At 43.1% G+C, this 71,509-nt stretch overlaps 4 protein-coding genes across 5 annotated transcripts; 1 reads left to right on the forward strand and 3 right to left on the reverse strand.

The window, feature by feature from the left end:
• Positions 1-5,640: 5,640 nt before the first annotated feature.
• LOC129854493 (proline-serine-threonine phosphatase-interacting protein 1-like) lies at positions 5,641-25,626 on the forward strand. The gene is made up of 14 exons (XM_055921590.1): positions 5,641-5,972; positions 6,935-7,035; positions 7,192-7,266; positions 11,347-11,381; positions 11,460-11,566; positions 11,674-11,736; positions 14,461-14,559; positions 18,062-18,107; positions 18,316-18,395; positions 22,062-22,160; positions 22,386-22,482; positions 22,714-22,810; positions 23,057-23,288; positions 23,654-25,626. Exons 1-14 carry the CDS (start codon positions 5,940-5,942, stop codon positions 23,783-23,785), a joined length of 1,296 nt encoding a protein of 431 aa, XP_055777565.1. The 5' UTR covers positions 5,641-5,939; the 3' UTR covers positions 23,786-25,626.
• Positions 25,627-25,696: 70 nt separating this feature from the next.
• LOC129854494 (tetraspanin-3-like) lies at positions 25,697-31,651 on the reverse strand. 2 transcript variants are annotated; one of them, XM_055921591.1, is made up of 7 exons: positions 31,445-31,650; positions 29,395-29,586; positions 29,205-29,279; positions 28,965-29,066; positions 28,680-28,832; positions 27,744-27,827; positions 25,697-26,841 (listed from the first exon to the last, which is right to left on the reverse strand). In XM_055921591.1, the coding sequence occupies exons 1-7, from the start codon at positions 31,505-31,507 to the stop codon at positions 26,749-26,751; spliced, it is 762 nt and encodes a 253-aa protein (XP_055777566.1). In that variant the 5' UTR covers positions 31,508-31,650; the 3' UTR covers positions 25,697-26,748. The 2 variants fall into 2 exon arrangements, with proteins under 2 accessions (XP_055777566.1, XP_055777567.1); XM_055921592.1 differs by lacking the exon at positions 27,744-27,827 and having other exon boundaries at positions 31,445-31,651.
• A 15,391-nt stretch (positions 31,652-47,042) lies between these two features.
• LOC129852811 (bombesin-like) lies at positions 47,043-48,305 on the reverse strand. The gene is made up of 3 exons (XM_055918459.1): positions 47,998-48,305; positions 47,573-47,763; positions 47,043-47,378 (listed from the first exon to the last, which is right to left on the reverse strand). Exons 1-3 carry the CDS (start codon positions 48,158-48,160, stop codon positions 47,322-47,324), a joined length of 411 nt encoding a protein of 136 aa, XP_055774434.1. The 5' UTR covers positions 48,161-48,305; the 3' UTR covers positions 47,043-47,321.
• Positions 48,306-54,864: 6,559 nt separating this feature from the next.
• LOC129854495 (signal peptidase complex catalytic subunit SEC11A-like) lies at positions 54,865-63,038 on the reverse strand. Its single transcript, XM_055921593.1, has 6 exons — positions 62,854-63,038; positions 61,972-62,081; positions 61,629-61,778; positions 61,211-61,330; positions 55,517-55,574; positions 54,865-55,284 (listed from the first exon to the last, which is right to left on the reverse strand). The coding sequence occupies exons 1-6, from the start codon at positions 62,902-62,904 to the stop codon at positions 55,234-55,236; spliced, it is 540 nt and encodes a 179-aa protein (XP_055777568.1). The 5' UTR covers positions 62,905-63,038; the 3' UTR covers positions 54,865-55,233.
• Between the last annotated feature and the right edge of the window lie 8,471 nt (positions 63,039-71,509).

Below are 71,509 nucleotides of genomic sequence, written 5' to 3' on the forward strand. Positions count from 1 at the left end.
TGTAACATGTTAGTGTGTCTGGTCAGCTCTCTGTGTGGGCTGTGAGGTGTGTAACATGTTAGTATGTCTGGTCAGCTCTCTGTGTGGGCTGTGAGGTGTGTAACATGTTAGTGTGTCTGGTCAGCTCTCTGTGTGGGCTGTGAGGTGTGTAACATGTTAGTGTGTCTGGTCAGCTCTCTGTGTGTACCATGTTAGTGTGTCTGGTCAGCTCTCTGTGTGTAACATGTTAGTGTGTCTGGTCAGCTTTCTGTGTGTACCATGTTAGTGTGTCTGGTCAGCTCTCTGTGTGTACCATGTTAGTGTGTCTGGTCAGCTCTCTGTGTGTAACATGTTAGTGTGTCTGGTCAGCTCTCTGTGTGTACCATGTTAGTGTGTCTGGTCAGCTCTCTGTGTGTAACATGTTTGTGTGTCTGGTCAGCTCTCTGTGTGTACCATGTTAGTGTGTCTGGTCAGCTCTCTGTGTGTAACATGTTAGTGTGTCTGGTCAGCTTTCTGTGTGTAACATGTTAGTGTGTCTGGTCAGCTCTCTGTGTGTAACATGTTAGTGTGTCTGGTCAGCTCTCTGTGTGTAACATGTTAGTGTGTCTGGTCAGCTATCTGTGTGTAACATGTTAGTGTGTCTGGTCAGCTCTCTGTGTGGGCTGTGAAGTGTGTAACATGTTAGTGTGTCTGGTCAGCTCTCTGTGTGGGCTGTGAGGTGTGTAACATGTTAGTGTGTCTGGTCAGCTCTCTGTGTGGGCTGTGAGGTGTGTAACATGTTAGTATGTCTGGTCAGCTCTCTGTGTGGGCTGTGAGGTGTGTAACATGTTAGTGTGTCTGGTCAGCTCTCTGTGTGGGCTGTGAGGTGTGTAACATGTTAGTGTGTCTGGTCAGCTCTCTGTGTGGGCTGTGAGGTGTGTAACATGTTAGTGTGTCTGGTCAGCTCTCTGTGTGGGCTGTGAAGTGTGTAACATGTTAGTGTGTCTGGTCAGCTCTCTGTGTGGGCTGTGAGGTGTGTAACATGTTAGTGTGTCTGGTCAGCTCTCTGTGTGGGCTGTGAGGTGTGTAACCAAGCAGAATCCCTGTCCTCTGTGAAATGGTTGAACCCACTTAGCAAATTAGCAGCCTTGCCCCTATCTCTCCGGACACGCAACCACACACACACACGCACAGGCACACGCACACACAGCGGCCGGGATGGCAAAAGACCAGGCCTTTGAGAGCCTCACCAGGAGGGATAGAAACATGAAGAGGCCTAAGTGGAGAGGGAGGAGAAGAAAGAAAGTGGGATGTGTAGGAGGGCAAGGAAGTATGGAGAGCCCTGGGTGCAGATGTAGAGGACAGGGGTCCCATGGAGGGACCAGCCGTGGGGCAAATTAGACCAACACCAGCATCCAGTCGGTCAGTGGTACCCAGGCAGGGGCCAGGTTCTGCCCCTGCATGTACCCTCTCATTGGGGTCACCTAGCAGCCTGCTACACCCCCTCTGGTTTTCTGAAAATCTATTTATCCCCTTTCAGGCGAACTCAACTATCCTTTATAGGACCAGACCACAGCATGTTGAAAACAACAACTAAAGGATCCAAAATGTTGTAGCCATGGGCTACCAGACTGTGACATCAGGGCTGATCAAATATTTAACAGAAAGTCCACATCAACATACAACTGTGTGTGTGTGTGTGTGTGTGTGTGTGTGTGTGTGTGTGTGTGTGTGTGTGTGTGTGTGTGTGTGTGTGTGTGTGTGTGTGTGTGTGTGTGTGTGTGTGTGTGTGTGTGTGTGTGTGTGTGCGCGTGTGCGCGTGTGCGTGTGTGAAAGAGAGAGAGAGGAAGAGAGGAAGAGAGCTTCCCCGGCCCTCCTGCCCAGACCCCAGTAGCCATAGGGAACAAAACAGGGAGTAATGGACGAGGAGGATCAGATAGATTAAGCCCCTCGATCTTAGGAGTGATACGGCAGATTAACCTGCTAAGAAATGTTTAATTTTAAGCCAGATTTAGATCAAATGTGAGAAAGTCAAAGGCCTTCAGCTTGCTTTGTTCATTGGCTTCAATGTCTTGGGTCCTGGGTTATAAGCAGCGTCCAAAATGGCACCCTATTCCCTACAAAGTGCACTACCTTTGACCAGAGCCCAGGGCCTTGGTTAAAAGTAGTGCACTATGTAGGGAATAGGGTGCCATTTGGGACGGTCCCCAGCTGTTGGTTTTATGAACGGTATTATTATGACAGCGGATCATCTCACTAACAACTACAGGCCCCTGCACTGCTGCCTACACATCATTAGCCATCCATCTGTCAGGATACTAACAGGTTTGCACTAACATGGCCAATCAATGCTCACTTCACTGCATTCCTATTCACCAGAGTCGGAGAAGGGGATACACAGCTCACGCATGCACACACACAACACTCTGCAGACATGTACCCAGGGCATCGGAGGGGAGGTAGAGATAAAGGGCTGGTGCCAATAGTCAATTGGGGATTACAGAGGACGGAGGGACGGAGGGATGGAGGCATGGAGAACGTGTGAAAGCAGTGAAGTCACTCACACTACCACAGAGGCACAGAGCCTCACACACGCAAGGCAAGCACTCAGGCAGGCAAACACACTCAGGTCAAGTCACAGGAATATATGCATGCCCAGTTGCACAGCGCACACACCTACATACTGCATACCAAAACACACATACTGAATGGACATAACAATATGGACCTGGAAATGAAAAGAGTGGAAAATAACTTCACAAGTTGAAACGGGTGAAAACTCCATACAGTCCTTGGGAAAAACTCTATGGCAGTGGGGACAATGGACTGCGGTGAATGATCTGACTCCCTGTGTAACCCTATCTGAGGAGGCTGAGGAGGGGGAATACACCAGTGGTTAATGGGAAGGTCATTTAGAGAGAACCCCCCAGGTAGGAGGCTGGTCCTGGCACTGACACGGCTCGTTAGTCACAGTTCAATAACTGACACTCCAGGGAGCCCCTGTGTGGAGGCTGTGTGTGTCTGTGGACCCATTGGCCTGGGTAGGACATGACTACACAGCTGATTTCTAGTGCTGCCTGACCCTCCATTAGAGCCCTCACACGGGGTCCAACACGCAGATAAACCTGCTCACACGGACCCTGGGCTGCAGGAATCAGTAGCCATAACTAACAGGCTGGATAAATGTAAATTCCCCTATTCATGCAGACTGGAAGGATTAAAAACTGTTGAGGATGATGTACACTGTTAGAAAATAAAGCGTTCCAAAAGGGTCCTTCGGCTGTCCCCATGGGAGAACCCTTTTTGGTTCCAGGTAGAACCCTTTTGGGTTCCATGTAGAACCATCTGTAGAAAGGGTTCTACCTGTAAGCAAAAGGGTTCTACCTGCAACCAAAAAAGGGTCCTTCAAAGGGTTCTCCTATGGCAGGGGTGGGCAAACTTTTTGGCTCTGGGGCCACATCGGGATATTGAAATTCAACGGAGGGCCGCATTATATTGGGAACAATTGTTTGTTAAAATCAATTTGCGGGGGCCTCCCGAGTGGTGCAGCAGTCAGAGGCACTGCATCGCTGTGCTTGAGGCGTCACTATAGACCCGGGATCCATCCCAGGCTGTGTCACAGCTGGCAGTGACTGGGAGACCCATGAGACAGTGCACAATTGGCCCAGCATCGTCCTGGTTAGGAGAGGGTTCGGCAGGCCGAGATGTCCTTGTCCCACCGCACACTAGCGACTCCTGTGGCGGGCCAGGCGCACGCACGCTGACACGGTCGCCAGGTGTATGGTGTTTCTTCTGACACTTTGGTGCGGCTGGCTTCTGGGTTAAGCGAGCAGTGTGTCAAGAAGCAGTGGGGCTTGGTTGGGTTGTGTTTCGGAGGACGCACAGCTCTCGACCTTCGCCTCTCCCGAGTCCGTACAGGAGTTGCAACGATGGGACAAGACTGTAACTACCAATTGGATACCATGAAATTGGGGAGAAAAAATGTTGACAAAAAATATATACATATTTGTTTTTGTAAATGTCTCGCGGGCTGGATTGCAGTGCCCATCGGGCTGGAAACTGCCCGCAGGCCCTACTTTGCCCCCTCCCCCCCTTGTCCTATGGGGACAACCGAATAACCCTTTAAGGTTCTAGAGAGCACCTTTTTTTCTAAGAGTGTAGAGAAGGGGCAAAGCTCCATCACTAAAACCCTTGGGATTATTTAGGGTCCGATGGCATTATTGGTAATAAATGAGTTGATGACAAACAATACAGAGTAGTTGAAAATGTTAACTTGCAAGCCCAATACCTCAGGCCTATCGTTTTGTCAGACAGAGTGCTATAATTCTAGTGCTGAACTGTCTGTATTGATGGGAATGCCCTCTGTAACCTGTTTCTCTCTCTCTGGGTAGATAATAGTAACTAGGTGATTCCCCTACTAAGAGAGAGAGAGAATCTTCGGATTTTCACACATCTTATTGATCAGGAGGACAGTGAGAGACTGAGACACCACACAGCCATCCTTTCTCACTCTGAAAATCAATAGGCTTTCATGTGTTTGTTCATCCATGTGTTACCATGTTCTCAGTCACACATGCCCAGGGCACAATTACGACATAAAACTGAGATTTAGGTTTTGGGTCGATTTTCGGTCTTGTGGGATTTGGTGGACCTATACAGTATTTTATTGTCGGTTAATGCTTAGTGCCATGAGGAGAGCAGAAAGGGTCTGTGTCTCCCTCTGGTGGTCATATTGTGAAACATACATTTATTGTAGCCCTAATCTGAATAAAGTATGTTTATTTGCAGTTCCATATTCCAGTGTATAAATGCAACAAAAAAAACAGTTATGAGGACCAGTACCTCAATGTGATACTTAGGCCTATACTCATGGGCAAGTGGCGGCACTGAAAACAGTGCCAAGGAAAAATGTACCAAACGTATACATGTCTTACTATGTCCAATCCATGGGATGTCCATTCTGAAGGATGACGCAGTCATCCTGTCATAGGTACGAGCGTAGGCTAAACCTATTTAGCAAGTTGAAAAAAATACACATCAGATGTGTACCAGAAAATAAATATCGACGCTCTCAATTCTTGGATCGAAACACGACATCATTCTGCCTCTTGGTTTACCTCCCGTCCCTTTGATGGCATTTTACCTGCATGGTCCTTTTCAAGAACTTGAATATTTAACCACAACATGTAGGCCTAATGTTTAAAGTTGTGCTGCTATGTTGTTTCAACTTTCAAGGTGATGGTTTTATGTATCTCCCTGAGTAAACCACTAGAGGTCAGTATTTGTTAGCTGTTAAAGTTCAGTTAGTTGTCTGATGTTCACAAGTGGATATGATGGATTTTACAAGCAGCAGTTAATTGGAAAGCACGTACTGTGTAGGCATGTCAAACATATTATTAAACATAAATAAAAAACTATATTTATACAGATATGATTTCTTTTAACCTTTATTTAACTAGGCAAATCATTTAATTTAGAACAAATTATTATTTACAATGGCGGCCTACCCCGGTCAAACCCGGACGACGCTGGGCCAATTGTGCGCCACCCTATGGGAATCCGATCACGGCCAGATGTGATACACCCTGGATATAATCAAACCAATGGCTTTTCTTCATGAACAAGGGCACAATCTGTGCCCAATATAGTCTGTGAATCCGTTTTAGGTCTGAAATTCTATATGATCTATTATTCAAATAATAATCAAAACTGTAGTTATCTACATATCTCAGCAAGAGGCTGTGTCTGTGGATAGTGACATCACAGGGTACTTCTTCCTCATTCAAGTTCAACAGTGATATTGCAGTTATAACAGCTGAGGCATTCTGGAGTTGTCCTTCATATATGTACTGTATATATATATATACTTTTTTTTTATCTCAATTAGGAATCTGTTAAACTTAAGTGGTTTATGTTTTTTGTAAAAGTTGATAAAGAGGATATTAACATTAAACTTTGAGGAAGTACATGTATAACACAGAATGACTCCCTTGCTGTTTAAAGATGCCTTTTGGGTAAGTTCACTCAGTCTGCTACCATTGTCTTTTGATGTCCTGCGTTGGTGTGTGTAACTAGATATAACTAGACCGTCTACTGATAACTCATTTAAAATCTCTCTATCCAGAAATATTCGTATTTTGTTCATTCTCAACCATTTACAGACTTGAAAGTGTAGTGAGCCTTTTAAAGCAAACAGTGTTAGGTTTCTAAAATGTGACAATTGTCTGTCAGAATATGATGTCCACAGTAATAACATGCCAATGAAATTTGGAACTGAACTGGGTGCTGTGGGAAAGCTGGAAAGGTCTGGGTTCAACTCTTACTGCTAACCCCTTAGATATGCACTGTAGGATATGCACTGTAGGATATGCACTGTGCTTTCACCACAATTTCCACGTTTTAATCTGTTATATTCTGTTCAACTTGTGAGGTATCGTAGTATTTTTGCACAGGTGTTCCCTGAGGCGTTGGTTGCTATGGCTCCCTTCCTGCTCACGGTGGTTATGAATTTAGCCCTCTCATTGTCCAGATAGATTTGCATCCAAGGCAACAGTTGATAATCTACCTGTCATCTTCAGACATGAAAGAGAACATATTAAATTGGTTTCTATTATCCTGTCTGTAACTGAAGGTTGTTCAAAGTGAATATTCTATGGTCCTCTGGACAGTCCTCTGACTATATTGTCTGTTGTTTGTACTGTTTGTACTTTATGACGCAATGCACATTTCAGTGAAACGTAATATTAATTTTAAATGCTTTGGGGATTTCACCAGGTTCATATACCATGTTGTAAAGACACTAGACCCCCTTCTATGGGAACCAATCCCTAAACAAGTTCCAACTTCTGTGGAATCTAACTCTTCAGTATGTGCCACTAAATACAGAGAAAAACCACTGGGCAGTTTGAGTCAAACGTTTATTTTGTAACTATTGTTGTGTAACTGGATTACAACACATCTCTTTGTCTCTCTGTAGGGAGTTGATTTCACTAATCATCTGGGCTATGAGGTTCTGATTCAGAGACTATGTGATGGCAGGCGGATGTGCAAAGATGTGGAGGAACTGCTGAAGATGAGGTAGGGTTTCTCTGACGTCATTAAAACTTCATACAAAATGCATGCAGGGATGGTCAGCAGTGATTGCTCACTGAATCGGAATGTTCATACAACTCAGATTGGTCTACACTCTACAAAACACAGCACTTTTAAGTCTGCCTGTTTGTCTGTCTACAGGGCCATGGCAGAAGAGAGGTATGGGAAGGATCTGGTGACAATAGCACGTAAAACTGGGGGACAGACAGAGATCAGGTAAATGGCTGGTTACGTACATATATAGAGATGATATGTTTGGACAATTTCCATAATACCTACTATGCATAAGTTAGCCAAAGTGCTGTCATAACAGATACAAATAACATTGTGGGGGGGGGGGGGGGGGGGCGTTGGCCAAAATCAAATGTAATGTTCTTTTTTTCCTTTAAATAATTTGCCATAACCTGGCGTAGCGCGCCTGCTAATATGCCACAACCACTTCACAGGCAATATAATAGGTAGTCAATAGAATAATAGTGGTATTTTTAGAATATAAATGATAGAGTCAGGGTTCAGTAGTGGCACACAATGCCATTAAGTCACACATACTAGCCCTCGTGGAATCATTGCCACCAGAGAGAGAGAGAGAAAATGTGTGTGTGTGTGTGCATCCTCAATCCAGTTTCCTGTTCGCACAGTTAATCTTTACACCATTGCTAATAAGTCAGTCATGTGACATGGTAAAGTTGGACACAGAGAAGAGACCAGACAAGGAATCAGTGGTTAAGGATAAACATAATAATTTACTGAGAAACGGTAGCCGCAGGATCACAGTACACTTGAAAACTCACTCAGGAAACAAACGCACACAGTAAACAATTCAAGCTTCTGCAAAGGACAACAGAAAACACACCTCTTAACAGGGAAATCATTATCGCCTTGGGTCAGGTTCTTGTGTCTGGGCTTGTCGGACCGTGGTCTCAATACCCCATATCACAGAGTCCACAATGCGGGAGCTGGGGATGATGGGCCCGGAGTCCCTCTCCTAGTTAGAGGTATCGTGTTGGCGGGACAGGGCGCCTGCTTTCCGATTCTTGGATCCCGGGCGATAGGCTAGTGTGAAATCAAACCTATTAAAAAACAGAGCCCACCTAGCCTGGCGAGCGTTCAACCTCTTGAATGGAGACCAAGTTCTTAAGGGCCCACTTAACTGCCAAGAGCTCACAGTTGCCTACATCGTAGTTGCGTTCCGCTGGCGAGAACCACTTGGAGAGAAAGGCGCATGGGTGCAGTTTCTTGTCCTCTTCGTTCTGCTGTGAAAGGACCACCCCTGCTCCGGTGTCCGAGGCGTCCACTTCTACCACAAAGGGCCAGTAGGATCAGGAGGAACGAGGATGGGTCCAGAGGTGAAACATCCCTTGAGCTCTATGAATGCCCTGTCAACCTCGGGAGTCTAGCAAAACTGGTCTGGGACTTTAAAAAAATGATGTAACCTTTATTTAACTAGGCAAGTCAGTTAAGAACAAATTCTTATTTATAATGACGGCCTACCCCGGCCAAACCCGGACGACACTGGGCAAATTGACATGCGGGTTAGGACCGTGAGAGGCGCTGCCACTGCACCAAAGTTGCATATAAAACGCCTGTAAAAATTGTTTAACCCGAGGAACCGCTGGACCTGGTTGAGTGAGGTGGGACGGGGCCAGTCGGCGACCGCCTCAACCTTTTTGGGGTCCATTTGGATGCCTGTGGTAGAGATAATGTGATCCAGGAAGGACACTTGGGATACGTGGAACTCACACTTCTCTATCTTAACATATAGTTGGCTCTGCAGGAGGCATATCAGGACTTGGGGACGTGCAGTATGTGTTCTGGAAAGGTTTTGGAGAAGATCAGAATGTTGTTGAGGTAAACAAAGAGAAACCAATTCGAGTGTCATTGATCAATGCTTGAAAGACTGCCGGTGAGTTCGATAATTCGAAGGGCATGATTAAATACTCACAGTGTCCACTAGGGGTGTTAAAGGCAGTTTTCCACTCATCTCCCTGATTCTCACCAGATTTTAAGAGTTGTGGAGGTCCAGTTTGGTGAAGAATTGGGCCAACTCCAAGACGGTGGACATCAGGGGTAGGGGGTAACGATTCTTGATCGTAATCCAGTTCAGCCCTCTGTAATCGATGCAAGGACGCAGGACTCCATCCTTCTTACCCACAAAGAAGCCTGCAACAGCTAGGGATGTAGAGGGGCTAATGAAACCTGCCTCCAGCGACTCCCGGATGTAATTGTCCATGACTGCTGCTTCAGGGGTTGAGAGATAGTACAGACGTCCCTAGGTAGGTGCGGAGCTGGGTAGGAGTTCTATGGCAGTCATATGAACGATCTGGAAGAAGGGTGGCGGCTTGCCTCTTACTGCAGGCCTCCGGGAGGTCGAAGTATTCAGGAGGGAGAGTGGAGAAGTCTTGGACTTCAATGGATGCAGGAGGACATGGCGAGGCTCTTGGTGGAGGTCTTAGACATTTAGTCTGGCAGTCCTTACCCCAGTCTAGTAGGTGTCCCATGGACCAGGAGAATAGTGGGTTATGTAGTTCTAGCCAGGGGTACCCTAGGATAAGGGGGTTCTCGGGAGCAGTGATCAAAAAAAACTAAGAGTCTCTGAGTGTTTCACCCAAGCCTGCAGTAGGATGGCCTTGGTCTGATATTCCACCTGACCGGAGCAAATGGGCCATCTATCGAGGGCTTGAATCTGCAGAGGGATGGGACACTTCACGCAGGTGATTGGTAATTATCTGATGAAGTCCTGATCAATAAAATTATCTGTGGTCCCGGAGTCCACGAAGGCTTGAATCTGGTGCTGACGGTTGTCCCAGTGGAGGGTTGCGAGTAGTGACAGACGGTGACTGAGAGGTAGCTGCACAGCTCGTCAGGGTCTCCCGTTGTCCTGGCAAGCCCTGGCGTTTCCCATCAGCTCTGGACATGTAGCACGGAGATGGCCGAGACCTCCGCAGTAGAGGCGTCGCGCAGTAGAGCCGTCGCGAATGCGCCTGTCACGCACCTGTGGACTCAGACGTGTGGGTTCCAGCTGCATGGGCTCCTCCGTTCTGGGTTTGGGGGGCTTAAGGTGCTCAGGAAACCGAGATACTGGGGTGGAGTCAAAAAGGCGCTGTCTCATGCATTCGAGGCGGTTGTCGATCCTGATTGCCAGCATTATCAGGGACTCAAGGTCCTCTCCCAGTTCCCGAGAGGCCAGTTCATCCTTGGAGTTAGACACACCCTGGTGGAAAGCAGTTTCCAGGACCTCCGTATTCCACACACTCTCGGAGGCGAGGTTGTGGAACTCAATGGCGAAGTCAGCAACTGGTCTGGCCCCTTGGCAGATGTTGAACAGTCGGCTGGCCGCTTCTCTTCCGCCGACTGGGTGGTCGAAGACTTGTAACTCAGTGATGAAGGCTTATATGGAGCTGCAGGATGGTGGCTGCTGTTCCCACACCGCCATTGCCCACGCCAGGGCATTGCCCGAGAGTAGAGAGATGATGTAGGCGATCATGGTCGATCGGTGTGGAACGAGGAGGAGTGTAGCTCGAACACCAGAGAACACTGAATGAGGAAGGAACCCCTTGCATCCTCCCGGGTGGCCGTCATACCGCTCGGGGGCTGGGATCTTGGGTTCCCGGTGCAGGTTCCCTGGAGGAACTACGGCGACATCTGCAGCACTGGGCGATGAGACTTGGACATTGGCCCCTCTTGGGTTGAGGTTGGACTGTGGTTGGAGGGAGTTGGTAAGTGCCCGGAGGGTCTCTGATATTTGGGAGAGTTGTTCTTGCTGCGGCCCCAGCAGTGCTCCTTGGTGGGTTACAACATTCTTGATCTAACTGATCTCTGCTGGGTCCATGTTTGGTGCAGAAGCTTGCTGTGACGTGGTAAGGTTGGACCCAGGTGCAGAGAAGAGACCAAATGAGGAATCAGTGGTTAAGGATAAACATACTTTACTTTACTGAGAAACGGTAGCTGCAGGATCACAGTACACATGAAAAAACAAAAAACACTAAGTCTCAAAAACTCACTCAGGAAACGAACGCACACAGTAAACAATTCAAGCTTCTGCAAAGGACAACAGAAAACATACCTCTTTTAACAGGGAAATCATAATGAATAAATTGGACACACCAGAGTGTCGTTAATGTCTCTAGGACGGTCTCTGCTGCCCTCTGGTGACAGGTGGAACCATGACAAGTCATTGATATCTAGATACAGTTGAATGCAGTGATTTGGCAATCTGTTTATGCATACTGAGTTTAACTAGTATTTAGTATGCTACACTACCTGTTATTGATAAATGCATCATTCCTATTTTTTCAGCACTCTGAAAGCCTCCTTTGATCAACTTAAAACACGTAAGTTTATCCTGTCTACTGCATCTCTCACAACAAAGCCCAATGACAGTTTACTAAAATAACAGTTTTCTTTGACAGAAATTGAAAACATCGGGAATCTGCATATCCAGCTATCCGGAATGTTACGGGAAGAGATCAAGAAGATGGAAATATTCAGAGAGCGGCAGAAAGAACAGAGGAGAACGGTTTGAAATGTGTTATTGAGTGCTTATTTCATTTTGAAAATACATTTTGAAAAGCTGTATTTATGAGGTGCCAGTAAATTTCAACCATGTTGTTTATCCTCGTTCAGTTTGAGGGGATTATGGAGAAAGTTCAGAAGATGAAGGTGTCCTTATACAAGAAGACCATGGAGGTAGGCATACTATTTACTCAGGGAATTACATGCTTACTTAGTAAGTCAGCTTAAGTATAGAGCTACATACACAGAGGGTTATAGAACAGTCTGAAAGTGGGACTTTATCCACACGCTTAGAAAAAAAGGTATCTAGAATTTAAGGTTGCTTAGGATGTCCCCATAGGAGACAGGTGGCAGGTAGTCGAGCATTTAAGAGCATTGGGCCAGTAACTGAAAGGTCAGTGGTTTGAATCTCAGAGCAGACTAGGTGAAAAATCTGCCTACGTGCCCTTGAGCAAAGCACTTAACCATAATTGCTCCTATAAGTCACTGAATAAGAGCGGCTGCTAAATGACTTAAATGTAAAATGAGAATCCTTTGAAGAACCCTATTGGTTCCTGGTAGAACCCTTTTGGTTTCCATGTAGAACCCTTTCCACAGAGTGTTCTACATTGAACCCAAAAGGATTCCATCTGAAAACCAAAAGGGTTCTAGCTGGAACTAAAAAGGGTTCTCCTACGGGGACAGCCAAAGAACCCTTTTTAAGAGCGCAGTGTAAGAGTTCATACCCAGAAAAGAGGAAGGCTGACATTACACCCAGTAGACCTAGCTACCTCTCAGAGATGGGTGAGCTACCCAAGAGAGAACATACATCACAGTGCAATTCTGCAAGAGGAAGAGGGTAGGAAACAAAGTATAAACACACACACCCACACACCAACCACAGACTTTGGCCATATTATAGTGGGGAACTGGTAGGATAACACAGGCCTTGAAAATGAACATTTTGGTCTGCATCAATACGGATCTCACCTCTCATAGTCCCATGATTTATGCTCAATTATAAACCGGGTGATTTGAGCCCTGATGGCTGGTATATCAAACCGTATACTACGGGTATGACAAAAACATGTATTTTTTGCGGTCTAATTACGTTGGTAACCAGTTTATAAAATACTACTGACGCACCTCGGGGGTTTGTGGTATATGGTCAATATATCACAGTTAAGGGGCTGTATTCCAGGCACTCCGCGTTGTGTAGAGGGTAAGAACAGTCCTTAGCTGTGGTATAATGTCCACATATCACATCTCCTCGGGCCTTATTGCTCAAATATACATAAACTTGGGCCTATTTTCGTGAGTATCATTACAGTATCATAACATCCTGTATACAGTACCTTCGGAAAGTATTCAGACCCCTTGACTTCTAAAATTGATTAAATTGTTTTCTTTCCCTCATCAATCTACACACAATACCCCATAATGACAAAGAAATAAAAGTTTTTTACACATTTTTGCAAATGTATTAAAAATTAAAAACTGAAATATTACATTCACATAAGTATTTAGACCCTTTACTTGAAGAACCTTTGGCAGCGATTACAGCTTTGCGTATTCTTGGGTATGACGCTTGGCACACCTGTATTCGGGGAGTTTCTCCCATTCTTCTCAGCAGATCCTCTCAAGCTCTATCAGGTTGGATGGGGAGTTTGAGTTTAAGTTTGTTTATTTTTACAGGGACAGTGCACATTAATCAAGGTTTCAGTAAAAGTGCCGGTTTTAGCCAGCCGGCTAATTTTCAACCGCAGTCCCTGCACAGCTATTTTCAGGTGTCTCCAGAGATGTTCGATCGGGTTCATGTCCGGGCTCTGGCTGGGCCACTCAAGGACATTCAGAGACTTGTCCCAAAGCCACTCCTGCGTTGTCTTGGCTGTGTGCTTAGGGTCGTTAGGGTCTTGTTGGAAGGTGAACCTTCACCCCAGTCTAAGGTCCTGAGCACTCTGGAGCAGGTTTTCATCAAGGCCTTTCTCCCCCGATTGGCTGGGCGGCCAGCTCTATGAAGAGTCTTAGTGTCAAACTTCTTCCATTTAAGAATAGTGGAGACCACTTTGTTCTTGGGGACCTTCAATGTTGCAGAAATGTTTTTGTACCCTTCCCCAGATCTGTGCCTGTCTCAGAACTCTACAGACAATTACTTCAACCTCATGGCTTGGTTTTTGCTCTGACATACACTGTCAACTGTAGGACCTTATTTGACAGGTGTGTGCCTTTACAACTCATATCCAATCAATTGAATGTACTACAGGTGGACTCCAATCAAGTGGTAGAAACATCTCAAAGATGATCAGTGGAAACAGGATGCACCTGAGCTCAATTTCAAGTTTCATAGCAAAGCGTCTGAATACTGTTTTATATTTTAATACATTTGCAAAAAAATCTACAAACATGATTTCACTTTGTAATTATGGGGTATTGTGTGTAGATTGCTGAGGATATAATTTTTTATTTAATCGATTTTAGAATAAGGATGTAACGCAACAAAATGTTGAAAAAGTCAAGGGGTCTGAATACTTTCCGAAGGCACTGTATAACCCTATTCTCTATGCAAGCATTTACATACCGAATAGATAAGCTACATCATTAGGCTACTCTGTGGTGAGACAAGTGACAAGAGCCAATGGCAGAGTGGCATAAATGGAGCTAAAGCGGTGAAGACTGATTATCCTGTACAAGAAACAACCAATCTGAAGCCAGAAATACATATTGAGCTAAATGTTTGCTTAAACTGCGAAGTGAGGACTGCACCATTCGCCATTTTGACATTGCATACAGTTGCATACAGTTTAACAGAGATTCAAATTTGCTACAGGTTTTATTGATTGTTACATAAAACATGACACCACAGACCACTGTGGCTGCTTCAATGATGATTCCCTGAATGTCTCTTCTGTCCATCTCCAGTCTAAGAAGTCCTATGAGCAGAAATGTAAAGAAGCAGACGAGGCAGAGCAGCTTGCTGACAGGAGCACCACAGCCACAACACCAAAACAGTCTGAGAAGGTAAGACCACCTCCCCAAACCCTGGAACTATACAAACACACAGCCCCCAAGCAGTCTGAGAAGGTAACACCACCTCCCCAAACCCTGGAACTATACAAACACACAGCCTCCAAGCAGTCTGAGAAGGTAACACCACCTCCCCAAACCCTGGAACTATACAAACACACAGCCTCCAAGCAGTCTGAGAAGGTAACACCACCTCCCCAAACCCTGGAACTATACAAACACACAGCCTCCAAGCAGTCTGAGAAGGTAACACCACCTCCCCAAACCCTGGAACTATACAAACACACAGCCTCCAAGCAGTCTGAGAAGGTAATACCACCTCCCCAAACCCTGGAACTATACAAACACACAGCCTCCAAGCAGTCTGAGAAGGTAACACCACCTCCCCAAACCCTGGAACTATACAAACACACAGCCCCCAAGCAGTCTGAGAAGGTAACACCACCTCCCCAAACCCTGGAACTATACAAACACACAGCCTCCAAGCAGTCTGAGAAGGTAACACCACCTCCCCAAACCCTGGAACTATACAAACACACAGCCTCCAAGCAGTCTGAGAAGGTAACACCACCTCCCCAAAACCTGGAACTATACAAACACACAGCCTCCAAGCAGTCTGAGAAGGTAATACCACCTCCCCAAACCCTGGAACTATACAAACACACAGCCTCCAAGCAGTCTGAGAAGGTAACACCACCTCCCCAAACCCTGGAACTATACAAACACACAGCCTCCAAGCAGTCTGAGAAGGTAACACCACCTCCCCAAAACCTGGAACTATACAAACACACAGCCTCCAAGCAGTCTGAGAAGGTAACACCACCTCCCCAAACCCTGGAACTATACAAACACACAGCCCCCAAGCAGTCTGAGAAAGTATTGTAATCCCCCATACCTGGAATTACACACACACAGCCACAACACCAAACCAGTCTGAGAAGGTAACACCACCTCCCCAAAACCTGGAACTATACAAACACACAGCCTCCAAGCAGTCTGAGAAGGTAATACCACCTCCCCAAACCCTGGAACTATACAAACACACAGCCTCCAAGCAGTCTGAGAAGGTAACACCACCTCCCCAAACCCTGGAACTATACAAACACACAGCCTCCAAGCAGTCTGAGAAGGTAACACCACCTCCCCAAAACCTGGAACTATACAAACACACAGCCTCCAAGCAGTCTGAGAAGGTAACACCACCTCCCCAAACCCTGGAACTATACAAACACACAGCCCCCAAGCAGTCTGAGAAAGTATTGTAATCCCCCATACCTGGAATTACACACACACAGCCACAACACCAAACCAGTCTGAGAAGGTAACACCACTGCCAACCCTGCAATTATATACATGTAATACACCTAGTTATTCAGTGCATTCAGAAAGTATTCAGACCCCTTCACTTTTTCCACATTTAGTTACGTTACAGCCTTATTCTAAAATTGATTAAATTATATTTTTTTACTCATCAGTCTCTACACAATAACCCATAATGACAAAGCGAAAACAGGTTTTCATAAAATGTTTGCAAATGTGTTAAAAATAAAAATAGAAATACCTTATTTACATAAGTATTCAGACCCTTTGCTATGAGACTCGAAATTGAGCTCAAGTGCATCATGTTTCCATTGATCATCCATTGAGATGTTCCTACAACTAGATTGGCGTTCACCTGTGGTAAATTCAACTGATTGATTTGACATGATTTGGAAAGGCACACACCTGTCTATATAAGGTCCCTCAGTTGACAGTGTATGTCAGAGCAAAAACCAAGCCATGAGGTCGAAGGAATTTTCCTTAGAGCTCTGAGACAGGATTGTGTCGAGGCACAGATCTGGGGAAGGGTACAAAAACAATTCTGCAGCATTGACGGTCCCCAAGAACACAGTGGCTTCCATCATTCTTAAATGGAAGAAGTTTGGAACCACCAAGACTCTTCCTAGAGCTGGCCGCCCAGTCAAACTGAGCAATCGGGGGAGAAAGGCCTTGGTCCGGAAGGTGACCAAGAACCCGATGGTCACGCTGACAGAGCTCCAGAGTTCCTCTGTGGAGATGGGAGAACCTTCCAGAAGGACAACCAGCGCTGTAGCACTCCACCAAGCAGGCCTTTATGGTAGAATGCCCAGACGGACGCCACTCCTCAGTAAAAGGCACACGACAGCCCACTTGGAGTTTGCAAAAAGCCACCTAAAGGACTCTCAGACCATGAAAAACAAGATTCAACAAGATTCTCTGGTCTGATGAAACCAAGATTGAACTCTTTGGCCTGAATGCCAAGCGTCACATCTGGAGGAATCCTGGCACCATCCCTACAATGAAGCAGGGTGGTGGCAGCATCATGCTGTGGGGATGTTTTTCAGCGGCAGGGACTGGGAGACTAGTCAGGATCGAGGGAAAGATGAACGGCGCAAAGTACAGAGAGATACTTGATGATAACCTGCCCTAGAGTGCTCAGGACCTCAAACTGGGGCAAAGGTTCACCATCGAACAGGACAACCCTAAGCCCAAAGCCAAGATAATGCAGGAGTGGCTTCGGGACAAGTCTCTGAATGTCCTTGAGTGGGCCCAGGCAGAGCCCGGCCTTGAACCCAATCGAACATCTTTGGAGAGACCTGGAAATAGCTGTACAGCGACGCTCCCCATCCAACCTGACAGAGCTTGAAAGGATCTGCAGAGAAGAATGGGAGAAACTCCCCAAATACAGGTGTGCCAAGCTTGTAGAGTCATACCCAAGAAGAGTCTGAGTCTGTGATCACTACCAAAGGTGCTGCAACAAAGTCCTGAGTAAAGGGTCTGAATAGTAATGTTATTTTTTATAAATTTGCAAAAAAGAGTGAAAAAAACTGTTTTGCTTTGTCATTATGGGGTATTGTGTGTAGAATCCATTTTAGAATAAGGCTGTAACGTAACAACATGTGCAAAAGTCTGAATACTTAGTTATAGTTATTGTTGTGCTACTCCAACTCAATTTCTCAGTATCAGAGAAGGCTATGAAACAGTTCCCTTTGTTACTGTTTTCCTACTACAAGTAAAACAGTGGTATAGTGGAGGAAAACGCAAATAAACGCAATCTACCCACTTTTGTCTTTTGCCCAACAGTTCATCCACCTTTTGCAGAAACATGCACTGAAATAATAGGAAGTGTTACTTTATTCACCACGACCAGCGAGCAGTTTACACCTCTTTTTTTCTTCTTTTTTTGTAAACTAGACTGGTTCTGTGAGTCTATGAGTTGGTTATAATGCAAGGCATTTACAATTGAATGTCAATGAAATGATGGCAATTCCTGGAATTGAGTTATCTATTTATTAGAAAGGTTTGTTCTGTGTGCGTTCTGAAAATGGAGGTTTGTAGAGGAACAGAGAGTCTGGAGAGTAAAGAGAACACATCCTGATATTTTCTTCTAAAGGAGAACTGTCTCTTCTATTTTTTTGTTTAGCAGTCACGTTTTGATTCAGAGCATGACCAGTTCCTCTACTGCTGTCTTTTTCAGGTACAACACAAGGCCAAGCAATGCAGACAAGCCGTCACTGAAGCAGGTCTGAATCATACCATACAATATACTGTACTTTTCTTTGTTGGTGATAATATCAATGGATGAATGAATCAATGAATCTGTAAATCCATTACAAATATATTATCATTGATCTGATTATTTAAAAAACATGTATTTATTATTGTAATCCAAGTAAAGAAGACTGCTTTAGTAAAGTATTCCCTAACCTATATTGTGCTCCACCTGTACAGAGAAACAATACATGTTGAATGTAGAGCAGCTGGAGAGAGTTCGTCAGGACTGGGAGGGAACACACAAGGGCACATGTGAGGTTAGAGCTCTCTGTTACACAGCAACAACTTTTCACATTGCACCCACCCACAACTGTTACTAGCCCTAATAAGACCTCACACCATAGCACACCACACCCCCTTCCGCAGTATGTCTGAGTAGGCCTATATTTCTCAGTATAATACCCCCCTGTGGCTTATGTACATACATCCAGAATAGAGTACACTGTTAGAACAAAAAGGTGCTATCTAGAACCTAAAAGGGTTCTTCGGCTTTCCCCGTAGGAGAACCCTTTGAAGATGCCTTTTTGGTTCTAGGTAGAACCCTTTTTGGTTCCATGTAGAACCCTTTACTCAGAAAGTTCTACACGGAACCAAAAAAGGTTATCCTATGTGTCACGATCGTCGTAAGAAGCGGACCAAAGCGCAGCGTGGTTTGAATACATTCTTCAATATTTAATGAAGAACACTTAAACAAACTTACAAAACAAAACGAATAAGACGAACGTGACCGCTATATAAACAATGTGCTAACATGCAACATAACATGACAATAACCCACAACCCACAATACAAAACAGGCTACCTAAATATGGTTCCCAATCAGAGACAACGCAAAACACCTGTCTCTGATTGAGAACCATTTCAGGCCAAACACATAGAAATATACAAACCAGACATACAACATAGAATGCCCACACAGATTACACCCTGACCAACCAAAACATAAACATACAAAGCAAACTCTGGTCAGGGCGTGACAGTACCCCCACCCCCAAGGTGCGGACTCCGGCCGCAAAACCTGAACCTATAGGGGAGGGTCTGGGTGGGCATCTATCCGCGGTGGCGGCTCTGGCGCTGGACGTGGCCCCCACTCCACCATAGTCAATCCCCGCTTCCGTGGCCTCCTAGGAACGGCGACCCTCCTAAATGAACCCACTCCACTGAGGGGCGCCTCTGGACTGAGGGGCAGCTCCGGACTGAGGGGCAGCTCCGGACTGAGGGGCAGCTCCGGACTGAGGGGCAGCTCAGGACTGAAGGGCAGCTCCGGATTGAAGGGCAGCTCCGGACTGAGGGGCAGCTCAGGATTGAAGGGCAGCTCCGGACTGAAGGGCAGCTCCGGATTGAAGGGCAGCTCCGGACTGAGGGGCAGCTCCGGACTGAGGGGCAGCTCCGGACTGAGGGGCAGCTCAGGACTGAAGGGCAGCTCATGACTGAGGGGTAGCTCATGACTGAGGGGTAGCTCATGACTGAGGGGCAGCTCATGACTGAAGGGTAGCTCATGACTGAGGGGTAGCTCATGACTGAGGGGTAGCTCATGACTGAGGGGTAGCTCATGACTGAAGGGCAGCTCCTGACTGGCGGGCGGCTCTGGCGGCTCCTGACTGGCGGGCAGCTCTGGCGGCTCCTGACGGCTCCTGACTGGCGGGGTGCTCTGGCAGCTCCTGACTGGCGGGCGGCTCTGGCGGCTCCTGACTAGCGGACGGCTCTAGCTGCTCAGGACAGACGGGCAGCTCTAGCGGCTCAGGACAGACGGGCGGCTCTAGCGGCTCAGGACAGACGGGCGGCTCAGACGGCTCTGGGCAGACGGGCGGCTCAGACGGCGCTGGGCAGACGTGCAGCTCAGACGGCGCTGGACAGACGGGCAGCTCAGACGGCGCTGGGCAGACGGGCAGCTCAGGCTTGCCGAGGCGCACTGTAGGCCTGGTGCGTGGTGCCGGAACTGGTGGTACCGGGCTGGGGACACGCACCACTGGGCGAGTGCGGGGAGCAGGAACAGGGCATACTGGACCCTGGAGGCGCACAGTAGGCCTGGTGCGTGGTGCCGGAACTGGTGGTACCGGGCTGGGAACACGCACCACTGGGTGAGTGCGGGGAGCAGGAACAGGGCATACTGGACCCTGGATACGCACAGTAAGCCTGGTGCGTGGTGCCGGAACTGGTGGTACCGGACTGGGGACACGCACCACTGGGCGAGTGCGGGGAGGAGGAACAGGGCTTACAGGGCTCTGGAGACGCACAGGAAGTCTGGTGCGTGGTGTTGGCACTGGTGGTACCGGACTGGGGACACGCACCACTGGGCGAGTGCGGGGAGGAGGAACAGGGCTTACAGGGCTCTGGAGACGCACAGGAAGCCTGGTGCGTGGTGTTGGCACTGGTGGTACTGGATAGACCGGACCGTGAAGACGCACTGGAGGTCTCGAGCTAATGGCCTGCACAACCCGTCCTGGCTGGATGGTAACTCTAGCTTGGCACGTGTGGGGCGCAGGCACAGGACGCACTGGGCTGTGCAGACATACGGGAGTCACAGTGCGCAACGCCGGCGCAGGATATCCTGGACCGAGGAGACCCACTGGCTGTCTGGAAAGCAGGGCTGGCACCATCTTCCCTGGCTGGATCCTCACCCTAGCTCGGCAGATGCGGGGAGCTGGGATGTAGCGCACCGGGCTAAGCAGGCATACTGGAGACACGTTCTACCGCATAACACGGTGCCTGACCAGTATGAAGCTCTCTCTCTCCATAGTAAGCACGGGGAGTTGGCGCAGGTCTCTTACCTGGCTTCGCCACACTCCCCATGTGCCCCCCCCCCCCCAAGACATTTAGAATGCCCACACAGATTACACCCTGACCAACCAAAACATAAAACATGCAAAGCAAACTCTGGTCAGCTGAAGAACCCTTTTAGGTTCTAGATAGCACCTTTTTGTTCTAACAGTGTAGTCTATACCTCTCAAAGCACAAAATTGAATGTTACCGATTGAGCAGGTAGGCCTGATGATTCAGCTATTACAGTAGCTTGTGAAGCTATTTAGAGCCTGGTTACGCCTGGTTAGCCTCCTTAATGTATGCAGTCGCTTTTGAGACAGATTGTATACTTAACAAAAATATAAACATAACATGCAACAATTTCATTTATTTTACTGAGTTACAGTTCATATAAGGAAATCAGTCAATTTAAATACATTTATTAGGCACTAATCTATGGATTTCAAATGACTGCGAATACAGATATGCATCTGTTGGTCACAGATATCTTTAAAAAAAATGGGCCTCAGGATCTCATCATGGTATTTTTTTTCCTTTCAAATTGTCTTTAGCTTATTCCTGCCCGTACCATAACTCCACCGCCACCATGAGGCACTCTGTTCACAACGTTGATATCAGCAAACCCTCATGACAACATACACATTGTCTGCAGTTGTGAGGCCGGTTGGACGTACTGCCTAGTTCTCTAAAACGACGTTGGAGGTGGCTTACGATAGATAAATGAACATTCACTTTTCTGGTAACAGTTCTGGTGGACATTCCTGCAGTCAGCATGCCAATTGCACGCTCCCTCAAAACTTGAGACATCTGTGGCATTGTGTTGTGTGACAAAACTACACATTTTAGAGTGGCCTTTTATTGTCCCCAGCACAAGGTGCACCTATGTAATGAGCATGCTGTTTAATCAGCTTCTTGATATGCCACACCTGTCAGGTGGATGGATTATCTTGGCAAAGCAGAAATGCTCACTAACAGGGATGTTAACAAATTTGTGCTCAAAATTTGAGAGAAATACGTTTTTTTGTGTGTATGGAACATTTCTGGGATCTCATGTAACATGGGACCAACACTTTACGTTACATTTATATTTTTGTTCAGTGTGTATATGTAGGGATAGATGATTAAGGGTTTGTACTGTATGTGTGTCTCTGCTGTTACAGGTGTTTCAGAAGCAGGAGGTGGACCGCATCACTATCCTGAGGTGTGCCCTCTGGGACCACTGTAATCACTTCTCTGTGCAATGTGTCAAAGACGACGAGGTGAGCTCAACAATGACCACACTTCAGATGATAAGCAAATGGATTATGGATGGGTCCATGAACTGCTGTCTACATTAAACTCTATTAGTACCAGTACTACACTGCCTAACATGCAATGTATCTGGTGATCAACTGAAATGGATCCTATTTGTCAACCAGAACAATTTTAAATCAATGAAGCTTCTTTGAAGACTGAGCATGAATATGAGAAATGTTTTTTTGCAGTTTTACGAGGAGGTGAGGAATATTCTGGAGACGTGTGACATCACAGCAGATAACAACTGTTTCATAGAGATGAAGACAACAGGTTCAAGTCCACCAGGTAAGAGCTCACTGAATACAGGACAGAGCGTGAAGGGCCAGGGTTGCTGTCAACATTGGCACCAATGGCGAACACTTCTTAGAGTAATTGTAACAGGTTTGTACTGTGTGTGTCTCTGCTTTTCAAGTGTAACAGTTCCTCTGAATAACATTTGCCATTTGAAATATTATATGCAATACACCTCTATTGGCTATGCTTCATTTCTGTGGACTTCCATCCTCTTCTCTCTAGACCCCGTTGTGTTTGAGAACTATTATGAGAGGGAGCCATCGCCAATGGGCGACAACAACGGCAGCGCTCGCTTTGGAGGGGGAGGGGTCAGGAAAAGGTCAGCTGGCAGAACTTGGGACTCGTAGGGGCAGTTTCCTGAAGACAATCGAGGAGTAGGCTAAATTGTGTCCAGGAAACCACCCCATAGTGTTTCTGCGAAACAAGCTCTATCACTTTGTAACACTGGAATAACAGTTGAATGCATAGGAATTCTAATATGGACATTGTATCACTACATTCTCATAGCTATACATCAACACATTCATATATATTTGAGAATGTGACATGAAAAATATTTTTGCAGATTCTCCAATATTCTGCCACGAAACTCTGGTTCAAAGATGAGTATCAGTGAGGGTTCAACTTCCGAGCCAGCGGCGCCACCTGTTGGTCAAACAGTGCCTGAGAGTTCAGATGGAGTGTATGCATCCATACCTGGCTTCCAGTCTGCAGCTGCAGCGGCCCTGCCTGCAGTGACAACCAATGAGGATGATGATGATGATACCTTCATGGTGTTCTATGACTACTCTGCACAGGTGAAACCTGCACACATGGTTACAGGTGTCAAGTTACAGGTGAAACCTGCACACACGGTTACAGGTGTCAAGTTACAGGTGAAACCTGCACACACGGTTACAGGTGTCAAGTTACAGGTGAAACCTGCACACACGGTTACAGGTGTCAAGTTACAGGTGAAACCTGCACACATTGTTACATGTGTCAAGTTACAGACGTCATTACAAAACTCTGTGATGCATCTGACATGAAATATAACTAGTTGAGATATTGATGGATCATGTTTACATAAACGTTTCCACTGATCTGTATTATACTGTATGTATGTACAGTAATTCAAAGCCTCATACTTCTATTACGAACAATGTGTTCCCTGTGCTCCCAGGACCCAGATGAGCTGTCAGTGTCTAAAGGGGATGTGGTGTTGGTGATAGAACAGAGTGAAGACGGCTGGTGGACAGTGGAGAGAAACGGACAGGTTGGGCTGGTACCTGGCTCCTACCTGGCCAAAGTTTAGACAGAGTCACACACACATTCATGCATGTACATGGACATACACACACGCACACACTCATGTACACAGGTACACGGATTCACACACACATACTCACACACATACTCATGCACAATCACCCATACATACTGTAGTCTTCAAAACCTTACTATGTGGACCCCCTTTCTGCTTCTTACTCAGATGTTCTGATCCTTCGTTCAAGACTTCAGAGTAATAGATTCTCCAGCAGTAGAGATGACTCACTGAACTGACTTGGAACATAACTGTGTGTTTCCTAATAACTATTAGGCTATGCTGCACCAGAGAATGTCAGGCTTTTCACCCAACAGGCCTACTGCATACATACAGTTCTGTGAAAAACTATTCGCCCCCTTTCAAATTTTCTCTACTTTTGCAAATGTTTTATTCTGAATTTTATCAGATCTTCAACCAAAACCAAATAATAGATAAAGGGAACCTAAAGGAACAAATAACACAACAATTGTATACTTATTTCATTTATTTCATAAACAAATTTATGCAACACCCAATCCCCCTGTGTGAAAAAGTAATTGCCCCCTTACACTCAATAACTGGTTGTGCCACCTTTAGCTGCAATGACTGCAACCAAATGCTTCCTGTAGTTGTTGATCAGTCTCTCACATCGCTGTGGAGGAATTTTGTCCCACTCTTCCATGCAGAACTGCTTTAGCTCACAGACGTGTGGGTTTTCAAGCATGAACTTCTCGTTTCAAGACCTGCCACATCATCTCAATTGGGATTAGATCTGGACTTTGACGAGGTCATTCCAAAACACATTTGTTGCTTTTTAGCTCTTTTCATGTAGACTTGTGTTTTGGATCATTGTCTTGCTGCATAACCTAGATGCAGCTCACAGACGGATGGCCTGACATTCTCCTGTAGAATTCTGATACAGACCAGAATTCATGGTTCCTTCTATTAAGTCAACTCGTCCAGGTCCTGAGGCAGCAAAGCATCCCCAAACCATCACACTACCACCATATTTGACCGTGGGTATAAGGCTCTTACTGTAGAATGCAGTGTTTGGATTTCACTAGACACAATGGAACCCATGTCATCCAAAAAGTTATACTTTTGACTCATCTGTCCATAGAACATTCAAGAGTCTTGATGATCATGCATGTGCTTTTTGGCAAACTTGAATCAACTTTTTGGATGATATAGACCCCATTTTTTTTTTGTTTTGGAATGGCCTAGTCAAAGTCCAGACCTAATCCCAATTTTGATATTGTGGCAGGACTTGAAACAAGCAGTTCATGCTTGAAAACCCACAAATGTCACTGAGTTAAAGCAGTACTGCTTGCAAGAGTGGGCCAACATTCCTCCACAGTGATGTGAGACTGATCAACTACAAGAAGCATTTGGTTGCAGTCATTGCAGCTACAGGTGGCACAAACAGTTACTGAGCGTTGGGGGGCAATTACTTTTTCACACAGGGGAATTGGGTGTTGTATAACTTTATTCATGAAATAAGTAAAATAAATACTAATTTGTTGTCATTTGTAAACTCCGGCCCTTTAATCTAATATTAGGTTTTGGTTGAAGATCTGAAAACATTCAGTATCAAAAATATGAAAAAGTAATAATCAGAAAGTGGGCAAATACTTTTTCACAACACTGTAGGGAATCTCAGATACCATACAGAAAACTAATCAAACTTTAAACTGTATCAATTGTAAATATGTGTGAGGATAAAATAACTGCACTGGTCTACACCAACCTGAGAAGTGATCTACAAGAGAAAGTAGAAGAGTATCTGAATCAAGACCAACAGCTGTACTGTATTTGATGTGATATTTGATTAATAAAATATGTCTTGTTTACTTTGAAGTTTCCTTAGTTTTGATACATTGAAAAGTGGTGCTTCAGTTCATCAGTGAACAATAAAACATGTTTTAGTTTAAATGTAGGTTTATTTCAATCAAAGTTCTTTCCCCAATCTATTTACATTACTTTGTTTCACATTATTTTCTGCAATGCTACAAGTCTAAATATCAACTTCCGTTTGAAAAATAATACACAATGCCACAAAAATACAAAACAAAAGTGACTCCCTCCGTCCCAGCCCCAATTCTTTGGTGGTTTACATCACATTCCCAGGCAGGGTTGAATCTCAAGTGAATCTCAATTGTATTCCTCATATCCTCCCTCCTCAGCTTCTCAATGCACAGATCTGAGGTATCTCCACTTGGATCTTCTCCTCCAATGCATTTTAAAAGGAGGCATGGAGAGAGGACAAGGGAATCAAGAAAATACAATTGAGATTCACCCCTTCCCTTTCATACTTGGTATTAGAATGTGTGTGTTGGAAAACACATACATATGTACCAACTTGTAACACAAAGCTCTATCTACACATGGGTCTTAGGTAACACTGGTAAAGTACCTCTACACTACCGATGAATGGAGACTGACTCACAATTTAGTGGTAAACTACAGGGTCCCTCATAGATAAAGGTACTTCTAATATTCACATGATTAAATATTCCTTAAATACCTCCAGAGCTCTAGTCATAGTGCAAACTGACACATGAGAAAGGAGTACATTCCACATATTGCACTGAGCAGTAGTTCTCTTCCATAAAGAGCCCCTAATCATCCCTTGTGCCCCAAAAGGGAAAAGAAAATAGGCACGGTTGTATTTCTTGAGCAAAAGAAAAACAACAATATCAATTCGCCATTTAACAACTTTGGCCTTAGGCATTCCATAGTGTCTAAAAAACAAACATTTAAAATTAAAAGTTACAAAGCATGTTCAATAAATAATTATTTTCACAGACCCCCACCCCCACCCCATCACCAGTGTATACACAATAGTTATCCTGTGCAAGGTGTGCTTGAGCTTACTACTACTGAAAACTACAAATTGTGGACATGTCAGGTGAGGCTTCTTTTCTTTATTCTTATTGGTGGAGCCCTTGGTGCGGGCGGGGCCTGTGTCCTCCTCATGCGTAGGTTGCTCCGGTGACCAGTAGCTCATAGGCCGGGTCATGCCCCCTCCTGCACAGCACCACACAGGCACACAGCATCCCCAGCATCTACGGGCAGATGGAGGAGTACAACAGTATGCATAGTTAGCATTATCATCATCGCTGCACCCAGAATAAAATTTCACGTGCACTGGCCAGCTACTCCGTCTTGTGAAAGACTAGAATTTCAAGGAGTCCTGCTCCTAGAGCGACAGTAGTGCAGGGTTTCTGTCCCAGCCTTGTGCCATGCCATCACACGTGATTCAATTAATTGAAGAGAACTTGGTGTGTGAAGTGAAGTTCTTCGAATGAAGGAGAACAAAAAGGAAAACCAGAAGAATCATACCTACAAAAAAGGTAGAAAAAAACAGGTCGAGGCACCCTAGTCTTCATTAACCGGGTACATTGAGCATTAACACCTGCACAATGTGACGCATGCCTTCATCAGGGCTGGTATTTAAATGCTCTTTATGCCTGGAGAATAAAGGCTGTTTGGGATACCTGCACCATTCTACATTGTTATGACTCATGAGACTGCATTTGAACATCCATTTCATAATTACTATGCATCCAGTGACTCCACAAATAGAGCAAGTTATCCTCATAAGGAGAAGGGAAGTGACTGGTCAGCAGAACCCATGTTGTGATGTCCCCGTAAGGTAGTGTTGAAACATTGAAAAAGTGATTTGACACAATCAGGTCAGCTTCTCAGCAGCATCTCAAGGCCTACTAGACTAGAGACTCCCACTGCAGGAGGACATTACTGCAGCTCTAGTTAACATGCACCTGGTACACATGGTTCAGATGTTATTACAGAAGGACTCAAATATCGGCCTAGGAACGGTGGGTTAACTGCCTTGTTCAGGGGCAGAACGACAGATTTTTTACCTTGTCAGCTCGGGGATTCAATCTTGCATTCGGTTACAAGTCCAATGCTCTAACCACTAGGCTACCTGCCTATAATTGTTTACCTGTATTGCAGCGAAGGTCAGAGCAGCCCAAATGACATACATCATGATTTCTTTCAGCTTTTTCACAACAAGAGCTTCACAGCCCTAGAGGAAAAAGGACAAATATTAAAAACATGTGTCTGTATGTCAGTATTTTCTTTAGGAAAGAAATGTGTGAGTCGAATGTCCAACCAAATCAAATAGATTCTCATTTGAATGCCGTCATGTGTTAGGTCATGGTTTTCTAGGAGTGCCCACTGACAATTCATTGACACCATATGCAAGTGACTACAATAAATATGCAAGGAGAATTTAGAGCCTACGAAGTGAACGTTGGCTCCTTGCACAATATCCTGTTTCAGTGTTTATGTAAAAAGAAATGCTGTGCCTCCATCCTTGGTACGGTAGCTAGTTAGCTAACTAGCTAACTTGATTTGCACTGTATCCAGCATTTTTAAGCTGCTTGACTAGGCATTAGATTAGGAGGAAGAGGGAAGCAAAATGACTTAATCGAAATATTCCTCCTTGGTGGAATTGTATGACGTCTGTAAATTCTCTTTAAAATACAGTGAACACTTCAGACTCACTGGCGCAGGAAACATTGTGGGCCGGTACCAGTTGATACAATGCTGTAAGTTTGCTAGTGAGAGCGCAATCTCAAGACAGACAGGCATAGCAGAGAGATGATGCGATTGAAAGACAACCTGAACCAATCACCATGCATAGCCAATGGGATTTGTAATAAATGCCATTTAGCTGACACTTTTATCCAAAGTGACTTAGTCATGCGTGCATACATTTTACGTTGGTGTGGTCCTGGGATTCAAATCCACTACCCTGGCTTTACAAGCGCCATGCTCTAACTGAGCTACAAAAGTCCATTTATAGACAATATTTATTTTCATTGGGCTATTTACCGGCTAAAGGAAACGCTTGGGTGTGCGTGTTCTCTCTTACCTCTGGGTAGAGGTCGCCAGGCCGGCTCATGGTTCCAGTACAGTTGCTGATGTTGGGTTTACAGCAGCTGACTGGAACACTGTCGTTTCTGGACTCCTTGAACCAGCGAGTATTCCTCCAGTCAGAGTAGTTGTGAATGCCACAGCAGTGGAGCTATGACGGGGGAGAGGGTAGGAGAGAGATGTGGAGAGAGAGTGAGACTGCTGTAGGCACCTGCAAACTCACCTATAGCCATCTTTTTAAAAAACATGTCAGGAGAAATAAATCCAGTCGCGTTGTTCTCACCTGTCTCTGCACATAGTCGATGGCACGGCTGGGGGCATCTGTGTTGGTGCCATTGTACTCATCATACACCTTCTGAATGGAGTGGTTCACCTGATCTTCCACCTGAGTACAAGCAACAATGTCAATTTCATCTGTGCAAGAATTGTAACATTCATATTAAATTCTAACAAACTGCATTCCCATTCACCCTTTTCTATTGTTATTGTGCGATAAGACACTAGATAGTAGGCCAATACTAACCCTAGCTCTGTAGATATAGCCAATAACAACCACAACAACTTCTGTGACAAACACCAGCAGGAGAATGACAGCAAACTGCAGAGCAAAGAGAAGAGATATGATCAATTCAATATCTAGTCCAAAGATTATAAATTATATTTACTTGCATTATACAAATTACATTTGTATCCATGTGCTTTTCAATACTTACAGCTGTTAGTCCGCAGGAGCTTTCCCGTATTGTGGCACAGCATCCAATCAGCCCAATGATAAACAGCAGAGTCCCGACTGCTATTATAATGGACGCTGGGATCAAGGTGTACACATCCTCAAAGAAGTGGTCATAGTCATCATATGTGATGAACACATAGGCTCCAATGTAACACAGAATTCCAGCTGCAGCCTAGAGAATGGGCAGTGAGAGGGAGACAGAGAGGGAGACAGAGCAAGAGAAAGAGTGTGGGTCAGGCATGTAACATCCAAAGTTTTTTTGCTTATCAGAAAGAAAACCCAATATTGTGTGCAGACTGAGACAAACCTTTATGTGTGTTTGTTAAAAACAATGTTGGTATGTGGTCACTGGCTAGCTGCTGGGTGTGTAGCAAGAGTATCCTCAGTTTCACTTTAAAAACTTGCAAAATATACCCTTGAAATAACTTGTCTAAATTCATGGACTTAAGAGGACATATGCCATTTTTGTGATAAAATGTGACTGAAGTTATTTTGGAGTGAGTTAAGTAATTACATTTTTTTAATTTAATTAATATGACCCATGTACTTACAATGAGACGTAATATGTTATTATTCAAATAAAAACAAAACTATTTGAAATCTGTCGCTAAATGCAATATATTTTTACTTAAAATCCAATATTTAATAAAACATCTACAATTAGTCAATATTTAAAAAAACGATGTATCCTTACAACAATTGCAAACACTGACATTCTTTTTTTTAGTATTTTTTTTTAGGTACCCTAATTTTTAAAACTGTTGTCACTGGCAATTCATGTATAGGGATTTTTATTTCTTGTTTTTGTTTATTATTTTAATAAACAAACATGATATTTTATGTATCTTCAGAGAAAAATACATGTGTAGTGATGTCCTATGTTTTTTTGCTATTATATTGCAATTGGAAATTTTGTTTAAAAAATAAATAAATAAAGGGAATCTTCAGTCATGTAAAGTTAAGCTAAGTGAACATTGCAGCACACTGTATTACCAAGCACTATCAGATGTGTCTGGCTGCTAGACGGACTCCTTGCTATTGCCAAACTCTACGCCCGTTAGTTTCTTCTCGGTAATTCAAGTATATCGCGAACGACAGAGCAGCGTAATAATTTAGCGTGAGTAGTCAGATGAGATTGGGTGAGAGGTTAGGCCTAAACAATATGAAATACTAACTTGTGAAAACATTGATGCTGCAATGAAATGTCGGGGACATCGCATGGCGGCTAGGCGTTAGCCAGCAGGCTAGCTAGGTCTCTTACAGTGATAGCAAAGATGTTTTTCATTGTTCTCTGTGTTGATACGTTTTCTGCTAAACTGACTGGCACAAACTACAATCGTGCAAATAGTCTTACCCACCGTTATGCAGTATTTCATTCAATCTCGCTGGTTTTCATGCAACAAATTGCAGCATTAAATGTCAGACGGTTAGCTAGCTAAAAGCTAGAGCTAACAACAATGGCAAATGCCTGTCCGATATTAGCCAGCAGATCCGACACGCTTGCTAACAGCTGCATTAGTCTCTGACACCTCGAGATATAACCCATTCAATGTACATTAATCGAGGGATGGGAAATGCGTTGTACTCCGAATGGTTCCATTTCCCAACTCTTACACTGAGAAGATTGTATAATTGAAACTAGTAGTCGTTCAGACGTTTTCTTCCTCTAGTTAGCTAGCATGTGGCAACAGCCGCCATTTACGGAAAGTGTCTTATATACACAGGAATGTTGTCCTACCCACCAACGGGTCGGATCTGCTGGCTACCTGTACTTGTTCTACCCGTGCTTGCAATAACTGCAAAACATACATTTCAGAAATAATGTATACTTTAATAAACAAACTAGACAGGATGGTTGGAAAGCTCCACATATTAATTTTGTAGAGAATTAACGTGAGCTATCTAATGTTAGCAGACGCCTCCCTTTGCTGCAGCTAACGTTAGCAATTTCTGTTGCGTACTGTAATTAATCCCAACCTTGACTACCTAGCGTCAAATACATGTTTTGAAACAAGTTCGTGGTATTTTACCCAGAATATTAGATTCAGAAACACCAGGACGGTCTTTGATGAAGTAATTCCACACTGGCCCATGGTTGCGCTGGAATCCAAATATGTTACTGTAATTTCGGATGGATCATGGATGTTATGGTAATAAAATGGCTGTCCTGACCGTTCTTATTATACCTCAGTGCAGTGGTAGGTTCTACCCCACTGCCGCCTTCTACAAAAGAGCGGATATGTCACGTGTGCAGATGAGATCATCAAAACAACCCGACGGCAAACTTCTTCTGTGGGGTTTATCGGCGGATGGCATCCACTGTTATGGGTCATTACTGCCACCTACTGTACTGAAGTGTGAGCTAGAGGGAGAGGAATCCTACATGCCAGCCCTGTTTCTCCTATAAAAAATATAAACAATTATACTGTATCTAATGTTTTTTTTTAAATGGTGCTGACAGAGAGGGCTTTGCTTCTAGTCCTTAGGAAATGTTGCAGTATTTCGGTTTTTTATGTATTATTTCTTAAATTGTTAGCTCAGAAAATCTTAAGTGTTACATTACCCACAGCTGGGAAGAACTAGAAGATATCAGAGCGGCATCAATTTACCAGCACTACGACCAGGAATACAACTTTCCCGAAGCGGATCCTTTGTCCGAATTACCCAGGGAATTTGAGCTGATTCCAGAGGCTGACCCAAAACAACGCTGCCAGAGAAGAGGTAGATGGAGCGATCCTCTGGTCAGACTTCGGAGGCGTGCACACCACCCACTGCTTCCAAGTATATTACTCGCTAATGTCCAGTCTCTAGATAACAAGGTAGATTAAATTAGGGCAAGGGTTGCTTTCAAGAGAGACATCAGGGATTGTAACATACTCTGTTTCACAGAAACATGGCTCTCTTAGGATATGCTGTAGGAGTCGATAATGTTTGTATGTCGTGCCGACGGGAATTAACATCTCTCCGGGAAGAAGAAGGGCGGGGGTGTTTCATGATTAACGACTCATGGTGTAATTGTAACAACATACAGGAATTCAAGTCCTTTTGTTCACCTGACCTGAATTCCTCATAATCAAATGCTGACTGTATTATCTCCCAAGATAATTCTCCTCGGTTATTGTCACAGCCGTGTATATCTCCCCTCAAGCCGATACCACGACGGCCCTCAAGGAACTTCACTGGACTTTATGCAAACTGGAAACCATATATCCTGAGGCTGCATTTATTGTAGCTGGGGATTTTAACGAAGCAAATTTGAGAACAAGGCTTCCTAAATTATATCAGCATATTGACTGTAGTACTCGCGCTGGCAAAACTCTGGATCACTGCTACTCTAACTTCCGCAATGTATACAAGGCCCTCTCCCGCCCTCCTTACATTTACATTACATTTAAGTCATTTAGCAGACGCTCTTATCCAGAGCGACTTACAAATTGGTGCATTCACCTTATGATATCCATACGTAGTTTGCTTTTGGTCATAAGTTCAGGAATAGCTGAAGATTTGCAACTTTACCTGGAGCTAAATCTGCAAATAGCACAAATATAATACTACTCTTAGTAAAATTACAGCAGGGTTGAAAAATATATGCTAATTAGAAATCAAAACTGCATGTTTTACAGGGATAGATGGGAGGGGTTGAGAGTAGCTGAAGGGTGGGACTAAAAACAAATAAAACAAATAAAAAATGATAACTATTGTAAAATATACAGTGTCCGTAAAATGATTAAGCTGGAAGTAGAAGCCTAAGCATTGTCGTCCATTAGTTTACTCCAATTAGGGGAGGGGTGTATGGGTTAGGGGAGATTGCATCATTTCCAAACAATTACAATGATAGAACCCCCAATCGATCTGCAATATTAAAGCTAATCTAACTCCTAACAAAAAAGAAAATACAATTTAATAAAACACTGTTACCGAACCTTGACAGGCTGATCTTGGTAATCCAGTCAAGGGTATTGACATCCATATGCTATTGAATTGGAATTTACTGTGTGGTGCAATTTACTAGGTTTGAATCGTATATATTCTGAGTAAAGCCGATTGATGTTTAGGGATTTATTTATTTATTTTAAACAAATGTTTAGGGATAGTGCAATTAAAGGTGGAGTTGCAGATTAAATAGACCCAGTGCTCTAGGCAGTATGATGTAGTACCATGTAAGCACTTGAAGGGGCAATCTGCAGTTCAAAGAACAATAAAGTGGCCATCCCGCCAGCGTTTTGGTAAACAGCTGAGGGACGTGGCTGGAGAAATGTAAACACTCTCAAATTCATAGACAGAGCTATGGATTCAAGGACTGACTGACCATCCATGAGATCAAAATGATAGTTTTAACTGTGCTTTGAGGCTATACAGTGTTTGTTGACAATAACATTGTTTACAAATCGCAGATGGCCCCTTTAAAGGGACGAATCCTAACTTGAGATACATGCACTGTAATACAGAGCCAGACGCTACCCAAACTTTTCGTGTTTGATTTATGCAAACACTTTTCGTGTTTGATTTATGCAAATGTGAAGGACATCACGCTGCTTACTTATTAGCGAGTACCACTTCCTCGGCTCATACCGAGGCTTGAACCCATGATCTCTGCCTCGTTAACACGGACCACTGCCCTACTGAAGCATCTTACCCAGTAGCGCTACCAAAAATCTAGCTATTTGTCAACGCAAGCGGAGACACTTCAGGTGAGTTTCACAGATCGCGATCTGCTACACATCTTGAGTACCATGCTCAAATGAAGGAGTGGTTCCTAAATGATTGCTTATATAGTTGTTCCAAACCTTATAATCTCATCATACAGCAAAAGAGAGACCCATTTTAGCTCTACACACACTTTTGGCAAATCTGACTACGACTCCATTTTGCTGCTCCCTTTCCCTTCCTTTAGGTAAAAACTCAAACAGAATGTACTTGTGTTAAGAACTATTCAACGCTGGTCTGACCAATCGAAATCCACGCTTCAAGATTGTTTTGATCATGCGGACTGGGACATGTTCCGGGTGGCCTCAGAGAATAATATCAACGTATACGCTGATTCGGTGAGTGAGTTTATAAGGAAGTGTATAGGAGATGTTGTACCCACTGTGACTATTTAAACCTACCCTAACCAGAAACCGTGGATAGATGGCGGAATTTGCGCAAAACTGAAAGCACGAACGGCCGCATTTAATTATGACTGGGATTATAGCCGGAAACAAACAGTGTAGTTATTCCCTCCACAAGGTAATCAAACAAGCAAAATGTCAGTTTAGAGACAAAGTGGAGTCGCAATTCAACGGCTCAGACACGAGACGAAGGTGGCAGAGTCTACAGACAATCACGGACTACAAAAACAAAACCAGCCACGTCAAGGACACCGACGTCTTGCTTCCAGAAACTAAACACCTTCTTTGCCTGCTTTGAGGATAATACAGTGCCACGGATGCGGCCCGCTACCAAGGACTGTGGGCTCTGCTTCGTGGCCAACGTGAGTAAGACATTTAAACGTGTTAACCCTCGCAAGGCTGCCGCCCCAGATGGCATGACTAGCCGTGTCCTCAGAGCATGTGCAGACCAGCTGGCTGGTGTGTTTACTGACATATTCCATCTCTCCCTATCCCAGTCTGCTGTCCCCACATGTTTCAAGATGCCCACCATTGTTCCTGTACCCAAGTAGGCAAAGGTAACTGAACTAAACTACTATCGCCTCGTACCACTCACTTCTGTCATCATGAAGTGCTTTGAGAGGCTAGTCAAGGATCATATCACCTCCACCTTACCTGTCACCCTAGACCCACTTCAATTTGCATACCGCCCCAATAGGTCCACTGACGATGCAATTGCCATAACACTGCACACTGCCCTAACCCATTTGGACAAGAGGAATACCTATGTAAGAAAGCTGTTCATTGAGCATAGCTCAGCATTCAACACCATAGTACCCTCCAAGCTCACCATTAAGCTAGAGGTCCTGGGTCTCAACCCCGCCCTGTGCAATAGAGTCCTGGACTTCCTGATGGGCCGCCCCCAGGTGGTGAAGGTAGGAAACAACATCTCCACTTCGCTAATCCTCAACACTGGGGCCCCACAAGGCTGCGTGCTCAGCCCCCTCCTTACTCCCTGTTCACCAATGACTGCGTTGCCATGCACGCCTCCAACTCAATCATCAAGTTTGCAGACGACACAACAGTACTAGGCTTGATTACCAACAACGACGAGACAGCCAACAGGGAGGAGGTGAGGGCACTCGGAATGTGCTGTTAGCAAAACAACCTCTCACTCAACGTCAACAAAACAAAAGAGGAGATCATGGACTTCAGGAAACAGCAGAGGGGACAGTAGTGGAGAAGGTTGAAAGTTTTAAGTTCCTTGGCGTACACATCACGGACAAACTGAAGTGGTCCACCCACACAGACAGTGTGGTGAGGAAGGCGCAACAGTGCCTCTTCATCCTCAGGAGGCTGAAGAAATGTGGCTTGTCACCAAAAAATCTCACAAACTTCTACAGATGCACAATTGAGAGCACCCTGTTGGGCTGCATCACCGCCTGGTACGGCAACTGCACCTCTGACAACCGCAAGGCTCTCCAGAGGGTGGTGCGCATCACCGGGGGAAAACTACCTGCCCTCCAGGACACCTACAGCACCCGGTGTCACAGGAAGGCCAAAAAGATCATCAAGGACAACAACCACCCGAGCCACTGTCTGTTCACCCCGCTACCATGCAGAAGGCAATGTCAGTACAGGTGCATCAAAACTGGAACCGAGAGACTGAAAAACAGCTTCTATCTCAAGGCCACCAGACTGTTAAACAGCCGTCACTAACACAGAGAGGCTACTGCCTACATACAGACTTGAAATCATTGGACACTTTAATAAATGGATCACTAGTCACTTTAATAATGCCACTTTAATAATGTTTACATATCTTGCATTACTCATACTCATATGTATATACTGTATTTTATACCATACCTTTTGCATCTTGTCTATGCCGCTCTGTCATTGCTCATCCGTATAATTATATGTACAGTTGAAGTCGGAAGTTTACATACACCATAGCCGCATACATTTAAACTCCGTTTTTCACAATTCCTGATATTTAATCTTAGTAAAAATTCGCTGTCTTAGTTCAGTTTGGATCACCACTTTATTTAAGAATGTGAAATGTCAGAATAATAGTAGAGAGAATTATTTATTTCAGCTTTTATTTCTTTCATCACATTCCCAGTGGGTCAGAAGTTTACATACACTCAATTAGTATTTGGTAGCATTGGATTTAAATTGTTTAACTTGGGTCAAACGTTTCGGGTAGCCTTCCACAAGCTTCCAACAATAAGTTGGGTGAATTTTGGCCCATTCCTCCTGACCGAGCTGGTGTAACTGAGTCAGGATTGTAGGCCTCATTGCTCGCACACGCTTTTTCAGTTCTGCCCACACATTTTCTATAGGATTGAGGTCAGGACTTTGTGATGGCCACTCCAACACCTTGACTTTGTTGTCCTTAAGCCATTTTGCCACAACTTTGAAAGTATGCTTGGGGTCATTGTTCATTTGGAAGACCCATTTGCGACCAAGTTTTAACTTCCTGACTGATGTCTTGTGATGTTGCTTCAATATATAGTTTACAATTGGCTCATTCATCCCCTCCTCTCCCCTGTAACTATTCCCCAGGTCGTTGCTGCAAATGAGAATGTGTTCTCAGTCAACTTACCTGGTAAAATAACGGTAAAATAAATAAAAATAAATATCCACATAATTTTCCGTCCTCATGATGCCATCTATTTTGTGAAGTGCACCAGTCCCTCCTGCAGCAAAGCACCCCCACAACATGATGCTGCCACCCCCATGCTTCACGGTTGGGATGGTGTTCTTCGGCTTGCAAGCATTCCCCTTTTTCCTCCAAACATAACGATGGATGATCATTATTGCCAAACAGTTCTATTTTTGTTTCATCAGACCAGAGGACATTTCTCCAAAAAGTACGATCTTTGTCCCCATGTGCAGTTGCAAACCTTAGTCTGGCTTTTTTATATCGGTTTTGGAGCAGTGGCTTGTTCCTTGCTGAGCGGCTTTTCAGGTTATGTCGATATAGAACTCGTTTTACTGTGGATATAGATAATTTTGTACCCGTTTCCTCCAGCATTTTCACAAGGCCCTTTGCTGTTGTTCTGGGATTGATTTGCACTTTTCACACCAAAGTACGTTCATCTCTAGGAGACAGAACACGTCTCCTTCCTGAGCGGAATGACGGCTGTGTGGTCCCATGGTGTTTATACTTGCGTACTATTGTTTGTACAGATGAACGTGGTACCTTCAGGCGTTTGGAAATTGCTCCCAAGGATGAACCAGACTTGTGGAGGTCTACAATTTTTCTTCTGAGGTCTTGGCTGATTTCTTTTGATTTTCCCATGATGTCAAGCAAAGAGGCACTGAGTTTGAAGGTAGGCCTTGAAATACATTCACAGGTACACCTCCAAATGACTCAAATGATGTCAATTAGCCTATCAGAAGCTTCTAAAGCCATGACATCCTTTTCTGGAATTTTCCAAGCTGTTTAAAGGCACAGTCAACTTAGTGTATGTAAACTTCTGACCCACTGGAATTGTGATACAGTGAATTATAAGTGAAATAATCTGTAAACAATTGTTGGAAAATTACTTGTGTCATGCACAAAGTAGATGTCCTAACCGACTTGCCAAAACTATAGTTTGTTAACAAGAAATTTGTGGAGTGGTTGAAAAACGAGTTTTAATGACTCCAACCTAAGTGTATGTAAACTTCTGACTTCAACTGTATTTATTCTTATTCCATCCCGTGTGGCTCAGTTGGTAGAGCATGGTGCTTGCAACGCCAGGGTTGTGGGTTCATTCCCCACGGGGGGACCAGGATGAATATGTATGAACTTTCCAATTTGTAAGTCGCTCTGGATAAGAGCGTCTGCTAAATGACTTAAATGTAAATGTAAAATCCCTTTAGTTAGATTTGTGTGTATTCGGTAGTTGTTGTAGAATTGTTAGATTACTTGTTAGATATTTCTGCACTGTCAGAACTAGAAGCACAAGCATTTCGCAAAACACTCACAATAACATCTGCTAACCATGTGTATGTGACCAGTAACATTTGATTTGATGATGTTCTACTTAGTATGCTCATTAAACTCAATTCCTGTATCCCCTTCTCCCTCATATTGGATCTGTCTCTCTTCCCTTTCATTCTGCCCACACTATATCAGCACATGCACCACTGTCTGTTTCCTGGCAAAAGTCACACTTTCCTGTTGGATGCTGTCTTATGCAATCAGCTGTGTCCATCTTGAAGCAGGTGGGGACAGTAGACTGGGATAAAGGAGAGATTGAATGTATCCGTAAACACTCCAGCCAGCTGGTCTACTCATGCTCTGAGTGCGCGGCTAGGGATGCCGTCTGGGCCGGCAGCCTTGCAAGGGTTAACTCGCTTAAACGTTTTACTCACATCGGCCACGGAGAACGAGAGCCCACAGTCCTTGGGAGCGGGCTGCATCGGTGGCAGTGTTATCCTCAAAGCGGGCGAAGAAGGTGTTTAGCTTGTCTGGGAGCAAGACGTCGGTGTGGCTGGTTTTCCCTTTGTAATCCGTGATTGTCTGTAGACCATGCCACATACGTCTCGTGTCTGAGCCGTTGAATTGCGACTCCACTTTGTCTCTGTACTGACGTTTTGCCTGTTTGATTGCCTTACGAAGGGAATAACTACCCACCACCCAAAGCTCATGTTCCCAGCATGCATGTAGCATCCCTTTCGCAGGATGAGACACCCCATGCCCCTGTAGGTTGAGTCAATCGTTAATTGCCAGCTGCTGTCTCCTAATCTGCAATGGCATCTCCCTCATCTCCACCTGACACTGGGGAGGTCCGAAACGCCCCACTACATATTCTGAGTCATAGTGCCTGTATGACATCTTTTCAGTGAGGTAGGGGCTGCCGAACCATAAGCTCAAAGTCAATTACAGATGGAATCAATGCAACATACATGGTCCTCAGTGAGGAATACACAGCCCCCCATTCCATCCCTGTCAGACAGCCCATCACATTTAGCACCTTCTTACACTTTCCCACCACTCTCTCAATGTGTTCTGCCCAGGTCATTCTAGTGTCAAAGTACACCCCAAGGAACCTGAAGGCCCCCACACTCTCCAGTTCTCTCCCGTCAACCTAAAGGCGTACCTCATCTCCCACCTTCCTCCCGGTAAAGAACATTGTCTGAGTTTTCTCTACAGAGAACCTGAATCCCCACATTAATGCCCACCGCTCTACCTCATCAATTTCTTCCTGTACTTTCCTGACTATGTATGGTACATATCTTCCCCTCTTCCATAAGGCCCCATCATCTGCAAATAAAGACCTCCCAATATCCAGCAGTACCTGCAGACAGTAAACTGTTGGATACTGTAACATTATGAATTGATACAATGTATAACTTGTTTTGTTAAAATAGATTACAGATTAGTAACAATTAACATGCCTAGTAGCTTTTAATTATCAAAAATATATCAATCAAACACAAAATATGAGACACACATGCACACACACACTGTACATAGTACACACATACAAGGCCTATACTAATAGCTACCATAAATGAGGGTTTAAAAACTGATAGGCAGTCAGTAAGCAGTAAAAGATTAGAAAAAATCAGACAGGAAAATTATCATTCATACCAGAAGGTGGCAATATACCCCCTCAGTTGTTAGCTTTGACTTGCATCAATTTCTGTACAATATGAGACAAAATATTGATGCACACACACACAAAACTCCTGTCAGAGGATTGTGTGTTTCTCAAAGCACGCAGATCCCAATGTGTTCCCAATGTCTTTCTCAGATCCACTGGGGTTTATTTGTTGATTATTTTCAAACGGTTAAACCCACATACCGGTATGGTCTCGTGAGTTTGCATTATAAAACTGATGAATTACCTCTACCTGACAGCCAACATCAAGGGTTTGAAATTAGACAGAATGAATACCTTAGGGTCTACATTATCTCTGAGGTTGTGGGCTTTAGCCCTTGCCTAAAGCCTTTCCTTTATTGAGCTATTAAATGCCACCTAGATCCATCTATCAGTCAGCCATAGGTAATATAAGCTGGGAGCCAAATGCATTTTTGCATCATGATAACAAGTCTCTATGGCTAACTTTCACCAAGAGTTTAATTGGTATTCAGAGCAAATTTATTTTTTTGATCCGTTTAGGGCGGGAAATCATGACCTAACTAACAAGACAAACTGTTACTATTTCATTCAAATTGTCCAGGCATATGCTATAATCTTTGTTTTACAAACATACATTTGAACCAGGAACAATTGTTGTTATATTGGAATCAGTCTACTCATCATACTGATGTCACAAACAGAAGCGTAATGATTCATTCTCTCTCACCATCAGCATTGCAATGGCTTGACCTGTTCCTTCAGTATAATCTTATTGTGGGGGTAATTTAAACCATTCAGAAGAGGGTTTACACACACACTAACAAGCTTAGGTTGTTTGTGGTGCTGGGAGTTACTGCCCCAAAATACATTTAAATCACTTCATATCTCCCTGTAAATTTAGAATAACAAAACATCTGCCAACCCAACGTTGCAAAATTATGATTTCCTCAAAACAACTCCAAAAGCAAATTAAATTGGCTTCATACATGATATCTTTGAGTTATCTATATGAATGTGATATCTGTCTCACTATCAAGTGATATAAGGACATAGTTTACTTTCTTAATAAAGAAGCTGTCTACCCAATCAACATTAGTGCGTTCATGAGAGCAAATGACTGCTTCCTCGGCTGTCTGTCTGCCTGTTGCCCTCCTCATCATTAACCTGGTTAATATCCTATCAGCCTCCAGCTAGACATGTCAGCAGATGTGTATGTGACTGTCAGAGGAGACAGATCACTGTATATCTTCTACCAAGCAAGGAAGGCAAAACTGGGATTTGTGTATTGGAGTGAGTGGGAAGCAAGGAAAGGCCATTGAGATGATAAATTCAATCTCTCTTCCCCAAGGAGAGAAGGAGCACATGCCAGTGGAGATCTAGTGTTGGGGGCCGGCGGGCTGGACTAGCACGTCATACTCTAACTGGGGATGCCGCCTACTACTTACTCAATGACCAACACTGAAAACATTACAGTCGTGCACTTCTTAGGACTCAGACACACCAATAGCGTTTGCTGGCCGAGAGTACTTAACACCTCGGAACGTAATTTGCAAACGCATTGCGCACCAATTTTACCTGTGGAACCGCTTGAAAAATGTCGGCAGTCAGACGTCTACAGTGGGTGGTCAAAACACAGCGCGCGGGACGATCGGCAGACAAACCCTAGATCCACATTCGGTGCGATGTGTGCGAGCTATTAGTCATGGAAAGACAATCACATTTAAATTCAATCAACTGTTCATTACGAAATACAATTAAGACTATGATATGATGTGCTACACTGTAGCCTATACATGGGTGGGTGTTACCTCATCTGACCATTCAAAATGTTGATTGTTTGTTTATTTATTTACTTTTATCTACAAATTACATCATGATGACCCTTTGAGATTTAGCATATCATTCTGAAGAGACAGCCTAATTAAATGTAAAAGCATTTCCCCAGAGGTGTCATGCATGTGCATAGGCTAGTTGAGGGGTCACGGATTATAGCCAAATTCAATATGGCTGAATGAATTCTGTGTAAGAGAATGTGTTCCTCCTACTCCATACTGACGGTGTATCTGGGAGCTATGCAAGGCTAGTAATAATAATGATAATAACACTATGCAACACATGTTACCATGCATAATATGGCTATATTAATGTGTAACCTACATGTATAAAATATATTATGTATACTTGTGTGTCATATATTTAAGCAATAAGGCCTGAGGAGGTGTGGTATATGGCCAATATACCATGGCTAAGGGCTGTTCTTATGCACGTCACAACGAGGAGTGCCTGGATATAGCCCTTAGCCGTGGTAAATTGGCCACACCACAAACCCCGAGGTGCCTTATTGCTATTATAAACTGATTACCAAAGTAATTAGAGCAGTAAAAATAAATGTTTTGTCATACCCACAGTATACGGTCTGATATACCACGGGTGTCAGCCAATCAGCATTCAGGGCTCAAACCACCCAGTTTATAAACAGTAATTACAACTGGGAAACTTAAATCAGAAAACATTTGAAGAGGAACAATCATAAATCAACCACACGAGACAACAATGTGAGAAGAGGTGTTAGTGTATTAGAACTACACAGCTGTAAGTAATCAAGACCCAGAGTGACAAATACATCCATGCTGTGTGAAGAGAACACAAGGACAATACCTAATATACTTAATTAAAAAACATCCTAATCTAATCAATCATCTAACCTCTATTATACAGAGACCTCTTTTGACTGGATTGTAGGAATGCTTTTCAGACATTGGGTGCTGAGGATATGGCATTTATTTGTGACATAGGAGGTCACCTAACATAATGATTAAAAAATGAATACTTCAAACATCAGACAGTACAGACCAGGGTAGGGGTCCATTCCATTTCAATTCCAGTCAATTCAGGAAATACGCTGAAATTCCCATTTGAATGCTTTTCAATTAGAAAAATATGGAATTGGAATTTGGTTTACTTTCTGAATTGACCCCAACCCTGGTACGGAGCAGTGGAGAGATAACTGACGAATACAGAGGCAAAACAATAGAACATCAGACATCAGACATGAGGGAGGAGTCAGACAGGTGAGGACACAAAGACATCAGAGAGAACGCCATTGGGTTATTTAAAAGGAATCCTAAACAGGTGTTCTCAGCTGTGTTTTTGAGCATGAACAGAAAGTTTGAAGTGGGTCTGAACTGAAGTGGCAGATGTGTGGTGGGAGTGAGCAGACCCTGGGTGCAGACCTTACTGAATGATCAAGCACCCATAGTGTGAGATGGGGAAATGTGGCATTTGGCTACCATTTGTTCCTAACATCTACATGTATTAGATGTTGTGTACGGTAAATGTCCATAAAACTACTTAAACCTCACACTGTCAGTTTACAGGAACCTAGATAGAGCCCCCACTTGTCACAAACGGGCTCGAAGTCCGTAACAAAAAGGGAGACAATGTGGAAATAAGGAATAGCAAACATTTATTAACTGAAGTAACATAAATACAATTAACCATGGTGTGTTTAGTCAGTAATCAGTAGTGTAAGTGAGTGGTTGCGTGCATAAATGTGATAATGAGGGGTGTTGAAAGGTGCCAAAGCAAACAAACAAACAAAACGGCCACAACCAAAATCTAACAGTGTGTCTGCATGGAGAGAGTCTCCTCAATGAATGGGGAAGAGGTGTATTTATCCCGGGACACACCCGGGCCCAGATGTGTCCCATGTCGCTGACGACCCTCCCAGCTCCGCCCGCCGACATCCTAATAAGGAAAACAAGAGCAAAGAGAAAGAATACAGCAGACAGAGTAGGAGGGTCATCACACAGTGTTCTGCCATGGTCAGCGAAGAGCCCGGATCTCAATCCCATTGAGCACGTCTGGGACCTGTTGGATCGGAGGGTGAGGGCTAGGGCCATTCTCCCCAGAAATGTCCGGGAACTTGCAGGTGCCATAGTGGAAGAGTGGGGTAACATCTCACAGCAAGAACAGGCAAATCTGGTGCAGTCCACGAGGAGGAGATGCACTGCAGTACTTAATGCAGCTGGTGGCCACACCAGAAACCGACTGTTACTTTTGATTTTGACCCCCCCCCCCCTCGACAACTACTGTGAATATTATTATTTGACCATGCTGGTCATTTATGAACATTTGAACATCTTGGCCATGTTCTGTTATAATCTCCACCCGGCACAGCCAGAAGAGGACTGGTCACCCCACATAGCCTGGTTCCTCTCTAGGTTTCTTCCTAGGTTTTGGCCTTTCTAGGGAGTTTTTCCTAGCCACCATGCTTCTACACCTGCATTGTTTGCTGTTTGGGGTTTAAGGCTGGGTTTCTGTACAGCACTTTGAGATATCAGCTGATGTAAGAAGGGCTATATAAATTTGATTTGATTCGATTTGTTCAGGGACAAATTATTCCATTTCTGTTAGTCACATGTCCGTGGAACTTGTTCAGTTTGTGTCTCAGTTGTTGAATCTTGTTATGTTCATACAAATATTTACACATGTTAAGTTTGCTGAAAATAAACGCAGATGACAGTGAGAGGATGTTTCTTTTTTTGTGAAGTTTACATTGAGTCAGCCTTCATATGCACAGTGTAAGCCCTGTTGTTTGTGAGTGATGTATCTGTTACCAAAGTTGAATGTATTACATGTCATAAATGTTTCAGTATAGACGTATAGAGTTTCAGTCAAGTAAGCTACACAGAACAAATAGCAGTTTGGAAAAATGTGATACCCTGCCTACAGGAACTGTCATGACTGGCAGAACATATTGGTAAATGTCATTGAAATACAGTTGGTTAATGTTATTGGTTCAGTTTATAATACAATGGATTGTCTCAGGGCAATAAAGGTGAAATATATTACATTGCCATTATTGATTGAGAAGGCCAGAGATCATCCCTTCATGCAAAAAAAGCCAGATAATAAAAAATGAGTTGGATAATAAGAGATTGAATACTTAGAGACTGGACGATACTGAGAGAAATGGTGAATGTGAGTACCATATTGATTTTTTTCAGTTTGAAGACAAGATTTAAACATTCAATCATGAATATACATTATTTATGTAAGGCGCCCACATGTAGTGTTTATGTAAGTAAGTGTTGCTTGCTTCAACTTGATTTTTAGTACACACTTGTTATATTTGCTCGCATAAAAAGCAAGTTAATTTCTCTCACTCACGCTGTGAGTACAATCTGTTGATTTCTCAGTCCTGCTATAGCCCGAGGAAAAGTGAAGCTTCTCTTCTCTGGCTGACTAAAGTAATCTGGTATAGGCCCCTATGGAATATCAGTCAATATCAGTGTTAAAGGGGGCAGAAACTGACAGAATTAATATCTATCCACTTGTACTGTTTTGTGCATTTTTAATAAACCCTGTTTCCACAACATAATGGGATTTCAATTGATTTATTAGTCAGAGCATTATGGTGATAATGTGATTTATTCTATTCTCAAGCACAGAATCTTTGTATTAAAAAATAAAAAGTTATATATCAGTCAGTAATAATTTGGAGTTTTCTCTCTGTTTCTTCAATTAAAGCTTCAAGAGACAAACACATGAGAATGTAGTCAATTGGTAGACTAGTCTTCCAGTCAACAAGTAGTAATGAGACGATTTTAAGTGAAGAATGGGTCTTGTTCATATCTCTCTGTGTTATTAAATCACTTTATTGGTCTTCTGAAGTGCCTGTTGATATCATGCCTGGAATTTCACATTGTGGAATGATTATTACGATGGTATGCTGCGTTCCCCTTAGTTGTTGGTCTATGTGTGTAGGCTATGAGGGGACGAGGCATTCTTTTTCTCAGTAAAACTAAAGGATTCTGTTCTTACAATTCCCTGGAGTATTTTTTTTATTTCACCTTCATTTAACCAGGTAGGCTAGTTGAGAACAAGTTCTCATTTACAACTGCGACCTGGCCAAGATAAAGCAAAGAAGTTCGACACATACAACAACACAGAGTTACACATGGAATAAACAAACATACAGTCAATAAAACAGTAGACAAAGTCTATATACAGTATGTGCAAATGAGGTAGGATAAGGGAGGTAAGGCAATAAATAGGCCATGGTGGCGAAGTAATTACAATATAGCAATTTAACACTGGAATGGTAGATGTGCAGAAGACGAATGTGCAAGTAGAGATACTGGGGTGCAAAGGAGCAAGATAAATAAATACAGTATGGGGATGAGGTAGTTAGATGGGCTATTTACAGATGGGCTATGTACAGGTGCAGTGATCTGAGAGCTGCTCTGACAGCTGGTGCTTAAAGCTAGTGAGGGTGATATGAGTCTCCAGCTTCAGTGATTTTTGTAGTTCATTCCAGTCATTGGCAGCAGAGAACTGGAAGAAAAGGCGGCCAAAGGAAGAATTGGCTTTGGGGTTGACCAGTGAGATATACCTGCTGGAGCGCGTGCTACGGGTGGGTGCTGCTATGGTGACCAGTGAGCTGAGATAAGGCGGGGCTTTACCTAGCAGAGACTTGTAGATGGCCTGGAGCCTGTGGGTTTGGCGACGAGTATGAAGCGAGGGCCAGCCAACGAGAGTGTACAGGTCGCAGTGGTGGGTAGTATATGGGGCTTTGGTGACAAAACGGATGGCACTGTGATAGACTGCATCCAATTTGTTGAGTAGAGTGTTGGAGGCTATTTTGTAAATGACATCGCCGAAGTCGAGGATCGGTAGGATGGTCAGTTTTACGAGAGTATGTTTGGCAGCATGAGCGAAGTTAGATTTAATTTTGGATTGGAGATGCTTAATGTGAGTCTGGAAGGAGAGTTTACAGTCTAACCAGACATCTAGGTATTTGTAGTTGTCCACATACTCTAAATCAGAACCGTCCAGTATACAGGACATACACTCTGCAACCCTGATAAATTGTTCATACCTCAAGTATGAAAACATTAACTTTTCCTTTTTGGAACCTTTTAATAATTTAATGTACGGTAAATGTCAAAGAATTTGAAAATAATTGGTTTTATTGAATATAAATAATTTAATATCAACAATACAATGCAGCACATCCTCAAAAACGATAAATACACATGTACATTTGATTCACCCTTCATTTCAGATCCAGTGACATTACAAATAGCATTTTGGTCAACTGTAAACTGAACAGACATGTTACAATCATATTAAAGCATATGAGATTTGATTCCATGTTGACCAAAACCTTTATAGACATAGACTGGATGACTTCATCTTGGTTATAAGGAACATTATGATAGACCTCTGCATCACTTTCTGTGGTTTTCAATGTAGCTCTCTAATATCTTCATCAACAATCCAGTCTCCTATGGGATATTAAGAGAATGACATTAAATAATGTATTTTCTACTGCACAGTTAAATCTCTTGTCAGACCGGTTGAGGCTCACCTGGTTAAGATAATGCCATTAAACAATGCAATTTTGACACAAGATAGTCTCATTATAAATTGTACAGATAAATCTATGGTCATATACAGGTTGGTGTTATTGATAGCTCACCTGGTTTTTCGAGCGGTTCTCTGTGTCATCTCTGAGTTGGGCTTGCAACGCGACTCTCAGCACATCTTGGAAGAGATTATCCATCCCGTTCTGCTCCGGACTCAAGGCGACCTCGAACGCATCCACAGACTGCCCATCGGGAGACTGGAGCAGAGGGCTATCCATGACACTCTTCTTGCCCATAAAATGACCTTGGAGGTAAGAGAAAGTTATATTTTGGTCATTTGATTCTCAAGTGAAATTAAATATTTCCTAACATGTTGAACGTCTATATTTTGAAAGAGTAAATATAGCTTTCTTTGATAAGAGCTAGACTTAATCCATTGTTGTAATTAGGAATAAAAAAGATATAATTGCCAGATTTTACTTTCACAATTGTATGCTGTGTTGTAGATGAGATTGAGAATAGCCTTCGCATGCCTTACCTGTCGCCCAAAGATTCCCTCTTTGATTAACTTTAATTTTCGCAACTTTATTTCCAAGTTCGGTTAAATCAAAACTCACTGAAGTGGTTACAGAAATGTAAGAAAAAAGCACAAGGTAGGTAAAAAAACCAAGTTGGCAAACGTTCAAAAAAAATCCGGACATCTCTACTGAAGAAATAGGCTATAGAACTCTCCTCCTGGACGCAAAATTTCCAAATGGCAATAGAAGCGCAGTTATTCGTGACAGACTTTCAAACCCAATCCGATGCTGCATTTATACCATGCTGATCTGGGTGGGCTCTCTTGCGTGACACCGACACGAAGTCAGGGGAATTTTATGCAGAGCAATTCACAAGCATGGTTGTTGACCAAACCCAAGCTGTCAGTCATTCTCACAGTTTAAATCGGTCACAACGTAATGATTCGTACGTAATCTTTAAATCTATAAATGATATTTGCTGCGTAAATTACGGGCGATTAGCTCGAACAATAGGTGACTTTAACATAGCCTATCAGTGTAAACAGCTATGTGGAAACATGTCGATGTCAACATGTCAATGATTTCATAATGAATTAGTCCATAGTAAACTCAATTTAGGGCACTGCAGGGGGAAAATTCCAATATTCTTAGTTTAGAAGACTAATCTATAGATGAATAGGCCTATTTTGGAGAACTCTGCAATGCAACTATTGAAGTGGTTGATCATATTACAGAAGGCCTTATCAGTCCTCTAATACAGGACTAGTAAAGGCACAACTTTTTTAGAGTTTTTCTTTTCTTTAAAAAAACAACATTTTATTCATATTTTTTTTAATTATTCAGATGTTTCTGGGGGTGATGCAGCAGCTCTACTAATATATATGTATTATCAACAGAGAAGTCAGTATTAGCCCCTTGAGATAAATGTATATTTTAGGAGAAATGATTGGAGGTGTAAATTAGGTCCATTATCAGCTCTGCCCTCAACAGATCCCTTCAGCTTTCCTTACACCTTAGATGCATGGCAGGAAATTCAGGCCAACACATTGGATGCATCACAAATGGAACCCTATACATCGTGCACTACTTTTGACCAGAGCACTATGGGTTATGTAGGGAATAGGGTGCCATTTGGGATGCAAACATTATTTCCTGCCAAGACACCCCCAAGGCCTTAGTTCCACATGAGTAGCCTGACATTTGGCTGTCAGTTGTGGCACACAGGCAGTCGTGGTCACTGGACCGGAGTCTCAGTCCCGCGGACCTCAGCCTCCGGTCTTAGGACAGGAGGGCTTGAACCCCAAATAGCACCCTATTCCCTATGTAGTGCACTACTTTTGACCAGGGCCCGTAGTGCTCTGATCAAAAGTAGTGCACTATGGAATCGGGTGCCCTTTGAGATGCAGAAGAGGACTTGCTGATTCTCACCCTAGAATTAAAGCTGTTGAGACAGTGTCCTTTTTGACACTTCAGGGTGCTAACTGGGAAGTTAAGTAAGAGAACTAGGCCTACTACTTGGTATTGTCCCCTGTCTAACCTTTGACATCCAAGACTCCAGTCACACTGTTCCTTCATTTAGCCTGGGTGCGGTGGGTTTGTGTGACAGAAATTAGGATATTATGAATGGACTATCAAGACAACCAAGTGCATTGATGAAGGAGTTTGATGCAAGAGAGACAAAGTACGTTCAGACATTTGTGGCGGTTTCTCAGGGCACAGGGCATTAAGCCTAGTTCTGGAATAAAAGTCAATGTAAAATCTCCATGAAATCAAATCAAATTGTATTTGTCACGTGCCGAATACAACAGGTGTAAATTTAACTGTGAAAATGTTTACTTCCGAGCCATTTTCAATAACACAAAGGGAATAAAATGGCTTACAAGTTGCTTCATTGTCCAGGATTTAACTTAATCTGTGACCGGGAAACTGTCTCTTAAGAAATTAAATTACTTGACAAGGACAATACTTGAAAGGTTGATTGAGGTCATTGGCCGAGCTGGACTCGACTTGCATGGAAGCCATGAATTTGAAGGGCTCACTGATTAGAGGTTATTTCATCTTAAAGTGCCGGAAGGATGTGTGAAGTAACTACAGACTGAGTCAATGCAGGTAATTCCCTAGAGACCTGGAAAGTGTTGGTCTCCCCCAAACATACCTGATTAACCCTTTGATGGGGATTTGACTATGTTGGAGGGATTTCCAGTATTCTATATAAAGACGTATAGGATTCACCATTAGATAAATTAGAAATGGTATAAGCAAACCAGGGCCACATCTAGACTGCATGTCCTTTTAAGATTGTCTGAATGTGAAGTAAAACAAATTGCGGTAACTGCTGTGCTTTAAAATCCCAGGCTACCACCATCAAACCTTCTATCACTCTACAACAGCAACATCCTCCAGAAATGCAAGGTGATTTTAAGACTGACCACCCACGGTTAATTAGAATTTTAACTCATACCATCAGGGAAACTGTAAAGGGTCCATCAAATGAAGACTGTGAGCAAAAACTGCCTTAATATCTGTTGATAAATCATGTATAAAATATGGTTGTATTTATTGTATTATTGTGTAACAATTTTAACGGTGTGGGAGGAATACTGTTTGGCCGCGTCTCAAGAATATTTGGATGCTGTACAGTGTTTATTGAATAAGGCCCTTTGTCAGGTTGCGTCCCAAAGCTTTAAAACACTTGATTTGAAGAGGTAAATATTTATCCTTCATAACATCTTCATAGTAACTTTGTTAATTCTTTGTTCTTCCTCCCCACCATGAGAGCATATACAGTGTCTTCAGAAAGAATTCACACCCTTTGACCATACTTTGTTGTGTTACAGCCTGAATTTAAAATGGACAAAATGTAGATTTTGCATCACTGGCATACACACAATACCACATAATGTCAAAGTGGAAATATGTTTTTAGACATTCTCACAAATTCATTAAAAATTAATTAAAAAATATTCATTAATATTCTGAAATGTCTTGAGTCAATAATAATTCAATCATTTTGTTATGTACGGCAAGCCTAAATAAATTCAGGAGTAAAACTTTGCTTAACATGTCACATAATAAGTTTCATGGACTCACTCTGTGCGTAATAATAGTGTTTAACATGATTTTTTTAATGACTACCTCATATCTGTACCCTCATATATAATTATCTGTAAGGCCCCTCAGTCGAGCAGTGAATTTCAAACACAGATTCAACCACAAAGACAAGGGAGGTTTTCCAATGCCTTACAAAGAAGGGCACCTACTAGTAGATGGGTAAAAATAACAAAAGCAGACATTGAATATCCCTTTGAGCATGGTGAAGTTATTAATTGCACTTTGGATGGTGTATCAATACACCCAGTCACTACAAAGATACAGGCATACTTCCTAACTCAGTTGCTGGAGAGGGAGGAAACCACTCAGCGATTTCACCATAAGGCCATTGGTGACTTTAAAACAGTTACAGAGTTTAATGGCTGTGATGGGAGAAAACTGAGGATGAATCAACAACATTGTAGTTACTCCACAATACTAACCTAAATGACAGAGTGAAAATAATGCAGTCTGCACAGAATTAAATAAAATATCCCAAAACATTCATCCTAAAGTAAAACAGCAAAATATGTGGCAAATAATTGAATTGTATGTCCTGAATACAAAGCGTTATGTTTTAAGGGGAAATCCAACACAACACATCCCTGAGCACCACTCTTCATATTTTCACGCATGCTGGTTGCTGCATCATGTATTGGGTATGCTTGTCATCGGCAAGGACTGGGGAGTTTGTTTAGGATAAAAATAAATGGAATAGAGCTAAGCACAGGCAACATCCTAGAGGAAAACCTGGTTCACTCTGCTTTCTAACAGATACCGGGAGACAAATTCACCTTTCAGCGGGACAATAATGTAAAACACAAGGCCACTGAATTAAAGTTGCTTACCAAGATGCCATTGAATGTTCCTGAGTGACCTAGTTACAGTTTTTACTTAAATCGGCTTGAAAAACTATGGCAAGACTTGAAAATGTCTGTTTAGCTATGATCAACAACCAACTAGACAGAGCTTGAAGAATTTAAAAAAAGAATAAAGTGCAAATATTGTACAATCCAAGTGTGCAAAGCTCTTAGAGACTTTCCCAGAAAGACTCACAGCTGTAAAGGTGACTAACATTTATGGACTCAGGGGTGTGAACACTTATGTAAATGAAACATTTCTGTATTTTATTTTCAATAAATGTCCAAACATTTAAAAAAAAAACATGTTTTCTCTTTGTCATTATGGGCTATTGTGTGTTCAGGCTGTAACACAACAAAATGTGGAAGAAGTCAAGGGGTATGAAAACTTTCGGAAGGCACTGTATGTCAAAAGGGCAAACATCGGTTCAGAATATTATATATATTTTTTAAATGTATATATATATATATATATATATATATATATATATATATATATATATACACAGTACCAGTCAAAAGTTTGGACACACCTACTCATTCAAGGGTTTTTCTTAATTTGAACTATTTTCTACATTTTAGAATAATAGTGAAGACATCAAAACTATGAAATAACACATATGGAATCACGTAGTAACCAAAAAGTGTTAAACAAATCAAAATATATTTTATATTCGAGGTTCTCAAAGTAGCCACCCTTTGCCTTGATAACAGCTTTACACACTCTTGGCATTCTCTCAACCAGCTTCATGAGGTAGTCACCTGGAAGTAGTTAACAGGTGTACCTTGTTAAAAGTTAAATTGTGGAATTTCTTTCCTTCTTAATGCGTTTGAGCCAATCAGTTGTGTTGTGACAAGGTAGGGGTGGTACACAGAAGATAGCCCTATTTGGTCAAAGACCAAGTCCATATTATGGAAAGAACAGCTCAAATAAGCAAAGAGAAATGACAGTCCATCATTACTTTAAGACATGAAAGTCAGTCAATCCAGAACATTTCAAGAACCCTTTCTTCAAGTGCAGTCACAAAAACCCCTCAAGCGCTATGATGAAACTGGCTCTCATGAGGACCGCCACAGGAAAGGAAGACCCAGAGTTACCTCTGCTGCAGAGGATAAGTTAATTAGAGTTACCAGCCTCAGAAATTGCAGCCCAAGTAAATGCTTCAGAGTTCAAGTAACAGACACATCTCAACACCAACTGTTCAGAGGAGACTACGTGAATCAGGCCTTCATGTTCAAATTGCTGCAAAGAAACCACTACTAAAGGACACTAATAATAAGAAGAGACTTGCTTGCGCCAAGAAACACCAGCAGAGGACATTAGACCGGTGGAGATCTGCCCTTTGGTCGGATGAGTTCAAATCTGAGATTTTTGGTTCCAACCTCCTTGTCTTTATGAGACGCAGAGTAGGTGAACAGATGATCTCCGCATGTTTGGTTCCCACAGTGAAGCATGGAGGAGGAGGTGTGATGGTGCTTTGCTGGTGACACTGTCAGTGATTTATTTAGAATTCAAGGCACACTTAACCAGCATGGCCACCACAGCATTCTGCAGCGACACGCCATCCCATCTGGTTTACGCTTAGTGGGACTATCATTTGTTTTTCAACAGGACAATGACCCAACACACCTCCGGGCTGTGTAAGGGCTATTTGACCAAGAAGGAGAGTGATGGAGTGCTGCATCAGATGACTTGGCCTCCACAATTTCCAACCTCAACCCAAGAAAAGAAAATCTCTTGAATGAGTAGGTGTGTCCAAACTTTTGACTACACATATATACTGAACCAAAACATAAACGCAACAATTTCAAAGATTATAAAGTTACAGATCATATAAGGAAATCAGTCAATGTAAATAAACTCATTAGGCCCTAATCTATGGATTTCACAACTGGGAATACAAATCTACATCTGTTGGTCACAGATACCTTAAAGGTAGGGGCGTGGACCAGAAAACCAATATCTGGTGTGATCACCGTTTGCCTCATGCAGCGTGACACATCTCCTTCACATAGAGCTGATCAGGCTGTTGATTGTGGCCTGTGGAATGTTGTCCCACTCCTATTCAATGGCTGTGCAAAGTTGCTGGATATTGGCGGGAATTGGAACACACTGTCGTACATGTCGATCCAGATCATCCTAAACATGCTCAATGGGTGACATGTCTGGTGAGTACGCAGGCCATAGAATAACTGGGACATTTTCAGCTTCCAGGAGTTGTGTACAGATCCTTGCTACATGGGGCCATGCATGATCATGCTGAAACATGAGGTCATGGTGGCGGATTAATTGCACGACAATGGGCCTCAGGAGCTCGTCACAGTATCTCTGTGCATTCAAATTGCCATCTATACATGCAATCGTTTTTGTCTGTAGCTTATGCCTGCCCATAACCCCATCGCCACAATGGGGCACTCTGTTCACATCAGCTAACCGCTCGCTCACACACCACCATACACTTGGTCTGTGGTTGTGAGGCCGGTTGGATGTACTGCAAGATTTTCTTAAACAACGTTGGAGGCGACTTATGGTAGAGAAATTAACATTCAATTACCTGGCAACAGCTCTGGTGTACATTCCTGCAGTCAGCATGCCAATTGCACACCCCCTGACATCTGGCATTGAGTGGTGACAAAACTGCACATTTTAGAGGTCTGTTTATTGTCCCCAGCACAAGGTGCACCTATGAAATGACCATGCTGTTTAATCAGCTTCTTGATTTGCCACACACGTCAGCTGGATGGATTAACTTGGCAAAGGAGAAATGCTCACGAACAGCAACGTAAACAAATTTGTGCACAAAAATATTGAGAGAAACAAGCTTTTTAGACTGCATGTAAAATAATGGCATTTTGAAAATGCACAAATGTGTTTGTGAAGTTATGCTTGAATCTAAGAAAAAAAACACTAGATGCATAAGTTACCAGAATGCAGGATAGAGGGTAACAGATGTCATATTTAATGTCAAACATATCACTTGTCATTCAATATTTCAAGCAAAGCAAAACCTAACTAGAAGTGAAAACAAAATACACAATTAACCATCTAAAATGTTGGATTCATGTTCTGAAAAATCAAATAAGAAATACAGCTCTTTATTCTACTTAACTTATATCTCATTTCCCTCATAAAAATAATGAACGCTTGTTTTTTTTTATAATGTAAACACTATCCACAATTCAAAACATATGGTACAGAAAAAGCAACTTAATTTGACATAATCAACATAATTCTGTCTTGAAAGGCATGGTGGGGTGGGGATTTCCAATTTTTCCTCCGTGGCAGATAGTTAGATAGTCTCTTCCTCACTCCCGATGGACCAGGACAAACAGACCCAGCAGGAAGAGAACAGCGTACTGGGAAAGGGAAGAACAACAAAATACTAGTATCCCTGTTCCGAGGATCTGAAACCAACAGCTTTCCGTCTGCCAGTTGCTCGCTCTTCCACTGTTTAGTGTCTGGCTGCTGGTCAGGCTCTCTAACCTTTAGAGTACCTGCATCACGCTCCTAATAAGGCTGAATTTAGTAAACAATTCATAAAACCTTAAGTGATTTTCCTTCTAGTGATGACGATGTAAAATATCTTACCTTGAATTTGGGATAGTCGTTCATCAGAATGGTAACGATTCCGATGTATGGCACAAACCTGGAGACAAAATTGACATTCAACATCAGAAGACATGTTCATGACAATGTCATGTCGCTGTTATGATGTACAATTCAAGTAAATTATTACCTAACATTACATCTTCAATAGTTAAATACAGTGGTGGAAAAAGTACTCAATTGTCGTACTTGAGTAAAAGTAAAGATACCTTCATAGAAAATGACAAGTAAAAGCCACCCAGTAAAATACTACTTGAGTAAAAGTCTAAAAGTATTTGGTTTCAAATATATTTAAGTATCAAAAGTAACTGGAATTGCTAAAATGTACTTAAGTATCAAAAGTCAAAGCATAAATCCTTTCAAATTCCTTATATTAAGCAAATCAAACGGCAACATTTTCGATATACGGAGAGCCAGGGGCACACTCCAACATAATTTACAAACGAAGCATTTGTGATCAGAGGCAGTATTGATGACCTGGGATGTTCTCTTGATAAGTGTGTGAATTGAAAAATGTTTGGGTGTCATGGAAAATGTATGGAGTAAAAAGTACATTATTTTCTTTAGGAATGTCCCAGCACTCTCATTTGTTGACTTCTGTAATCGAAAAAGCCTTGGTTTCATGCATGTTAACATCAGAAGCCTCCTCCCTAAGTTTGTTTTACTCACTGCTTTAGCACACTCTGCCAACCCTGATGTCCTTGCCGTGTCTGAATCCTGGCTTACGAAGGCCACCAAGAATTCTGAGGATGTCCATACCAAACTACAAAATTTTCTGTCAAGATAGAACTGCCAAAGGGGTAGGAGTTGCAATATACTGCAGAGATAGCTTGCAAAGTTCTGTCATACTTTCCTGGTCTATGCCCAAACAGTCCGAGCTTCTAATTAAAAAAATTAATCTCTCCAGAAATAAGTCTCTAACCGTTGCCGCCTGTTATAGATCCCCCTCAGCTCCCAGCTGTGCCCTGGACACCATATGTGAATTGATTGCCCCTCATCTATCTTCAGAGTTCGTTCTGTTAGGTGACCTAAACTGGGATCTACTTAACACAACGGCAGTCCTACAAGCTAAGCTAGATGCCCTCAATCTCACACAAATCATCAAGGAGCCCACCATGTACAACCCTAAATACGTAAACATGGGCACCCTCATAGATATTATCCTGACCAACTTGCCCTCCAAAATACACCTCTGCTGTTTTCAATCAGGATCTCAGCGATCACTGCCTCATTGCCTGCATCCGCTATGGGTCCGCGGTCAAACGACTACCCCTCATCACTGTCAAACGCTTCCTAAAACACTTCTGCAAGCAGGCCTTTCTAATCGACCTGGCCCGGGTATCCTGGAAGGATATTGACCTCATCCCGTCAGTCGAGGATGCCTGGTCGTTCTTTAAAAGTAATTTAATCACCATCTTAAATAAGCATGCCCCTTTCAAAAAATGCAGAACTAAGAAAAGATATAGCCCTTGGTTCACTCCAGACCTGACTGCCCTTGACCAGCACAAAAACATCCTGTGGCGGACTGCAATAGCATCGAATAGTCCCCGTGATATGCAACTGTTCAGTGAAGTTCGGAACCAATACACGCAGTCAGTCAGGAAAGTAAAGGCTAGCTTTTTCAAACAGACATTTTCATCCTGTAGCTCTAACTCCAAAAGGTTTTGGGACACTGTAAAGTCCATGGAGAACAAGAGCACCTCCTCCCAGCTGCCCACTGCACTGAGGCTAGGCGATACGGTCAACACCAATAAATCCATGATAATCGAAAACTTCAATAAGAATTTCTCTACGACTGGCCATGCTTTCCTCCTGGCTACCCCAGCTAACAGCTCCCCCCCCCCCCCCCCCCCGCAGCTACTTGCCAAAGCCTCCCCAGCTTCTCCTTCACCCAAATCCAGGTTGCAGATGTTCTGAAAGAGCGGCAAAACCTGAAACCGTACAAATCAGCTGGGATAGACAATCTGGACCATCTATTTCTAAAACTATCTGCCTCCATTGTTGCAACCCCTATTCCCAGTCTGTTCAACCTCTTTCGTATCATCCGAGATCCCTAAAGATTGGAAAGCTGCCGTGGTCATCCTCCTCTTCAAAGGGGGTGACACTCTAGACCCAAACTGTTATAGACCTATATCCATCCTGCCCTGCCTCTCTAAAGTCTTCGAAAGCTTAGTTAATAAACAGATCACTGACCATTTCGAATCCCACCATAGCTTCTCTGCTGTGCAATCCAGTTTACGAGCTGGTCACAGGTGCACCTCAGCCACGCTCAAGGTACTAAACGATATCATAACCGCCATCGATAAAAGACAGTACTGGGCAGCCGTCTTCATTGCCAAGGCTTTCGACTCTGTCAATCACCGTATTCTTATCGGCAGACTCAAATAGCCTTGGTTTCTCAAATGACTGCCTCGCCTGGTTCACCAACTACTTCGCAGACAGAGTTCAGTGTGTCAAATCGGAGGGCCTGTTGTCCGGACCTCTGGCAGTCTCTATGGGGGTACCACAGGGTTCAATTCTCGGGCCGACTCTTTTCTCTGTATATATCAATGATGTCGCTCTTGCTGCGGGTGATTCCCTGATCCACCTCTACGCAGACGACACCATTCTGTGTACATCTGGCCCTTCTTTGGACACTGTTACCTAACCTCCAAACGAGCTTCAATGCCATACAACACTCCTTCCGTGGCCTCCAACTGGTCTTAAGCGCTAGTTACACCAAATGCATGCTTTTCAATCGTTCGATGCTTGCACCCGTCCGCCCGACTAGCATCACTACCCTGGACGGTTATGACCTAGAATATGTGGACAACTACAAATACCTAGATGTCTGGCTAGACTGTAAACTCTCCTTCCAGACTCATATTAAACATCTCCAATCCAAAGTTAAATCTAGAATCGGCTTTCTATTTCGCAACAAAGCCTCCTTCACTCACGCCGCCAAACTTACCCTAGTAAAACTGACTATCCTACCGATCCGACTTCAGCGATGTCATCTACAAAATAGCTTCCAATACTCTACTCAGCAAACTGGATGCAGTCTATCACAGTGCCATCCGTTTTGTTACCAAATCACCTTATACCACCCACCACTGCGACCTGTATGCTCTAGTCGGCTGCCCCTCGCTACATATTCGTTGCCACTGGCTCCAGGTCATCTAGAAGTCTATGCTAGGTAAAGCTCCGCCTTATCTCAGCTCACTGGTCACGATAACAATACCCACCCGTAGGGCATATCTCACTGGTCACCCCCAAAGCCAACACCTCATTTGGCCGCCTTTCCTTCCAGTTCTCTGCTGCCAGTGACTGGAACGAATTGCAAAAATCGCTGAAGCTGGAGACTTTTATTTCCCTCACTAACTTTAAACATCAGCTATCTGAGCAGCTAACCGATCGCTGCAGCTGTACATAGTCCATCTGTAAATAGCCCACCCAATCTACCTACCTCATCCCCATATTGCTTTTATTTACTTTTCTGCTCTTTTGCACACCAGTATCTCTACTTGCACATCATCATCTGCTCATTTATCACTCCAGTGTTAATCTGCTAAATTGTAATAATTTCGCTACTATGGCCTATTTATTGCCTACCTCCTCACACCATTTGCACACACTGTATACAGACGTCCTTTTTTTCTATTGTGTTATTGACTGAATGCTTGTTGATGTCGCACTGCTTTGCTTTATCTTGGCCAGGTCGCAGTTGTAAATGAGAACTTGTTCTCAACTAGCTTACCTGGTTAAATAAAAGTAAAATAAATACATTTAAATGTAGTGAAGTAAAAGTTCACCAAAAACATAAATATTAAAGCCAACTACAGACACAGAAAAATACTACTTAAGTAGTACTTTAAAGTATGTTCACAACTGGTTAAATAGTTGATTAGGGTTAAAGCAACAAAAAAATCCTGTGACTGAAACTTGTCTGGGGCCAAGTTAACCTGCCCTTTCATGTCAGAAAGTCACAGCCATCATGCTTTCAGGGAAAGAGGATAATTGTGTACATGTATTAGACCTAAACTGCGAGTTTGACCAATTCCAGTCCCCTTCCTTAGAGGGTCCGGGGTCCACCCTGGGATAATTTGTAAGTAGAAGACTGAGAAGCTCAGTTCTGGTGACTTGGTAAAGGGACATTCAGCTCCAAAATGCAAAGAAAATTATGCTGAAACCATTTCAAATTAAATGACCACCTCCAGAAATGTGTCCAATAAAATATTGGTAAAATCATATTGGACCATGCATATAGCCTATGCATGGTCTATATTATCAGATATGCTATAAGCAATATCACCTGTAGCCCAACTGATGCAGCATAGTGACTATAAAATGTACATGGGCTGAAGCATGGAGTTTGTCCATCTGCATTTACCCATTGAACACAACATCCTGATTGTTATTAATAACTATACTTTTATTATAAATATACTGTATATCAATTAATTATTATTCACTCGAAAAATTTGATTTTTTGGTTTCTATTACAAACTGTCATTGTCCATTTAAGACACCGTTGCCCCTTTTAGAGCTGTTGCATATTGATTCAAAGTCTTTTCGGTCAGCCGGAGCATTTGGCTCCTTTCACCTAAAAGCTTCTCATTTGGCTCCCAAATGGCTCCTCATCAGTAGTGCTTAGAAATTTACATAAAACCATGAAAAATGGTCAACCCCTAATTTAAAGCCTAAAATGTTATCTACCATTATGTTAGATCGTGAAATTTGAGTTCAAATACATTTTTACCTGACCAAATTATTAGATGGCTTGCAAAAATAAAATAAAAAAGACAAAAATGTAAAGCACTGAAAAAAATTGCGTAGTGCAGAATGAGGGTCTCTCCTCACAGTATGGTTCCTGCACTGAGGAATTACCATCTTCAGAGAATACTTTTTATAATTTATCTGCAGATAGTCGATGTCTGGAGATCAAAAAGCAGCAGTATGCACACCAGGGAGTCAAATAAACAGACTTTTTTGTGCAAAAAATAACCTAATCCTTTTTGCGAACAAACTGCCCATCACTACTTTGGGCAGAAGTGCCTAAACCGTGCTCTGTTGTAACCAGAGCATTTCTAAAATGATGCCACTCGCATAATTGAAGGAGTAGAGAAATAAACGTGGTAGCAGTGGAAAACTGGGATCCTCCTCTTAAATAATAAAAAAAAAGGCCAAACCCGCTTTCAAAATACATTTGTCAAAACTGCTCTCGCAACTTGAATGTGCCTCGAGTGTAGGGATGTGACAAATGGAAAAATTCTTAACTTTTAAACTGCCATTTTCATCTGAATATCCAAGTGTCAGCAACAGTATGTCAGTTCAGTACACACAGCGTAACAGAGAAAATAACATATTTGATAATACATTTATTTGGGAAAATATTACTTCATATTAGGATATGTGATCTCCAAATCAGCCCCCCCCCCACACTTTTCCCCCTGAGATTTTTATGGCGGATCTACACTGATCTCAAATCCGTCACTGATGGAGAACTTTTAAACCATGCTTGAGCCCTTCCACTACTACAGGCTAGATGAGCGCAGACTCAAGTTCAGTTTAATTTTGCACTAAATAATATCTCAAGGGAAATGGTATCATATAGATCCAGTGAAGTGAAGCATGAGACTGAAGTCATACAGCAGACTAAGCCTAGTATCACTCTGGTGGAATGAGATAAATGCTCACCCTCTGGCTCGTCCCACCACGTCTTTCTTCTCTAGCCAGTGCTGTCCCGGCTTGTACAGCCCTCTGTCATCTACAGAGTTGTTGTCACCTTTGGTCAGGAACTTGATTTCGCCATTTTCCCTGGAGATAATCAACATTTAGATTTAGTTTGGATGTCATACATCGATTTCCTGGCCCCAGAGCAGCTTATAAAGTTGCTTTGACAATGACAATTTATTCAGTTACCCAGCATATATTAAAAAAAAACATATACAAGGTAAGAAATATTACAGAATATTTAGAGCCTAGTTTGAGTGTTATGTAGCAATACAACATTTTGGGGGGTAAGTAGGCCTTCTTAAACTTGTAACAAACAAAGAGAACTATCCCGAGAGAGAACTAGCGCATTTCAATAACTACAGAAACATCATAGACCAACTTTTCATGAATCTTTAGTACTCTGTGTACTATGGGGATCTCTCTGCCCTCTATCCTGAAGACCACAATCTCTCCGACTCTGATGGGGTCCTCGACTCGGTTTGTCAGGAACAGAAGGTCTCCTCGATGGAAAGCAGGCTCCATACTTCCACTGAAACCAAGGACATGTTACAGTCAAGGATAGACAGGTTACTTAAAATTAGCAGATGCGCTTCAGACAAACAGTAGGTATGTTGGTGCTACACTTTGGTTGTGAAAGTGGGCAAATCTCCCCTTACTATGTAAAGCGCTTTGAGTCTATTGAAAAGCACCCTATCTACATAAATCCAACACCAATGCTTTACCTGAGGACGACAACAATAGGGCTCTCGCTGCCTGTCACGACCATCAGTCCTTTCCAGATCATCAGGGCTGAGGACACTATCATACCAAAATTCAGCACCTGGTAGTAGAGCTGAAAACAAATAAGACAGGTTGAGACGATTATAAGCTAGTGTTCGCTTATAACAACTATATCTACCAACAGCTGGTCCTGGAGACTAACAAGGTGTGCAGGCTTTTTTACCAACACAGTACATTTAAGTCATTTAGCAGACGCTCTTATCGCGACTTACAAATTGGTGCATTCACCTTATGACATCCAGTGGAACAGCCACTTTACAATAGTGCATCTAAATCTTTTAAGGGGGGGGGGGGGGGGGGGGGGGTCAGAAGGATTGCTTTATCCTATCCTAGGCATTCCTTAAAGAGGTGGGGTACTAATACATATGTTTCAGTTAATAAAGGGTTTGGTGATCAGTAGAATCTAGTAGAAGCCTGCACACCTTGTTAGTCCCCAGGCTGGAATAAAAGTCTGCACACTTTGTATGTCCTCAGCACCAGGTTTGAAGAAGACTGAAGTAACACCATATTTAGGCAGAGAGGAAATTGTACTGGCTAAAACTACATTGATTTTGCAAGGTTATTAGCTAGTTATTTTGACAACCCAGTTTATCATGCATGTTCAATAGGTGATGTAACGTATTTAACTAGCAGGGTCATTTTCTTTGTACATGATTAAGACCACACGGAAAGCTGGGTAGCTAGTTAGCATAGACGACTTGACATTTTAAGCAACGTGTTATTAACCAGCCGGCTAATGTTGCTAGCATAACTAGATAGCTAGCTAACTAGCCTTGGAAGAATCCGTCACATTCACACATCAAAAACAATATTACCGTACATACCTGGCGCTTATTCATCCGCCGCACATCATCAAGGAAATCTATAGACAGCATCGTCCCGGTATTGAGTTTATAAAATTACCTAAATTAAATAAAATCCAGTCATCGATACATAAAAAGCGAACATATGGATTAACGTCCGAGAAACTTGCATCCAAATCTTCCGGGTACCCTCAGCCGGAAGTTCCGCCCACATTCAAAGTATTTTGTCGAGGTGTCGCTTCTCGATACGGGGGCTGGCAGACAGAAGGTTTGGATATGCAAATTTTAAGAGCTTTCATTCACTTATGTAGTGAACACCCGATTCAATTGCAATCAGTCGATCTAATCGACAACTATCATTAGAAATCAAGCGATATGAATCAGACAGTGGGGCACCGCCTGCAATGAATGTATGAAAACTCTAAAAGCATAAAAAACTATGAAATATAACAAAACAAGATAGAACTTTCTACAGGCTGGCACACGTTATTATAACATTCACCAGAGAGACAATCACTAGGAAGATTGCTATGTATTGGCCAATGAGAGGCTTTGAAGCAACCAGTCTGCCGTATTGTAAGAGACAATTAAATCCACCAGCACAGAGAGAAAACTCTTCACTAGTGACCTGAAGAGAGAAAACCCTTATCCAGTGACCTACAGAGAAAAAACCCTACTCCAGTGAACTACTGACAGGTCCCATCATCTCTCTCTGACTGAACAGGGTTTCTGTCACAGGACAGAGGGAGTGAGGCAGGGTAGTAGATTATCTTGACAGAGGAGAAATGCTCACTAACAAGGATGTAAACAAATTTGTTCACAACATTTTGGGGATCTTGTTGCGTTTACATGTATTTATATTTTTGTTCAGTATAATTGCCATCAGCACTTCTGATTTGAGCAGTTCATTGACATTGACACACAACTCTAAGGAAATGAGAGACACAGAATATTGCTGGTCCCCAGTGCTTAATGGCTACAGGAATTTCTTATAATTTCTTTATCTTCGTTTTCTTTTAACCCAGCACCGGGATTCTCATGTGTGGAATGTGCATAACACATTATTTTTCTTCATCGACACACAAGTCTGCCTTGTATGTGTGAGAGTGTGTATCTGTGTGCATTGAGTTTGCGTGTGTGTGTGTGTGTGTGTGTGTGTGTGTGTGTGTGTGTGTGTGTGTGTGTGTGTGTGTGTGTGTGTGTGTGTGTGTGTGTGTGTGTGTGTGTGTGTGTGTGTGTACCTGACACCTGCAGTGGACACACAGGTCTGACTCGTAGGGTCCACATGGTGTTCCATCCATCACTCTCTGCGGGGAATCTCTCCCCACAGGGGAACAGAACAGGGCACACAGAGAACACACAGGGGGATAATGATGGAGGAACAGAACAGGGCACACGGGTTCTCTACAGAGAGAACACACAGGGGGATAATGATGGAGGAACAGAACAGGGCACACGGGTTCTCTACAGAGAGAACACACAGGGGGATAATGATGGGGGAACAGAACAGGGCACACGGGTTCTCTACAGAGGGAACACACAGGGGGTTAATGATGGAGGAATAGAACAGGGCACACGGGTTCTCTACAGAGGGAACACACAGGGGGATAATGATGGGGGAATAGAACAGGGCACACGGGTTCTCTACAGAGGGAACATACAGGGAGATAATGATGGGGGAATAGAACAGGGCACACGGGTTCTCTACAGAGAGAACACACAGGGGGTTAATGATGGAGGAATAGAACAGGGCACACGGGTTCTCTACAGAGGGAACACACAGGGGGATAATGATGGGGGAATAGAACAGGGCACACGGGTTCTCTACAGAGAGAACACACAGGGGGATAATGATGGAGGAATAGAACAGGGCACACGGGTTCTCTACAGAGGGAACACACAGGGGGATAATGATGGGGGAATAGAACAGGGCACACGGGTTCTCTACAGAGAGAACACACAGGGGGTTAATGATGGGGGAATAGAACAGGGCACACGGGTTCTCTACAGAGAGAACACACAGGGGGATAATGATGGGGGAATAGAACAGGGCACACTGCTTCTCTACAGAGAGAACACACAGGGGGATAATGATGGAGGAATAGAACAGGGCACACTGCTTCTCTACAGAGGGAACACACAGGGGGATAATGATGGAGGAATAGAACAGGGCACACTGCTTCTCTACAGAGAGAACACACAGGGGGTTAATGATGGAGGAATAGAACAGGGCACACGGGTTCTCTACAGAGGGAACACACAGGGGGATAATGATGGAGGAATAGAACAGGGCACACTGCTTCTCTACAGAGAGAACACACAGGGGGATAATGATGGGGGAATAGAACAGGGCACACTGCTTCTCTACAGAGAGAACACACAGGGGGATAAAGCCTAGCGCAGTGGTCACCAGCCGGTCATTTGTGATCGTCTGGTTGATCTCCAAGGGATTCCTAGTCAATCACCAAACATTTCTGTAAAAAACTCAACGATAAAGCCTTGCATTCCAACGTCTTTTATTTGTTTTGGACTGTCGGCGGTAGGTGCACTTGATTCAGCAGCCCTAGCTCTGGGAAGGCAAAGTGTTCCCATTTTGAACCATTCCATGTGTCTGCAGGTAGAAGGTAACTGAAGGTAAGTGCTGGCCAATCAGATAGCTCAGATCACATTGTCTGCACAGTTACCTCGCGCCATAGACCGTAAAAAGAAGCCTTGAACACACAGGAAAGTTGATCATGTAAGATTTCAATACTTTTCAAACGTACATCTCGAAACGTACTTAAGTACATCTCCATCTAGTTGTCACATCGTGGATAACTGTCACGCCTTGACCTTAGAGATCCTTTTTATGTCTCTATTTTGGTTTGGCCAGGGCGTGAGTTGGGGTGGGCATTCTATGTTTGTGTTCTATGTTTTCTATTTCTGTGTGTTTGGCCGGGTGTGGTTCTCAATCAGAGGCAGCTGTCTATCGTTGTCTCTGATTGAGAACCATACTTAGGTAGCCTTTTCCCACCTGTGTTTTGTGGGTAGTTGTTTTCTGTTTTTGTGTCTGCACTAGACAGAACCGTTTCGGTTTCGTTCGTTCTCTTTGTTGTTTTGTTACTTAGTGTTCAGTTTTATTAATAAACCATGAACACTTACCACGCTGCGCTTTGGTCCACTTCTTCATGCAACGATGACCGTAACAATAACTGTAGCATTTTAGCTAAGCCTAACCCTTTTCCTAACCTAAATCTCCTAACCTGCTGCGTTAATTCTAATAACCTGCTGTGTTAATTCTCCTAACCTGCTGCATTAGTTCTCCTAACCTGCTGCGCTATTTCTCCTAACCTGCACAGATCATTTTCCTAACCTGCCGCGTTAATTCTAATAAACTGCTGCGTTAGTTCTCCTAATCTGCCGCGTTAGCTCTCCTAACCTGCTGCGTTAATTATCCTAACTTACTGCGTTAAGTCACTACTGTCTGTATCTGTACTCTATCTAGCCACAAATGTGAACCTGGTTATATCTAAACACCATTGGTCAGATTTTTACAACACATTCACCAATCACGTTAGGTAGCCTAGCAGTTAGAGAAGCAAGCCAGCAACTGAAGGGTTGCCAGTTAGAATTCCCGGTCTGACGGGACAAAATCTGGTGGGAAGTGAGCCGGCAACCGGAGGGTTGCTGGTATTGAATTCTAGATGCCATTGCGTTCTGTTGTGCTCTTGAGCAAGGCACATAACCCTCCACAACAACTGTTTTACGGGCTCCTAGTGTGGCAGCCCTCTGCTCTAATCTGTATATGTACCGGTATGTGTGCCTTTTGAAGGGGTTGGGATAAAGCAGAAGTCACGTTTCAGTTGGACCTTGAGGACAATTGACGAATAAAGTTATCTTAATCATCTTGATCTTTTGTTTTGTATTCCCATTGTGATTGGTCTCTGAAAACTAGGAGGACGTTTTTGAAATAGATAAAATCCTCCTTCCGTTTACCATCTGTAAGCCATGATGAAGGCTGGTAAGGCCGACCCCTGATGTGGCTAAATGCGTTGGTTTTACCAATAATGAAGCGTTTTATCAACTTCCACTGCCCTCCAAGAGAGTTGCTGATATACTTTTCATGTTCAGGTTGCTCCTCAATTCATGCACCTTGTTTGGAGAGAGCGAGGTAGTGGCAGTGTTACCTTGCTAGGAACCATAGCAGGTCAGGGAGCCTGTTCGTTTCGTGTGTATGAGTATAAAAAACGTTTTAGAACTCTAGCCAAATCATGATTTTGAAAATGAGTCTGACCTCCTTGTTGTCCGTCTAGGACCAGGAAAGTTTTATTAGGCTGTGTGGGTCAAGTCATGTTTCAGATGTTAGGCTACAGCCGCTGCTTCTGTGCTCTAATATCGATTCTGTCTGTTGTTCATGCATCAGCATCAAGCATCCATCCTCATCATCTTGACAAGAGCCTTTACAGGTGGCTTGTGTTGTGTCAATTCCCAGAATCAACTATTGGGCTTGTTCTTTATTTGCAGTGAACTGTGTGGCTGTGGGAGTTACTCACGTTTCAGATGGCTTATTGTACATCACAATGCATTGTATCACTAAACAAACCCAGGCACATTAGGCTAATTGATACTGTTACTGAGCAAATAGTTTTTGTCATGTGTTCAGTCAAATTTCCGAGGGGAAGTACATTTGAATGAAAAGATGAGTCACATACAATTGTCAGAACTGCCAGATTTTTTTTCATGTTGACAATTATAATGATTCATGGATATTTTAAGCCTCTGTCAATGTTTGACCAATACTGCAACTGTGTAGCCTATCATTAATGTAGGTTACATGACAACAAGCACAGATCTACTGTCTTGTACAACATAATAAAAACCCTCATACAATTCCAGATATAGGTTTGTGAGTCATGGTGGCGCCCCAGCAATCACGTCACACTAAAAAGCTAGTATCCAGGGGGGGCTGGATAAGGATTCCTTTAGAAGGTGAAACTGACCCTATTAGTTGGTTGTTTAAGCATTGATGGTTTTAGCTTTGACATATTTTGTTCCTCCAATGTGTTTGGCTCGCCCAGGGAGAGAGCGCCAGGCAGTGAGTGAGTCGTGGCTCAAGATCTTCACAGAACACTCACTTGTTCCCACTGTGGATGAGAATAGTAGAGGTACGTGCTGATAAGGGAAGGTGTGCTTTTGAAATGCCCACACTGTGGTGGTGTCAGTGTGAGCTTGTGAGTGGGTATGATGAAACGCACGCACACACATACACACACATACACACACACGCGCACACACACCACCAGTCCTGCCTTCATAATGGCAGATAAACACCTTTAGAAGACAGCATACCAAGTTCTGTTCTCCTCAGAGAGAGTGAGAGAAGCTCAGCCGAAGCTCAGTAGACCAGCCTCAATCTTTCTGATTCAATATGTATCACCAGCTCTGAGAAATAGATGTATGCCACAGGAGGTTGGTGGTACCTTAATTGGGGAGGACGGGTTTGGAGTGATAGCTGGAGCGGAATCAGTGGAATGGTATCAAATACATCAAACACATTGTTTGATGCCATCCCATTTTCTCCATTACAGACATTATTATGAGCCGTCCTCCCCTAGATAGTTTGTGTGCATGTATTGATATGTAGGCTACGTGTGCTTTTTGTAAAAACATATTTTTTAATGTAGTTCTGTCCTGTAGTGCTGTTGTCTATTAATGTTCTGTATTATGTCATGTTTTGTGTGGACACCAGGAAGAGTAGCTGCTGCTTTTGCAACAGCTAATGGGGATCTTAATAAAATACCAAAAAATACCAATACCCTCAGCAGCTTCCACAGATGTATACACGTGTTCTATTATCAACTCTTATCAAAATAGCCCAGTAACATTGTTGTTAACACTTATCACTAATAAGGCGTGATGGTAATAATGTACATTACTTTAGGCCTATATTACATTACACATCTGAAAACACATAATTCATCAACGAGTCTTTCAATAATTAGGAATTTATTCAAAAATGATGGTGGATACTTGAAATGTCACATATCATTTTGTGAATCACTTGCTATTGTAATTTTTCTAAATGCTTTACCCTTTTGGCAAAGGTGCTCCTGAGTGGTGCAGCGGTCTAAGGCACTGCATATCAGTGTCACTACAGACCCTGGTTCAATTCCAGGCTATATCACAACTGGCTGTGATTGGGAGTCCCATAGGGCGGCGCACAACTGGCCCAGCATTGTCCAGGTTAGGGTTTGGCCGGGGTAGGTTGTCATTGTAAATAAGAATTTGTTCTTAACTGACTTGCCTGCTAAAATAAAAATAAAACCTCACTGGCATTTTTGTTTTATTTTTTACATTTTTAAAATTTCACCTTTATTTAACCAGGTAGGCTAGTTGAGAACAAGTTCTCATTTGCAACTGCGACCTGGCCAAGATAAAGCATAGCAGTGTGACACAGACAATAACACAGAGTTACACATGGAGTAAACAATAAACAAGCCAATAACACAATAAACAAGTCAATGACACAGTAGAAAAAATAAAGTCTATATACAGTGTGTGCAAAAGGCATGAGGAGGTAGGCAATAAATAGGCCATAGGAGCGAATAATTACAATTTAGCAGATTAACACTGGAGTAATAAATGAGCAGATGATGATGTGCAAGTAGAGATACTGGTGTGCAAAAGAGCAGAAAAGTAAATGAAATAAAAACAGTATGGGGATGAGGTAGGTAGATTGGGTGGGCTATTTACAGATGGACTATGTACAGCTGCAGCGATCGGTTAGCTGCTCAGATAGCTGATGTTTAAAGTTAGTGAGGGAAATATAAGTCTCCAGCTTCAGCGATTTTTGCAATTCGTTCCAGTCACTGGCAGCAGAGAACTGGAAGGAAAGGCGGCCAAATGAGGTGTTGGCTTTGGGGATGATCAGTGAGATATACCTGCTGGAACGTGTGCTACGGGTGGGTGTTGTTATCGTGACCAGTGAACTGAGATAAGGCGGAGCTTTACCTAGCATAGACTTATAGATGACCTGGAGCCAGTGGGTCTGGCGACGAATATGTAGCGAGGGCCAGCTGACTAGATCATACAGGTCGCAGTGGTGGGTAGTATATGGGGCTTTGGTGACACAACAGATGGCACTGTGATAGACTGCATCCAGTTTGTTGAGTAGAGTGTTGGAGGCTATTTTGTATATGACATCTACGAAGTCGAGGATCGGTAGGATAGTCAGTTTTACTAGGCTAAGTTTGGCGGCGTGAGTGAAGGATTTTTTTGTTTTTGTGAAATAGAAAGCCGATTCTAGATTTAATTTTGGATTGGAGATGTTTAATATGAGTCTGGAAGGAGAGTTTACAGTCTAGCCAAACACCTAGGTATTTATAGTTGTCCACATATTCTAGGTCGGAACCGTCCAGGGTGGTGATGCTAGTCGGGCGGGTGTGTGCAGGCAGCGAACGGTTGAAAAGCATGCATTTGGTTTTACTAGCGTTTAAGAGCAGTTGGAGGCCACGGAAGGAGTGTTGTATGGCATTGAAGCTCGTTTAGAGGTTAGTTAGCACAGTGTTCAAGGAAGGGCCAGAAGTTTACAGAATGGTGTCGTCTGCGTAGAAGTGGATCAGGGAATCGCCCGCAGCAAGAGCGACATCATTGATATATACAGAGAAAAGAGTCGGCCCGAGAATTGAACCCTGTGGTACCCCCATAGAGACTGCCAGAGGTCCGGACAACAGGCCCTCCGATTTGACACACTGAACTCTGTCTGCAAAGTAGTTGGTGAACCAGGCGAGGCAGTCATTAGAAAAACCAAGGCTATTGAGTCTTCCGATAACAATACGGTGATTGACAGAGTCGAAAGCCTTGGCCAGGTCGATGAAGACGGCTGCACAGTACTGTCTTTTATCGATGGCATTCAACTTCATTTAACTTGTTTTTGAAGAGGATCATGTTGTTGTCATGCTTCCTTTCCAACATATTAACTAGCAACTGAACGATTGAAAGTTTGGAGCTTTGTTGTGAAACTAGAGACCATACATTACTTTTGGTAAGACATCCAGAGGACAGCTCTATAAACTTCTCTCTTTGTGAATGTGCCGTTTTTGTGGCAAGTTTTCTATTGTTGTTCCATCTTCATCTTCAGGCCTTCCACCATCTTGTTTCTGGGTATTTCCACACAGCAACAAGATCCAACATAGCTCTTTTATCTGAAGATATTTCCCATAGCATAATACTGAAAAAATCCAAGCTGATCTGGCTCACCTGAAATCCTCCCAGTTGTTGCTACCTCATAGAAAGACTGAATCAGAATACCTAACACTGTTATGTGCATCTACTACAGAAAGAGTGTTGAATGCTGGAATGTCAGTACAATCTCCATTATGTTCCGTTGTATAACTCACATGTACTCAAATAGGGGGTGCTTATTTGTCTTGTTTTGATCTAGCAACCTTTGGTTTCTGTACCAACACTCTAACCGCTAGGCTACCTGCCGCCCTAAAGCTATATCACTGTAGGCTATTTCACAGGCCAGTCTTTTATACAGTATATACAATATACATGAACATGCATATATGATTATTATGACAATGCTTTTTGTCATTCTGTTTCATATAATTTCCACAGATCCTCTGAAGGTGTCATGAATACATTGCTAGCATTTCCACAGCTCCTCAGAAGACGTCATGAATACATTGTTACC

The sequence above is a fragment of the Salvelinus fontinalis genome, chromosome 4 (assembly GCF_029448725.1).
Source record: "Salvelinus fontinalis isolate EN_2023a chromosome 4, ASM2944872v1, whole genome shotgun sequence".
Classification (NCBI taxonomy): domain Eukaryota; kingdom Metazoa; phylum Chordata; class Actinopteri; order Salmoniformes; family Salmonidae; genus Salvelinus; species Salvelinus fontinalis.

What these genes read in the sequence shown, in the direction of transcription:
- LOC129854493 (XM_055921590.1), top strand. Translation starts at nt 5,940, where the DNA reads ATGACTCCCTTGCTGTTTAAAGATGCCTTTTGG. An exon ending in CTTTGATCAACTTAAAACAC is followed by an intron (nt 11,382 to 11,459) that starts GTAAGTTTATCC and finishes TTTCTTTGACAG; the next exon opens with AAATTGAAAACATCGGGAAT. An exon ending in AGAAAGAACAGAGGAGAACG is followed by an intron (nt 11,567 to 11,673) that starts GTTTGAAATGTG and finishes ATCCTCGTTCAG; the next exon opens with TTTGAGGGGATTATGGAGAA.
- LOC129854494 (XM_055921591.1), bottom strand. Translation starts at nt 31,507, where the DNA reads ATGGGCCAGTGTGGAATTACTTCATCAAAGACCGTCCTGGTGTTTCTG. An exon ending in TTCTGAATCTAATATTCTGG is followed by an intron (nt 29,587 to 31,444) that starts GTAAAATACCAC and finishes CCCATTCTCTAG; the next exon opens with GCTGCAGCTGGAATTCTGTG. An exon ending in TGACCTTCGCTGCAATACAG is followed by an intron (nt 26,842 to 27,743) that starts GTAAACAATTAT and finishes ATCTGCCCGTAG; the next exon opens with ATGCTGGGGATGCTGTGTGC.
- LOC129852811 (XM_055918459.1), bottom strand. Translation starts at nt 48,160, where the DNA reads ATGTCCGGATTTTTTTTGAACGTTTGCCAACTTGGTTTTTTTACCTAC. An exon ending in AGGGAATCTTTGGGCGACAG is followed by an intron (nt 47,764 to 47,997) that starts GTAAGGCATGCG and finishes CTTACCTCCAAG; the next exon opens with GTCATTTTATGGGCAAGAAG. An exon ending in AGAACCGCTCGAAAAACCAG is followed by an intron (nt 47,379 to 47,572) that starts GTGAGCTATCAA and finishes AATATCCCATAG; the next exon opens with GAGACTGGATTGTTGATGAA.
- LOC129854495 (XM_055921593.1), bottom strand. Translation starts at nt 62,904, where the DNA reads ATGCTGTCTATAGATTTCCTTGATGATGTGCGGCGGATGAATAAGCGC. An exon ending in GTACTAAAGATTCATGAAAA is followed by an intron (nt 61,331 to 61,628) that starts GTTGGTCTATGA and finishes GATTATCTCCAG; the next exon opens with GGAAAATGGCGAAATCAAGT. An exon ending in ACGACTATCCCAAATTCAAG is followed by an intron (nt 55,285 to 55,516) that starts GTAAGATATTTT and finishes TCCCTTTCCCAG; the next exon opens with TACGCTGTTCTCTTCCTGCT.